The sequence below is a fragment of the Pelophylax lessonae genome (genome assembly GCF_965119305.1).
Source record: "Pelophylax lessonae genome assembly, chromosome: 12".
In the NCBI taxonomy this organism is placed as follows: Eukaryota; Metazoa; Chordata; class Amphibia; order Anura; family Ranidae; genus Pelophylax; species Pelophylax lessonae.
The window spans coordinates 212,377,175-212,448,911 of NC_138779.1; the positions used below are offsets into that span (position 1 = coordinate 212,377,175).

The 71,737-nt window shown below is 45.7% G+C and overlaps 2 protein-coding genes across 2 annotated transcripts; both read left to right on the forward strand.

The window, feature by feature from the left end:
- Positions 1–27,365: 27,365 nt before the first annotated feature.
- Positions 27,366–39,982, forward strand: LOC309568356 (uncharacterized protein; the record flags this gene model as incomplete). The annotated part of the gene is made up of 2 exons (XM_082274021.1): positions 27,366–27,431; positions 37,731–39,982. The coding sequence occupies exon 2, from the start codon at positions 37,733–37,735 to the stop codon at positions 39,980–39,982; it is 2,250 nt and encodes a 749-aa protein (XP_082130147.1). The 5' UTR covers positions 27,366–27,431; positions 37,731–37,732.
- A 13,060-nt stretch (positions 39,983–53,042) lies between these two features.
- On the forward strand, positions 53,043–59,099 carry LOC309568357 (E3 ubiquitin/ISG15 ligase TRIM25-like; the record flags this gene model as incomplete). The annotated part of the gene is made up of 2 exons (XM_082274022.1): positions 53,043–53,130; positions 57,724–59,099. The coding sequence occupies exon 2, from the start codon at positions 57,726–57,728 to the stop codon at positions 59,097–59,099; it is 1,374 nt and encodes a 457-aa protein (XP_082130148.1). The 5' UTR covers positions 53,043–53,130; positions 57,724–57,725.
- Between the last annotated feature and the right edge of the window lie 12,638 nt (positions 59,100–71,737).

Genomic DNA, 71,737 nt, shown 5'->3' on the forward strand with positions numbered 1-71,737 from the left:
AGCTCATTGTACAATAAAGGAATAGCTCAGAACTAATGAGCTCTTGTAGACATGCGCTGGAGTTACATCATTTCGGCCCAAACCTGAAGAGGACGGAACAAAAATATCCGTGCCAGTGGGGGAGTGAGGGGAGGTAATTAAGTTAAAATCTGTATTTTTTGTTAGAAAATTACTTAGAGCCCCCAAACTTTATAACTTTATATAGATCCAGGCGGAGCGGCGGATGTCCCCCGCTTGTGATAACTGCCTAGTGGCTGCTAAGCCACATCGGTTGTTATCACAAGAAAGCCGACCATCCGCTCTAAAGAACGATACCGGGGTGATGCCTGCAGTTGCATATCGCCCCGCTACAACACCTTGAAGCCAAAGGATAAAAATTTGTGTTACATCGGCGTTAAGGGGTTACGGTTACAAAATTACATTCAGTTAAAAAACAGCCAACTTATTTGCAATAAACAATGAGTTACATTGAGTTGTATAGCAAAATTAGCAGATTAAACTTCAACTTTAAATCGTACAACTCACATATATAGAAGAATAGTTTTTTCCAAACAAAGGAACAGTGGCGGGGATTGGTGGTGACACTCCATCATCACTTTTTGGGGTAACTTTGTCATCTGAGGATCCATATGGATAGAGACCATCTGAACAAAAAATAAATAAATAAATAAATACTTAAAGCAACTAATTCACTATTCTTTTTCACTTTGGCCAAAAAAAAGGTCGCCACCTGGAATTATCGTATTTTCCGGGGTATAAGACGACTGGGCGTATTAGACGACCCCCCTAATTTTCAAGTTAAAACATAGGTTTTGCGCTATACTCGCCGTATAAGACTACCCCACTTCCGAAGCAAGGCAACACCATTGAAAAACGTCAGATTTCTCATAGATCTCCAAGGTACCCCAAGTACTGTAATACATGTAATCTCTCATAATATCTCCGAGGTACCCTAAGTATTACCAGTAGGTGTAATCTCAAGACGCTGGCTGTGTGGGAATCCTGTACTGGTATACCGTATGTACCGTAGCTTCGGCTACATACAGTATACCGCGCTGAGCCAATCCCAGTGAGCGATGTATTCTATTATTGAATGCAAAGCCTGCTCGGATTGGCAGAGTCAGAGAGGCGGGCTGATGTTATTCCGCCAATCCGAGCAGGCTTTGCATTCAATAATAGAATACATCGCTGTCCCTGATTGGCTCAGCACGGTATACTGTATGTAGTCGAAGCTACGGTACATACGGTATACCGCTACAGGATTCCCACACAGCCAGTGTCTTGAGAGATTACATCTACCGGTAATACTAATACTTAGGTTACCTTGGAGATATTATACTCGGCGTATAAGATGACCCCCCCATTTTTGGGGGATTTTTTTGAGGTTCAAAAGTAGTCATATGCCAGAAAATACAGTAATTAAGCAACTAACTAAACTAAGCATGTAGTAACTCTCCTATTGGATAGTTACTGCATGTGCCTAAATAATGAGGTCAGCTGTCTACCTGAATATACTAAATGACCAGGTTATTCCATCAATGGATTTTTTTCTTCCCTGATGGCACGGCCATATTCCAAGGTGACAATGCCAGGATTCATCAAGCTCAAATTGTGAAATAGTGGTTCAGGGAGCATGAGACATCATTGTCACACATGGATTGGCCACCACAAACTTCAGAACTTACCCCCGTTGAGAATCTTTGGGATGTGCTGGAGAAGGCTTTGCGCAGTGCTCCGACTCTCCCACCATCAATACAAGATCTTGGTGAAAAATGAATGCAGCTCTGGAGGAAAATAAATCTTGTGACATTGCAGAAGCTTATCGAAAAAAAATGCCACAGCGAATGCGTGCCCTAATCAAAGCCAACAAAAGTATGATTAACCACTTCCCCCTAGGAAGACGTCATATGACGTCGTAAACTTTGCGGGGGTATACCGGGATGATGCCTCTAGCTAGAGGCATCATCCCGGTACCGTTGTTTGAAGCCGACGGTCGGCTTTCCGTCGGTACCGATCGATGCGGCTCGGGAGCCGCTCGATCGTTACCCGGGGGGGGCGGGAGGGGACGTCCCCCCCCCTCCCGCTGCCTTCCGCGGCTTTTACCGGGGCTCCCGTCCCACCGGGAGCCCCGAGCACCCAGCCGGCGCGTCCGCCAGCTGGATGGAGTCCCGATGAATGCCGGAAACGGCATAGATCGGGTCTCCGATGACGTAACCCGGAGGCGGCGTCCATGACGTCACTTCCGGGTTATTGTGCTGCAAAACGGCGCCAAATTTGAAAAACGGCTGTATGCAAAAACGCCGTTTTTGGCGTTTTGCATACAGGGAAGTGTAGTGGAGGGGTCGAGGGTCTTTTAGACCCTCGATCCCTCCATAAAGTGTACCTGTCACCGCATATTGCTGTCACAAGGGATGTTTACATTGCTTGTGACAGCAATAAAAGTGATCAGATTTTTTTTTTTTTTTTTTAAAAACTGTAATAAAGTTAAAAAAAAAAAATAAAATAAATGGAAAAAAAAAAAAAAAAAATTTAGCCGCCCCGATCACCGTTAGCTCGCGCACAAAAAAAAACGTATACGGAAGTCGAGCCGCGAATGAAATCGCTGTTCAAATCACACATGTGAGGTATCGCCGCGATCGCCAGAGCGTGAGCAATAATTTAAAAAAAAGAGCTACACTCCAACTTTAAACTGGTAACCGTTAAATAAATTTAAAGTGTCGCCTATTGAGATCTCTATTGACCGTAGTTTGTCGCCATCCCACAGGGGGGCGCAATTTTAAACCGTAACATGTTGGGTATCTATTTACTCGGCATGACATCATCTTTCACAATATACAAAAAAATGGGCTAACTTTACTGTTTAGTATTTTTTAAATGCAGTGAAATGTAATTTTTCCCCAAAAAATGGCGTTTTAAAGACCGCTGCGCAAATACCACGTGACAAAAAATATTGCAATGACCGCCATTTTATTCTCAAGAGTCTTTGCTAAAAAAATATATATAATGTTTGGGGGTTCTAAGTAGTTTTCTAGGAAAAAATACTGGTTTTAACTTGTAAACACAAAGTGTCCGAAATAGGCCTGGTATGGAAGTGGTTAAGGGGGAAAAAAACCTTCTGGTCCAGAAGTGCTGAAAACAAGTATAAAAAGTTACTCTGCAGTTATGTCTCCCCCATGGTACCTCACAATGGATGCCAGGGGAGGACTGGTCCAGGGGGCAGGGGGGATATTGCCCCCGGGCTGCTCTGATGCCCCCGTAAAAAAGGCTGCACTGCTTCTGTCACAGACATGGCTAAAGGATTCCTGGTGAAGAGAAGTAAAAAGACCCCACTGCTGACCTACTGAGTGCGGGATAAAGACAAGGACAAAGTGCAGGCCTCCCCCCAGCATGGATGGTGTAAACTGTGTCTGAGCAGAGGCCGGTTCAATGCCGCACTGGAGACTCTCCTCCCCTGGCCAGCCCTGACCGAGCTGTCCCAGCTCCACCCAACCACCCCCTGGATTCGGCCATTGAGTAGAGAGTACCTGGAGTGGAACTTCAGCCTGGAATGGGAGTCAGGAGGAGGCCAGGAAGAGGGAGAGTGGGAAGAGGCACCACGGGCCTCTGGTTTGTACTTACCCCCTGGGCTGAAAGTTGCCAGTCAGCCCCTGATGGATGCCTAAATAATATACAGCCGATCTCTCCCATGTTATCATGACTCTACAGCAGGGGTCTTCAAACTATGTCCCTCCAGTTTTCCAGGAACTACAATTCCCATGCCTAGTCATGTCTGTGAATGTCAGAGTTTTACAATGCCTCATGGGACGTGTAGTTCCTCAAAAGCTGGAGGGCCGTAGTTTGAGGATCACATGCTCTACAGGATTATGGAAATGACCATGAGAACATCTCACCAGTGTGAAGGAACAGGAAGATGATGCAGAGATTCTTCATTTTCCCCCTTAGAATGTTCCTCACAGACTTTCTTCCTAGGTAAATAAGACGACATCAGACGCACTCACGGACTTGATGGAATTGAACCCTGTTAATATTCACAGTAAATTAATTTAGGAAGCAATAAAATGTGAGAATTTGTTCACCAGGAAGAAAGTAAAACAAATACAAGATGAATATTATCTGACTCATTCCGTACACAGATGGAAGTACAGAAGGCCACAGGATGGTGATGTCATAGAGGTGTCATAAACTGTCTGCTTTTAGTGGAATTTTATTACTTAGTTTGTCCTTATCATAAGAGGTCATAATTACACATATCACAGCTCCGCGCCAACCATTATTAACCACTTGCTTACTGGGCACTTCCTGCCCAGGCTAATTTTCAGCTTTCAACGCTGTCACACTTTGAATGACAATTGCGCGATCATGCTACGCTGTACCCAAACAAAATCTGTATAATTTTGTTCACACAAATAGAGCATTCTTTTGGTGGTATTTAATCACCGCTGAGGGTTTTTATTTTTGCTTAAGAAACAAAAAAATAAAGACTGAATTTTTTTTAAAAAACAAGTATTTTTCTTGTTCAAAATTTTTTTATTAAGAATAAGGGGTGTACAATCAAGTGTGGCATTGAGCACAGCATATGGCAGTAGGTACCAAAGACAAGGAATCAGCAACAATGAATTGCTCAACTGTGGTATGAAAACAAAGAGTGGAACAAAATCGTTAATAGTAACATCGTTTAACAGGGGTGTAGAGTAACAAGCGGGAGAAAGAAAGCAAGTCATAGGGGAGATTAATTTGCGTCGTCGTCCCCCACTAGTGACATGAAACCACAATAAAAACAAAGCCCCTTGGCACCCCAAAGGGGGACAATGCCAAAGAGCATGAGGAGTCTGGGAGACCATGATACATGGGTAGGGGGAAATAATCAAGGGCAGCCTAAAAGGTGGAAAGAGAGAAGCAGAAGATAGAGGGGGAGGGAGAGAGAATAAAAAGGGGGGGGGGGAAGAAGGGGGAAAGGTTGAGTGAAGGGGGGGAGACATGGGGTGCATGTTCCCCCCAGGGGAGCGCCGACCGGAGGACCGAAGGTTGAATACGTTTACAATCATGACTCAGAATATGGTCATGGGCGCAGCAAAGCGATGTCAAGGCCAGGGGGCAGAAAATGGGTAATCCAAGGAGTCCATAATTTTTCAAATTTCGGGACCGTGTCCTGAAGGACAGCCTCTATTTTGGCACGAATCATGGCTTGGGTTATCCTGTGTTTAGTGGCTAGTACGCATAAAGGGGGGGGGGGGGTTTCCAAGCCTTGACTATGGTCTGTTTGGAGGATGTGGTGACATGAAGAAGAAGCTTAAATTGGCGGTGCGTCAGAGCGGCAGGTTTCAGGTTCAAGAAGGCAATAGAGGGATCGGGAGATAGAGACGTGTCAAAGAGTTGTGAGAAGATCCGGAACATTGTAGACCAAAAAGATTGAACGATGGGGCAATCCCACCAAATATGCAAATGTGTGCCCTTTGCATCGCAGCCTCTGAAGCATTGCGGAGGGTAGCTGGGGAGAAATTTGTGTATTCTAGCAGGGACCAGATACCATCTAGTGAGAACCTTATAGTTTGTTTCTAGAGCGACGACGTTCGGCAAGGAGGATTTAGTTGCCTGCCAGATATGCGCCCAGTCGGTATCATCTAGAGAAAGGGAGAGGTCTCTTGTCCATTTTGCGGTATAGGTGGGAGAGGCAGAGGAAATTGGGGAGAGCAGATGGGAATAAAGTTCCGAGATCAGGCCACGCTTGTGTTGGTCCGATTTGCAGGTTCGCTCGAAAGAGGAAAGGTTGCTGGATCTCGGGTCGGAGGGAGTGCATGGAGCGTAAAAATGTTTCAGCTGTAAATACCGAAATAGTTCAGAGCGGGGAAGGTGGTGTGTTTCGCAGAGCGTTTGGAAGGGCTTGAAGGAGTTGGAAGAGAAAAATTGGTATGCCCGGAGGACACCGGCTCTAGACCAGTTAGTGAAAGCTGATGGGGAGGACCAGGCTGGGGAGAAGGATGGATTATGAAGAAAGGAGAGCAATGGGTTGTGTAAAGATTGGAGGGAGTAGCGGCTCTTGAGCCTGTCCCAGATGAGCATGCTGTGGCGGGTAATTGGGTTAGTAAGAGAACGGCGCTGAGAGGAGGGTAGCCACAAGAGATTGGCTGTGGACAGGGGGTCGCAGTCCACAGATTCAATTGCAACCCAAAGGGGGACTTATGTTGTGGTGTGATATTTTGGCAGCTGGGCGAGTTGAGCTGCATAGTAGTATTTCTGAAAATGGGGCACTCCTAAACCTCCCCTGATCCTGGGAGTGAAAAGGGTATGTTTGGGTACACGCGGTTTAATTATGCCCCAAATGTAGGTGGAGACGCGGCGTTGGAGAATGCGGAGAAAGTGGGATGGGACCATAATTCGAAGCACGCGGAACAGGTAGAGGATCTTGGGGAGGAGAGTCATTTTGGTGACCGTTATTTTCCCTAACCAAGAGAGAGAAAGGTGGTTCCACTTAGCCATAAGAGAGGTGAGGTGAGTAAGCATAGGAGGGTAATTCGCAGAGTAAAGATCCTGTGGGTTGGCTGTGAATTTAATGCCCAGGAAGGGGATATGTTTGTCAGCCCATGTAAAGGGGAGAGTTTTAGTGAGCTGGTGCCGTAGGGAGTCGGGTAGAAAGACATTCAAAGCAGTAGACTTTTGTAGATTTATACACAGGCCCGAGGCGTTTCCGAATGTGGCGAGGGTGGACAACAGGTTAGGAGTGGAGATGAGGGGGGAGGTCATGAAGAGCAGGATGTCATCTGCAAAAAGGCAGAGTTTGTGAGCATGACCTCCCAGCTCAAGTCCTTTTATATTGGGATTGGAGCGGATAAGGATAGCAAGAGGTTCGATAGCGAGAGCAAAAAGGAGGGGAGAGAGAGGGCAGCCTTGTCTAGTGACCCTTTCGACTGGGAACATGTCTGATCGAAAGCCAGCATAGGAAACAATGGGAAAAAACAAGTATTTTTCATAGTTTGTTATAACATTTTGCAAACAGGTAATTTTTCACCTTCACTGACGTGCACAGAGGAGGCTGCACTGATGGACACTGATGACTGATGAGGAGGCACTGGTGGGCACTGATGAGGAGGCACTAATGAGGCGGCACTGATAGGTGGCACTGATGGGCTCTGATAGGCGACACTTAAGGGCACTGATAGGTGGCACTGATAGGCACTCATTGGCACTGGTAGGCGGCACTGGTGATAAGACACCGATGGGCACTGATTGGCAGAACATATAAGCACTGATAGGTGGCACTGGTGGGCACTGATTGGCAGCACTGGTGGGCACTGATAGGTGGCACTGATAGGCATTCATTGGTACTGGTAGGCGCCACTGATAAGTGACACTGATGATGATGCACTGATGGGTACTGATTGGCAGCACCTATGGGCACTGATAGGTGGAACTGATAGGCACTCATTGGTACTGGTAAGCGGCACTGATAGGCAGTACTGATAGGTGACACTGCTGATAAGGCACTGATTGGCAGATCTTATGGGCACAGATTGATGGCACTGGTGGGCACAGATTTGCAGCACTGGTGGGCACTTATAGGTGGCACTGATAGGCACTCATTGGTACTGGTATGCGGCACTGATAGGCAGCACTGATAGGTGACACTGATGATGAGGCACTGATGGGCACTGATTGACAGCTCTTATGGGTACTGATAGGTGGCACTGATAGGCACTCATTGGTACTGGTGGGCGGCACTGATAGGCAGCACTGATAGATGACACTGCTGATGAGGCACTGATGGGCCCTGATTGGCAGCACTTATGGGCACTGATTGGTGGCACTGATAGGCACTCATTGGTAGCACTGGTGGGCAGTGATTGGCAGCACTGGTGGGCACTGATAGGTGGCACTGATTAGCAGCACTGGTGGACACATATTGGGACCGATGTCCCTTTCTTCTTTTCTCCTCACGCTAATGGGGGGGGGGGGAGGCAATAACTGATCAAGTACTTTCTGGTGCTTGAGGAAGGCGGCTACACAGCTCACATCAGAAATACAGCAGTTGGTGGTAGGTTACATTTTTTTACATCACACAATAATAACGCAACAGTTTACCAAACACAAATTTTCAATAAAAAACACACTCAAGTTAAAGTGGTTCTAAAGGCTGAAGGTTTTTTTACCTTCATGCATAAACCTTCAGTATGCCAGCCAACCCCCCCAATACTTACCTGAGCCTTATCGCGATCCAGTGCAATTCAGATGCTGCTGCCCTTGGTCTCTGCCTCGTCATTGGCCGAGAGTCATTGGCCCCAGCTGCTGTCAATCACAGACAATATGGAGGGAGCTGAGCCAAGCCCCCTTCTGGGTGTCTTATGGATACAAGGAGCGGGGCTCAGGAGCGAGCACTCACGAGTGCCCCTATAGCAAATTACTTGCTATGGGAGAACTTGGAGAAGAGTAGGAGCCAGGAGCGCTGGCGGGTGTCTCGAAAAGAGAAGGATTGGGGCTGCTCTCTTCAAAACGATTGCACAGAGCAGGTAGGTATGAGATGTTTGTTATTAAAAAGAAAAAAAAAAGAAACCTTTAATATCCCTTTAATTTTAGTGCATACAAACACAATTATTACCCTTTTTTAAACAAATAAATAAATACCCAACATGCCAAGCCTTACAATTGCATACAGCTAACTCAGGTGCCAAAAAATTGTGCATAGGTCATGCTTTAAACATATTTGCAGCTTATCGATTTAGATTTGATCATAAATGATGGCTCCGGGATTATTGCTCTCACTCCAGTGTGCACTGGGATTTCTAGTATCTGTGCTGCAATTGTCATTTTAGAACATAGACGCACCTAGTACATTTATATTTATATATTTATTTTTATTTATTTATTTATTTATTTTATTTATTTATATTTATATATACATTTATATTTTTATATTTATATTTATATATAATTTATATTTATATAATATATAATATATATATATATATATATATATATATATATATATATATATATATATATATATATATATATATATATATATATATATATATAATTTATATATATATTTATATATTTATTTACATTTATATTTATATATTTATTTTTATTTATTTATTTATTTTATTTATTTATATTTACGTTTACATTTATATATGCCCCTTCCTTTTTCCCTTGTATCCTGCTTCTTGACTAACTTCTTGTTTATCAACCCTGGTTCTTCCTCAGGATTCACTTGTCTGTAGTCTGCCTTGACTGGCCCGGGTCTGCTTCATCCTGCCTTTCTCAATACTATCTGAACACCTCTTGCTGTTCAACCCTAGCCAATGCGGGTTAGTCTTTACACATTATAGTAGGGGGGAAACTGGAACTGAGTTACTGGTAGGTGATTTAGAATGCTCCTTACATTGGTGGTCAGTGGGAAGAATGCCCCTTACATTGGTGGTCAGTGGGAAGAATGCTCCTTACATTGGAGATCAGTGAGAAGAATGCTCCTTACATTGGTGGTCACTGTCAGTGGGAAGAATGTCCCTTACATTGGGGATCAGTCAGAAGAATGCCCCTTACATTGGTGGTCAGTGGGAAGAATGCTCCTTACATTGGTGGTCAGTGGGAAGAATGCCCCTTACATTGGTGGTCAGTGGGAAGAATGCCCCTTACATTGGTGGTCAGTGGGAAGAATGCCCCTTACATTGGTGATCAGTGGAAAGAATGCTCCTTACATTGGTGATCAGTGGGAAGAATGCCCCTTACATTGGTGGTCAGTGGGAAGAATGCCCCTTACATTGGTGATCAGTGGGAAGAATGCTCCTTACATTGGTGGTCAGTGGGAAGAATGCTCCTTACATTGGTGGTCAGTGGGAAGAATGCTCCTTACATTGGTGATCAGTGGGAAGAATGCTCCTTACATTGGTAATCAGTGGGAAGAATGCCCCTTATATTGGAGGTCAGTGGGAAGAATGCCCCTTACATTGGAGATCAGTGGGAAGAATGTCCCTTACATTTGTGGTCAGTGGGAAGAATGCCCCTTATATTGGTGGTCAGTGGGAAGAATGCCCCTTACATTGGTGGTCAGTGGGAAGAATGTCCCTTACATTGGTGATCAGTGGGAAGAATGCTCCTTAAATTGGTGTTCAGTGGGAAGAATGTTCTTTACATTGAAGATCAGTGGGAAGAATGCCCCTTATATTGGTGGTCAGTGGGAAGAATGCTCCTTACATTGGAGATCAGTGGGAAGAATGTCCCTTACATTGGTGATCAGTGGGAAGAGTGTTCTTTACATTGAAGATCAGTGGGAAGAATGTCCCTACATTGGTGGTCAGTGGGAAGAATGCTCCTTACATTGGAGATCAGTGGGAAGAATGTCCCTTACATTGGTGATCAGTGGGAAGAGTGTTCTTTACATTGAAGATCAGTGGGAAGAATGTCCCTACATTGGTGGTCAGTGGGAAGAATGTCCCTTACATTGGTGATCAGTGAGAAGAATGCCCCTTACATTGGTGGTCAGTTGGAAGAATGCCCCTTACATTGAAGATCAGTGAGAAGAATGCCCCTTACATTGGTCGTCAGTGGGAAGAATGTCCCTTACATTGGTGATCAGTGAGAAGAATGTCCCTTACATTGGAGGTCAGTGGAAAGAATGCTCCTTACATTGGTGGTCAGTGGAAAGAATGCTCCTTACATTGGTGGTCAGTGGGAAGAATGCTCCTTACATTGGAGGTCAGTGAGAAGAATGCTCCCTACATTGGTGATCAGTAGGAAGAATGCCTCTTATAACTATCTTAATGAAAGAACAAGCTCATTGCTCAAGATCGAAAACAAACCCCACTCTACAATTTTTATAAAAAAAAGTATATTTACTCACCAGTCACCGACAGATTCTTCTGCCTCACTGCTCCGTTGCCTTGTCTATTATATGAAAACTGCTGCTCCCTCTCCCAATGCCTGCATCACTTGAGAGGTTTGTTCTTGTTTGCTCTATTGTGTAATCTCCTGTTATCAGGAACCAGCATATCTACTTATCTGGAAGTTTAAAAAATGACCCATGTATTGGCACCAAGAATAGTTACATAGTTATGTTGAAAAAGTCCATCTGACTCAACCAATAAAAAAACAAATAGAAATAAAGAAAACAACCATACAATCCCATATACACAATCCTATGCCCACAGTTGATCCAGAGGAAGGTGAAAACCCCCCAGCAAAGCATGATCCAATTTGCTACAGCAGGGGAAAAAAAATTCTGTCCTGATTCCCCCGAGAGGCAATCAGATATTCCCTGGATCATCTTTAAATATTACTTATTTAGCACTTTTTTTATGCTGAAAAAAACCCCCTCGGCTTATACTCGAGTCACTTACCTGTTCTCCCTGGGGCTGACCAAACATCAGCGGCGGCCAGCCGACATGAACACTGCGCATTGTGCCGCTGCCGCTCGGGAAAACCCGTACGCATTCTCGGGCAGACGGCGCATGCGCAATGACAGGTGGTGCCGGGCTGCGCCATTTTTAAATCTAAGGCACCTCGGGAATGGGTAAGTAAGACCCCCTCTGCATATCCTGCACCATGCCCTCAGCCCTGCATCATGCCCTCAGCCCTGCATCTGCTGCACAATGCCCACAGCCTCTGCATCTCCTGCACCATGACCTCAGCCCTACATCTCCTGCACCATGCCCTCAGCCCCTTCATCTTCTGCACCATGTCCGCAGCCTCTGCATCTCCTGCACATTGCCCTCAGCCTTGCATCTCCTGCACCATGCCCTCAGCCCTGCATCTCCTGCACCATGCCCACAGCCTCTGCATCTCCTGCACCATGCCCTCAGACCTGCATCTCCTGCACCATGCCCTCAGCCCTGCATCTCCTGCACCATGCCCACAGCCTCTGCATCTCCTGCACCATGCTCTCAGACCTGCATCTCCTGCACCATGCCCTCAGCCCGGCATCTCCTGCACCATGCCTGCAGCCTCTGCATCTCTTGCACCATGCCTGCAGCCCCTGCATCTCCTGCATCATGCCCGCAGCCCCTGCATCTCCTGCACCATGCCCGCAGCCTCTGCATCTCCTGCACCATGCCCTCAGCCCTGCATCTCCTGCACCATGACCTCAGCCCTACATCTCCTGCACCATGCCCTCAGCCCCTTCATCTCTTGCACCATGTCCGCAGCCTCTGCATCTCCGGCACCATGCCCTCAGCCCTACATCTCCTGCACCATGCCCTCAGCCCTGCATCTCCTGCACCATGCCCACAGCCTCTGCATCTCCTGCACCATGCCCTCACACCTGCATCTCCTGCACCATGCCCTCAGCCCTACATCTCCTGCACCATGCCCTCAGCCCTGCATCTCCTGCACCATGCCCACAGCCTCTGCATCTCCTGCACCATGCCCTCAGACCTGCATCTCCTGCACCATGCCCTCAGCCCTGCATCTCCTGCACCATGCCCTCAGCCCTGCATCTCCTGCACCATGCCCACAGCCTCTGCATCTCCTGCACCATGCCCTCAGACCTGCATCTCCTGCACCATGCCCTCAGCCCTGCATCTCCTGCACCATGCCCACAGCCTCTGCATCTCCTGCACCATGCTCTCAGACCTGCATCTCTTGCATCATGCCCACAGCCTCTGCATCTCCTGCACCATGCTCTCAGACCTGCATCTCCTGCACCATGCCCTCAGCCTTGCATCTCCTGCACCATGCCCTCAGCCCTACATCTCCTGCACCATGCCCTCAGCCCTGCATCTCCTGCACCATGCCCACAGCCTCTGCATCTCCTGCACCATGCCCTCAGACCTGCATCTCCTGCACCATGCCCTCAGCCCTGCATCTCCTGCACCATGCCCTCAGCCCTGCATCTCCTGCACCATGCCCACAGCCTCTGCATCTCCTGCACCATGCCCTCAGACCTGCATCTCCTGCACCATGCCCTCAGCCCTGCATCTCCTGCACCATGCCCACAGCCTCTGCATCTCCTGCACCATGCTCTCAGACCTGCATCTCCTGCATCATGCCCACAGCCTCTGCATCTCCTGCACCATGCTCTCAGACCTGCATCTCCTGCACCATGCCCACCGCCTCTGCATCTCCTGCACCATGCTCTCAGACCTGCATCTCCTGCACCATGCCTGCAGCCTCTGCATCTCTTGCACCATGCCTGCAGCCCCTGCATCTCCTGCATCATGCCCGCAGCCCCTGCATCTCCTGCACCATGCCCGCAGCCTCTGCATCTCCTGCACCATGCCCTCAGCCCTGCATCTCCTGCACCATGACCTCAGCCCTACATCTCCTGCACCATGCCCTCAGCCCCTTCATCTCTTGCACCATGTCCGCAGCCTCTGCATCTCCGGCACCATGCCCTCAGCCCTACATCTCCTGCACCATGCCCTCAGCCCTGCATCTCCTGCACCATGCCCACAGCCTCTGCATCTCCTGCACCATGCCCTCACACCTGCATCTCCTGCACCATGCCCTCAGCCCTACATCTCCTGCACCATGCCCTCAGCCCTGCATCTCCTGCACCATGCCCACAGCCTCTGCATCTCCTGCACCATGCCCTCAGACCTGCATCTCCTGCACCATGCCCTCAGCCCTGCATCTCCTGCACCATGCCCTCAGCCCTGCATCTCCTGCACCATGCCCACAGCCTCTGCATCTCCTGCACCATGCCCTCAGACCTGCATCTCCTGCACCATGCCCTCAGCCCTGCATCTCCTGCACCATGCCCACAGCCTCTGCATCTCCTGCACCATGCTCTCAGACCTGCATCTCTTGCATCATGCCCACAGCCTCTGCATCTCCTGCACCATGCTCTCAGACCTGCATCTCCTGCACCATGCCCTCAGCCTTGCATCTCCTGCACCATGCCCTCAGCCCTACATCTCCTGCACCATGCCCTCAGCCCTGCATCTCCTGCACCATGCCCACAGCCTCTGCATCTCCTGCACCATGCCCTCAGACCTGCATCTCCTGCACCATGCCCTCAGCCCTGCATCTCCTGCACCATGCCCTCAGCCCTGCATCTCCTGCACCATGCCCACAGCCTCTGCATCTCCTGCACCATGCCCTCAGACCTGCATCTCCTGCACCATGCCCTCAGCCCTGCATCTCCTGCACCATGCCCACAGCCTCTGCATCTCCTGCACCATGCTCTCAGACCTGCATCTCCTGCATCATGCCCACAGCCTCTGCATCTCCTGCACCATGCTCTCAGACCTGCATCTCCTGCACCATGCCCTCAGCCTTGCATCTCCTGCACCATGCCCTCAGCCCTGCATCTCCTGCATCATGCCCACAGCCTCTGCATCTCCTGCACCATGCTCTCAGACCTGCATCTCCTGCACCATGCCCTCAGCCTTGCATCTCCTGCACCATGCCCTCAGCCCTGCATCTCCTGCACCATGCCCACAGCCTCTGCATCTCCTGCACCATGCCCTCAGACCTGCATCTCCTGCACCATGCCCTCAGCCCTGAATCTCCTGCACCATGCCCACAGCCTCTGCATCTCCTGCACCATGCTCTCAGACCTGCATCTCCTGCACCATGCCCTCAGCCCGGCATCTCCTGCACCATGCCTGCAGCCTCTGCATCTCTTGCACCATGCCCTCAGCCCTGCATCTCCTGCATCATGCCCGCAGCCCCTGCATCTCCTGCACCATGCCCGCAGCCTCTGCATCTCCTGCACCATGCCCTCAGCCCTGCATCTCCTGCACAAATGTATTAATTTATTTACCTGGCAGGGGAGATACCATGATCATGAAGGTGGTTCTCCCAGGGCGAGGCTCAGCCATTGCACTCCGGCTGTGCTGACCCCTGCGATTTCCCCCCCCCCCCCCCCAAAAAAAAAAGAAAAAAAAAGTATTAATTTTGCAGGTTTTTTTCGCCAAAATGTGTGTACCTTCAACTATGACAGCATGCTTTCTGGTCACTGCATAAAGCGAGTGTGCACATTCCAGACTAGTTTTGTCACAGAAAAAGTTTGCAATCCAAACAGCAATAAAAAAAAAAAGGTTTTGGTTTACAATCTCAGGCTGTGCCGTGCTTTCGAAAATATTAGTCACATAAAACCACATAAAAACCAGACTGACTACTTCCATGGAAGACTATCAGTGATGACATTTAGGATAAGCCGTTGGCTGGCCATTGATGTAACTTGTGTTTATCATTTCACATTCCACATAGACAGACGCTCCTACAATTCTGGCTGCATGACCTGGAAGACGGCATATGTGACGAAACACATAGGGAGGAGCCACCCTTCATAACGGCATCACACATCCTGAAGTCCAGAAGTGGCCAGTTTGGTTCCTGGGGACCGGCTTGCATTGCTATAGGCATGATCTAATTTCACAGGTTTAAGTATTTTGGCTGTTTTACCACTTCCGGACCTGAAGGATTTGCCCCCCTTAATGACGAGGCCATTTTTTTGCGATTCGGCACTGCGTTACTTTAATTGACAATTGCGCGGCCATGCGACGCTGTACCCAAATAAAATTGAATGAGGTTATGTTGTGCCACTAAATTCCATCTATTTTTCACTCATTCCATGTAATTTAGGATGAGGCACAGTTCATCTAAGTAGTGTCCGCAGTGCTGTGGTAACACCCAATTTATTTTATTACAAATTACATTTTTAATTTAAATTTTTTAATAAGTTTTTTCCCCTCACAAATAGAGCTTTCTTTTGGTGGTATTTGATCACCTGTGCAGTTTTTATTTTTTGCGCGATAAACTAAAAAAATTAGCGACAATTCTGAAAAAAAAAAAAACAATAATTTCACTTTCTGCGATATAACATTCCCCCAAAAAAAAAAAAAAAATTAAAATCTAAATTTTTTCATCCTTCTAAGCCAATTTGTGTTCTGTTACATATTTTTGGTAAAAAAAATCCCGATAAGCGTATTTTGATTGATTTGTGCAAAAGTTATCGCGTCTACAAACTTGGGGAAGGAATGACCAGGCCATTTTTTGCGATTCGGCACTGCGTTGCTTTAACTGACAATTGCACGATCGTGCGATGCTGTACCTAAATACAATTGAAACGCTTTTTTTCCCACAAATAGAGCTTTCTTTTGGTGGTATTTGATCACCTGTGCGATTTTTATTTTTTGCGTGATAAACAAAACAAATAGCGACAATTCTCAAAAAAAAAAAAAAAAAGTTATATTTTTCACATTTTGCTATATAACATTCCCCAAAAAAATAAATAAATATCTGAATTGTTCATCATTTTAGACCAATGTGTTTTCTGCTACATATTTTTGGTAAAAAGAAATCCCAATAAGCGTATTTTGATTGGTTTGCACAAAGGTTATCGCATCTACAAACTACGGGAAAGATTTATGTCATTTTTATTTATTAATGACCAGGCCCTATTTTGCGATTCGGCATTGCTTTGCTTTAACTGACAATTGCGCGGTCGTGCGATGCTGTACCCAAATAAAATTGTTGTCCTTTTTTTCCCACAAATAGAGCTTTCTTTTGGTGGTATTTGATTACCTGTGCAATTTTTATTTTTTGCGCGATAAACCAAAAAAGAGCGACAATTCAGAAAAAAATAAAATAAAATATGTATATATATATATATATATATATATATATATATATTTTTTTTTTTTTTTTTTTTTTCACTTTCTGCTATATAACATTCCCAAAATAAATAAATAAATAAAAAATCTGAATGTTTTCATCATTTTAGGCCAATTTGTATTCTGCTACATATTTTTGGTAAAAAAAATAAAAATAAATCACAATAAGCGTATTTTGATTGATTTGCACATATATACAATAAAAAAAAAAAAAAATTGAATTTAGGCCAATATGTATTTTGCTACATATTTTTGGTAAAAAAAAAAAAAAAAATCTCAATAAGCGAACAGTGGGTACGGAAATTATTCAGACCCCTTTAAATTTTTCACTCTTTGTTATATTGCAGCCATTTGCTAAAATCATTTAAGTTCATTCTTCTTCCTCATGAATGTACACATAGCACCCCATACTGACAGAAAAACACAGAATTGTTGACATTGTTGCAGATTTATTAAAAAAGAAAAACTGAAATATCACATGGTCCTAAGTATTCAGACCCTTTGCTGTGACACTCATATATTTAACTCAGGTGCTTTCCATTTCTTCTGATCATCCTTGAGATGGTTCTACACCTTCATTTGAGTCCAGCTGTGTTTGATTATACTGATTGGACTTGATTAGGAAAGCCACACACCTGTCTATATAAGACCTTCCAGATCACAATGCATGTCAGAGCAAATGGGAATCATGAGGTCAAAGGAACTGCCTGAAGAGCTCAGAGACAGAATTGTGGCAAGGCACAGATCTGGCCAAGGTTACAAAAAGATTTCTGCTGCACTTAAGGTTCCTAAGAGCACAGTGGCCTCCATAATCCTCAAATGGAAGACGTTTGGGACGACCAGAACCCTTCCTAGAGCTGGCCGTCCGGCCAAACTGAACTATCGGGGGAGAAGAGCCTTGGTGAGAGAGGTAAAGAAGAACCCAAAGATCACTGTGGCTGAGCTCCAGAGATGCAGTCAGGAGATGGGAGAAAGTTGTAGAAAGTCAACCATCACTGCAGCCCTCCACCAGTCGGGGCTTTATGGCAGAGTGGCCCGACGGAAGCCTCTCCTCAGTGTAAGACACATGAAAGCCTGCATGGAGTTTGCTAAAAAAACACCTGAAGGACTCCAAGATGGTGAGAAATAAGATTCTCTGGTCTGATGAGACCAAAATAGAACTTTTTGGCCTTAATTCTAAGCGGTATGTGTGGAGAAAACCAGGCACTGCTCATCACCTGTCCAATAGTCCCAACAGTGAAGCATGGTGGTGGCAGCATCATGCTGTGGGGGTGTTTTTCAGCTGCAGGGACAGGACAACTGGTTGCAATCGAGGGAAAGATGAATGCGGCCAAGTACAGGGATATCCTGGACAAAAACCTTCTCCAGAGTGCTCTGGACCTCAGACTGGGCCGAAGGTTTACCTTCCAACAAGACAATGACCCTAAGCACACAGCTAAAATAACGAAGGAGTGGCTTCACAACAACTCCGTGACTGTTCTTGAATGGCCCAGCCAGAGCCCTGACTTAAACCCAATTGAGCATCTCTGGAGAGACCTAAAAATGGCTGTCCACCAACGTTTACCATCCAACCTGACAGAACTGGAGAGGATCTGCAAGGAGGAATGGCAGAGGATCCCCAAATCCAGGTGTGAAAGACTTGTTGCATCTTTCCCAAAAAGACTCCTGGCTGTATTAGATCAAAAGGGGGCTTCTACTAAATACTGAGCAAAGGGTCTGAATACTTAGGACCATGTGATATTTCAGTTTTTCTTTTTTAATAAATCTGCAACAATGTCAACAATTCTGTGTTTTTCTGTCAGTATGGGGTGCTATGTGTACATTCATGAGGAAGAAGAATGAACCTAAATGATTTTAGCAAATGGCTGCAATATAACAAAGAGTGAAAAATTTAAGGGGGTCTGAATACTTTCCGTACCCACTGTATATTGATTAGTTTGCGCAAAAGTTATCACGTCTACAAACTAGGTAAAAAAATGTATGTCATTTTTTTTTTATTTTTTTATTTTTTACTAGTAATGGTGGCGATCTGAGATTTTTAGCGGGACTGTGACATTGCGGCAGACAGATCGGACCCCTAACTTTTGGGGGGGACCAGTGACATTACTACAGTAATCAGTGCTAAAAAAATGCACTGTTACTGTAATAATGACACTGGCAGGGAAGGTGGTTAACTCAGGGGCAATCAAAGGGTTAAATGGGAGCCTAGGGGTGATTTCTAACTGTTTGTGGGGAGAGACTTGTGAAATGACCATAGAGACCTGTGATCCTTTATAGAAGGATCACAGACGCTCTGTGATCATTTCAGAGAGAAGAACGGTCGGCTGTGTTTATAACAGCTGCTTGTTCTTCTCTTAGCGGGGAGAGATCGCGGGAGGCCGGCAGCAATTGCACACGCATGCCCCCCTCAGCACCAGGCGTGTGACCGACGTACCCCCTGCTGCAGCTGGCGGTCCGAAACTGGTTAAAGTGGATGTAAACCCTTCCATATACTTAGTGAAGTGACTGTCCTCAGGTGAGACACAGAGATAAAACAAATCATCCTACATAAGCTGTACCTGTTTATCTGCAGCCTCCTCTTCTCTACATCCATTCAAAGTCCAGACTTTATAAAGCTTGTCTGAGATGTCAGAAAGGAGGAGGTAAGGAGCTGAAATTACACTCTGCAGAGCTCAGTGAGGAGAGCTATGAGAGCTGATTGGATGGAACGGACACACCCCCCATTCACAAAGCACACAGGAACAGAGCTGAGGCTGTCAATCACAGGCTGTGTACTGGAGGTCCCTCCCCTGTCACCATTTTTCTCTTGGTGTCAGGAAAACTTGTCAGAAGTAACTCATGCAGATAGTAGAGGAAGGAGACAACCGAAAGAAATGACACTTAGTGCTCTGGATTGAGACAAGTACATGCTATAGAGGGATATGCTTTGTTCAGATTTCATGTCCGAGGTTTACTCCCACTTCAATGTATACAATGAAGGCATTATTCGGAGATTTGTATGAAATGTTTCCTTATCTTATCACATAAAAGTTGTGTTTGGATCCGTGCCAAGGCAAGATTTAAGAATCCCCGTATTATTTGCAGAAACCGGATTCCCCACTTCTGCAGAACCCTTTCACAATTCTTCAGACTGAATCATTGTTTGCTTTTACAGTGAATTGCAGCAGAACTCCGGCCAAATCTACCAAGATAAGAATGAACAGCCAATCAAAAAATAAAGTAACTTAACCAATTTTTGCTTAAATATTTAACCACTTTAGCCCCGGAAGATTTGGCTGCTCAATGACCAGGCCCCTTTTTTCAACTTGTTACTGCGCGACTTTAACTGACAATTGCGCGGCCGCGCGACGCTGTACCCAAACGAAATGTACGTCCTTTTTTTCCCCACAAACAGAGCTTGTGGTATTTGATCACCTCTGCGCTTTTTATTTTTTGCGATATTAATAAAAAAAAAAGAGCGAAAATTTTGCGAAAAATTTACATTTTCTAAAAAATATCCAATTTTTGTCATATATTTAGGCCAAAATGTATTTAGCTACATGTCTTTGACAAAAACAAATTCTTAATGAGCGTATTTTTTATCCACTTTAAGACCGGAAGATTTTACCCCCTATCCTGACCAGGTCCTATTTTGCGATTCGGCACTGCGTTATTTTAACAGACATTTCCGCGGTCATGCGACGCTGAACCCAAATAAAATTTACGTCCTTTTTTCCCCATAAACAGAGCTTTCTTTTGGTGGTATTTGATCACCTGTGCGATTTTTAATTTTTGAAAAAAAGAGCGACAATTTTGAAAAACAAAAACAATATTTTTCACATTCTGCTATATAACATTCCCTCCCCCCCCCCCCCCCAAAAAAAAAAATTATAAATCAAAATGTTTTAACATTTTAGGCCAATTTGTTTTCTGCTACATATTTTTGGTAAAAAAAAAAAACGCAATAAGCCTATTTTCGGTTTGCGCAAAAGTTATCGCGTTTACTAACTACGGGAAAGATTTGTCATTTTTATTGTTTTTTTTTTTTTTACTAGTAATGGCGGCGATCTGCGATTTTTCTTTGCAGGACTGCGACATTGCGGTGGACAAATCGGACCCCTAACTGACATTTTTGGGGGGACCAGTGACATTACTACAGTATTTCAGTGCTAAAAATATGGACTTTTACTGTAATAATGACACTGGCAGGGAAGGGGTTAACACTGTTGGTGATCAAGGGGTTAAATGTATGCCTCATGCTTACTGACGTGTGTGGGGGGAGGGGGTTGTGTAACACAGACACAGATCGCAGGTTCAGCTATGCTGAATCCTGTGATCTGTCCCTGCCTGTCACTGAGAAAATCTGCCTGCTTATGTAACAAAGCAGGCGGATCTTCTCAGTTACAAATCGGGAGAGATCTCAGGATTCAGCATAGCTGAACCTGCGATCTCTGTCTGTGTTACATAAGCAGGCGGATCCTCTCACACTTTCCCCGATGATTGGGGAAGAGAGACGGCAATCGCCGCCTCTCCTCCTCCGGCCCGACTCCCGCTGTGTCTAAACACAGCAGGAGCGAGCCCCTGGCGGCGCGCGCGCACCGCCAAGACAGCTAGGAGTCCAGTGACATAGGTCTACATCGCTGGACCCAGGGGAGCCGCTGTGCCGCAGCAGCAGCAACGTGAGCGGTCCTAAAGTGGTTAATGTATACAATGAAGGCATTATTCAGAGATTTGTATGAAATCTCTCCTTATCTTATCACATGAAAGTTGTGTTTGGATCCGTGTCTTGGCAAGATTTAAGAATCTCGTATTATTTGAAGAAACCGTATTCCCAACTTCTGCGGAACCCCTTTTACAATTATTCAGACTGAATCATTGTTTGCTTTTACAGTGAATTGCAGCAGAACTCCGGCTAAAATATACCAAGATAAGAATGAACAGCCAATCAAAAAATAAAGAAACTTAACCAGTTTTTGCTTAAATATTTCAACTACAGTCCAAAGATTTGCACCGCAGTACCTCTTTTCTGCCAATAGATGTCAGTCTGCTAGCCATCATTATTTAACCCACTTGTTCTGAGCCTAGGTTGTCCTGGACCCACCCCCCCAGTCATTGATTGGACAGAGAAAAGAGAAGCAGAGGAGTGATTAGCTCATCTACACTATATTACCAAAAGTATTGGGACGCCTGCCTTTAATGCCAGTTCACACTATTGCGATGACAGACATCGCATTTGATTCGGAGCGCACTGCTCCTGTAGTGGTGTGCTCCTTTATCCAGATGCAGGTGCAAGTCCCTTTAACTCAAGCCCAGTTTCCTGTGCTCAGAGAAATCCTGCCTGATGGGACAGCAGTGACTGGGCAAGTGAGCTGTCCTTAGGTGCTGGGTCGGTATCTGCCAAGTCTGGTGTGCGGGCCACCAGCAGTGAGCACAAAAGCACGCAGCATCTATCCAAGCCCCAGTCACTGGAGAGGACTCTGTTACAATCCATGTGGAGAAGTTGTCCAAGCAGTGGGGAGGTCCTATGTACAGCCCCCAGAGCCTCCTGACCAAAGTCAGCATCAGCAGTGCCAGTGTGAAGTCTGTGCCAGCAGGAAATCCCTCAGCTCACAGTCTGCTGAATGAACGATTAACATCTTGGGACACGTGAGATGTCTCTAGCTCTCTATCCTATCAGTAAACTGAACTCAGAACACTCTGCTGCCATCCAGTGGCCATTCATAGAACTGCAGTAGAATTGTTTTCATATGTTTTGTGCCGGTTTCTCCACTCCTCATGCTGCCGTTTTGTATTGCAAACCCCTGTTCACACGATCTCCTGTGTAATATAAGTTGATTTTCATTTTTAAGTAAAGTATAAATTGCACATCACCACTGGTCTGATCATTTGGCTGATACCATTACATAACACTCCTAAAATCACATGCGATGTCTGTGCGGTGCAAATTCAGCCAAATTTTTATCTGAATCGCATTGAACACGCACATGACCCTTTTTTTGGTCCGTAGCAGAATCAGATCGCATGGTGGTTCACACTACTGCGATCCGATCCATGTGCGAACTGCCTGTTCGCACTGCGATATACTAGCTGATCTGGGGGGTGTCATTAACTCTGAATTGACACCCCCAGCGATTCACATGTGGCAGTGTGAACTGCCTGTGCTGCGAATGTGATGCGGGAAGCCGCATCACATTCGCAATAGTGTGAACCAGGACTTACACGCACACGAACTTTACCCACTTCTGGACCGGAAGGATTTGCCCCCTTAATGACCAGGCCATTTTTTGTGATTTCGGCACTGCGTTACTTTAATGGACAATTGCGCGGTCGTGCGACGCTGTACCCAAATAAAATTGACGTCCTTTTTTCCCCACACATAGAGCTTTCTTTTGGTGGTATTTGATCACCTCTGTGATTTTAATTTTTTGCGCTATAAACAAAAAAATATTGACGATTCTGAAAAAAAAAAACAATATTTTTCACATTCTGCTATATAACATTCCCAAAAAAAATTAAAAAATCAAAATGTTTTAACATTTTAGGCCAATTTGTTTTCTGCTACATATTTTTGGTAAAAAAAAATCGCAATAAGCGTATTTTGATTGGTTTGCGCAAAAGTTATCACGTCTACTAACTATGGGAAAGATTTATGTAATTTTTACTTATTGTTTTTACTAGTCATGGCGGCGATCTGCGTTTTTTGCGGGACTGCGACATTGCGGTGGACAGATCGGACCCCTGACTGACATTTTTGACACTTTTGGGGGGACCAGTGACATTACTACAGTAATCAGTGCTAAAAATATGCACTGTCACTGTAATAATGACACTGGCAGGATAGGGGTTAACATTTTTTTACCAAAAATTTGTAGCAGAAATCAAATTGGCCTAAAATGTTAAAACATTTTGATTTTTACATTTTTTTGGGGGGAGGGGGGGGAATGTTATATAGCAGAATGTGAAAAATATTGTTTTTTTTTTTTCTTTCATAATTGTCGCTCTTTTTTTGTTTTATAGCGCAAAAATAAAAAATCGCACAGGTGATCAAATACCACCAAAAGAAAGCTCTGTTTGTGGGAAAAAAAGGACATAAATTTTATTTGGGTACAGCGTCGCACGACCGCACAATTGTCCGTTAAAATAACTCAGTGCCGAATCACAAAAATCTATCCCATAGTTTATAGGCGCGATAACTTTTGCGTAAACCAATTCATTTACGCTTATTGCAATTTTTTTACTAAAAAAGGACATCAATTTTATTTAGGTACAGCGTCGCACGACCGTTCAATTGTCCGTTAAAATAATGCAGTGCCGAATCGCAAAATATGCCCTGGTCATTAAGGGGGGGGGGGGGCAAGGGGGAAATCTTCCAGTCCAGAACTGGTTAATTCACCCAACAACAAATTGGGCAAAAAAAAAAGAAGCATAAAAAATGCAAAACGCACCAAAAAATGCGTAAAAAAAAAACGGGTGTTAAAAAAATCGCAAAAAATGCCCTGGTCATTAAGGGGGATATCTTCAGGTCCAGAACTGGTTAATCCACCCAACAACAAATTGGGCAAAAAAAAAAAAAAGCATAAAAAATGCAAAACAATCAAAAAATGTGTAAAAAAAAAAAAAAAAAAAAAAACAGGTGTTAAAAAACGCAAAAAATTGCTATCACTCTGGTTTGCACATCCTTGTGTAACATGTGTATCGCAATCAATGTTTTCAGGCAAAGTCACCCTCAATGCGTGTGTTTACGTTTGTATGTGCGCATGTGTGGGGATGGGGAGGGGGGGTCCAAAATTTTCAAGGAGGATTTTATGTGCTTGGGTGTAACTTTAATTTTTTTTACAATTTAAAAAAAAAAACATTTTTTACTTAACTTTTTTTTTTTTATCACTTAGGGGACAAAAAGTCCCTTATGTGATGATTTTTGGTGACAGGTTCTCTTTTTTGAGACAGTCCTCCTCTGCGCTCCAATGAATGTAATGCAATGCAGATCGCACTGCGTTACATTCTTTCCTGAGAGGCGGACCCAGGAGTGATGTCAAACGTGTCACTTTCCGGGTCACCAACAAGGAGGGGAGGAGAACTCCCGGTGGCACCCCCTATGTCCATTCCGGGCCCGCAGATGGGTAAACAGGATAGGAGCATGCAGGCGGGGGGGGCGCCGCCATTACTGGGGCTGAAGGGTGGAAGGGCAGCCTCCCGAATGCTTTCACATTAGGCTCGGTTCGCACCTATGCGGTTTTTATTGCTTTTTGCAGAAACTCACTACGGTCCATTTAGCATGGTTTCCTATGGGGCACGTTCACATCAATGCTTTTTTCAGCCGCTACATTTTTTTGGAAAGGGTCAGAGGCTTTTTTAACCTTCTTAGCGGTATTCCTGAGCGTGGCTCGGGATTAAATTTCAGAGCCAAAAGCGGTAACCCCGAGCCACACTTGGGGTACCGCCAGAAGCATCGCTGGATCCTGTAAAAGAGGTTTCCTACCTTGTCACCGGGATCCAGCGATGTGTCTCGGCGGTGTCTCGCGGCAGAACTTCCTCCCGATCGTCTCCGTGCCCCGGCTTCCGTCTCCTGCGAAGTGACGTTCGCAGGGGGGTGGAACCGGCGGCAAATTCAAATGTAAAAACACACCAAACACACTGATACCATTCAAAATAAAAAAAAAATCACATTAGTTTGCCCCCCAGTGCCCTTTCCTGCAGTTTTACTGTACTTTTTATGTAAATATATATATATACAGTAAAACCTTGGTTTGAGAGTAACTTGGTTTGAGAGCGCTTTGCAAGACAAGCAAATTTTTAAAATAAATTTTGACTTGATATACAAGCGATGTCTTGATATACAAGTAGCGTCATGTATAAAAAAGAAGAGAGGAGCCTCTAAAGTGTAGCAATATGGTTACATTTAATGAAGGTTCAATATTTAGCAGCTCACATGGTTGATGATTAAAAGAGGCACATCTAAGAATGCAGGCATCTGGGGTAAAGCTGTCCACATAGACCATCCACCGCACAGCCATCTTCATCATCCCTTCCCCGCTGCACTCCTCGAGTGATTCAAAGCCTCACTTTCAGATCACTCTACTGCAGGCTATTCTTCCCGGTCACGATTGCAGACTGACAGTGGTGAGAGCTGGTGGTTCAGAAGATAGTCTATGTGGACAGCTTTATCCCGGATGCCTGCATACTTAGGTGTGCCTATTTTAATCATCAACCGTGTGAGTTGCTAAATGTTGAACCTTCATTAAATGTAACCATATTGCTACACTTAGAGGCGCCTCTCATCTCGCTTATATTCTGTAGCTGAGTAGCTCTGCTAGATTTTGCTTCTAATCCCCTTGGGAAGGCTGCATATTGTGGATGGACATTTTATGGTTACACAACCTATCACATTGCTATAATCTTTGTATATAGACTATAAACTGAAGGACTTGTGGAACGAATCATCTGAGTTTCCATTATTTCTTATGGGGAAATTCGCTTTGATATAAGAGTGCTTTGGATTACAAGCATGCTTCCAGAACTAATTATGCTCGCAATCCAAGGTTTTACTGTATATATTTATTTATATTTATATATAGTATATATATATATATATATAAACGTGTATATATATATATATATATATATATATATATATATATATATATATATATATATATATATATATATATATATGTATATATATATATATATATATATATATATATATATATATATATATATATATATATATATATATATAAACGTGTATATATATATATATATATATATATATATTTATTTATATACAGTATATATATATATATATATATATATATTTATATACAGTATATATATATATATATATATATATATATATATATATATATATATATATATATACATACATATATATATATATATATACATATATACACACATATATATATATATATATATATGTATATATCTACGTGTATATATATATGTAATTCTTGTGAATGAGCAGCCCAGACCAACTGTATACATTATATATATATATATATATATATATATATATATACATATATATATATATATAATAAATGTATACAGTTGGTTTGGGCTGCTCATTCACAAGAATTACATGCAAAATAATGGTACCGCTTTCAGCACCTAAAATCCAAAAGAATCATACCGCAAGGGAGGTTAAAAGCAAAGTGGTGCATTTTTGGTTCAATAGACCAGTCCCGGTTCACATTGCGGGGATACCCTGCGATTCAATGGTGGTCCCTGAATCGCACACTGGTTCACAATGACATCTGCAAACTGTAGATCGCAGATCAGCCAAAATGCGAGTTTAACCATACAAACTGCGCACAGCATTGCGGTGCGAATCACATGCGACGTCTGTGTGATTGTACAAGTGTGAACCCGGCATAGTGGAGAAGCTGCAGAAAAGCATGTAGTGTGTTTTTGTTTTTTCTGTGATTTTAGTTTTTTGAATCCACCCAACTACAAAAAAAAAAAAAAAGCATACATTCAAAACGCATCAAAAAAAATGCAGGAATAAATGGGTGTTGAAAAACAAAAAATGCATCGCGAAGTGGATCAAATGCAAACTGCATGGGAGTGAACTGAGCCTTACAGGCAGGAATCTGCTTGTTAGATTTACACAAAATCCCCCATGGCCACAGCCCCCCCGAATGTGTGTAAAACACCGACCCCTCCCCGCGGTCAGGTTCTTATGAGCAAAAGGGTTAAAGATTTTTTTTTTTTTTGTAGTTGTCATTCGAAGGAATCGCCAGCAGAGGAAGTGAATCCGTCAACTGTAGAAGAAATGAAACATTCCTGCATAGATCAATACTAAGGGGAGGAGTCAACGTCACTTTTCTACGTTTCTTTATACAAGGAAGTATTTGTAACACAGAGCGTCATTTCTCGGTAAGTTTAATATAATAAATTTCAATTAACATACAGAAGGCTTCCTGATAGATCACATAGTAAGGGTGAGGATTTAATGGGACAAGGCTCCATGTAGATCAGGGGGGCTTTCAAACTGTTCAGTACTAGGGCCACTGTTTTTACATTTTACAAATATTTGCATGCCCAAAACAATCCCCATCAGAGACCCAATACATCAGGGTCCTCATCGGAGTCCTCCTTAATCACAGCCCCCCATAGATCAGAGTGCCCCCCTTACAACAGAGTCCCTGCTTACATTAGGATCCCCATCATAGTCCCCCTTACATCAGGGTCCCCATCAGAGTCCCCCCTTACATTAAGTTCTCCATCAGAACAGCCCTCACATTAGATTTCCGTTTAAATCGGGGTCCCCATCAAAGTTTCCCCTACATCAGGGTCCCCATTAGAGTTTCCCCTACATCAGGGTCCTCATCAGAGTTTCCCCTACTTCAGGGTCCCCATTAGAGCCCCCCCTTACTTCAGGATTACCATCAGAGCCCCTCTTACATCAGGGTACAGATCAGAGCCCCCCTTACACCAGGATCCCCGTCAGAGCCCCCCTTACAATAGGATTACTATCAGAATCCCTCCCTTACATCAGGGTACCTATCAAAGTTCCCCTCACATCAGGATCACTATCAGAGCCCCCCTTACATCAGGATCCCCATCAGAGCCCTCATTACATCAGAATCCCCATCAGAGCCCCCTATATATCAGGATCCCCATCAGAGCCCTCATTACATCAGGATCCCCATCAGAGCCCTCCTTACATCAGGATCCCCATCAGAGCCCCCCTTATATCAGGATCCCCATCAGAGCCCCCTTACATCAGGATCTCCCATCAGAGCCCCCCTTGCACCAGAATCCCCCATCAGAGCCCCCCTTACACCAAAATCCCCATCAGAGCCCCCCTTACATCAGGGTACCCATCAGAGTTCCCCTCTGATCAGGATCCCCATCAGAGCCCTCCCTACATCAGGATCCCCATCAGACCCCTCCTTACATCAGGATCCCCATCAGACCCCTCCTTACACCAGAATCCCCATCAGAGCCCCCCTTATATCAGGGTACCCATCAGCATTCCCCTTACAGCAGAATCCCCATCAGAGCCCCCCTTATATCAGGGTACCCATCAGCATTCCCCTTACAGCAGAATCCCCATCAGAGCCCCCCTTATATCAGGGTACCCATCAGCATTCCCCTTACACCAGAATCCCCATCAGAGCCCCCCTTACATCAGGGTACCCATCGGCGTTCCCCTCACATCAGGATCACTATCAGAGCCCCTCTTACACAGTTACATAATTGGTAAGGTTGAATAAAGACATCAGTCCAGTTCAAATAAATTGCAAATAACACAAATATGTGCTACATAGATAGCACTTGCAAAACAAAACAATTGCTGAAATATTAAATATTAAGGCAAGGTTCACACATGTCCGGCTGCGGTTTGCAGTCAGTTTTTAAAAGGATCAGCTTTGTTCACCAGTTCAGGTGCGATTCGGGTGCAAATTTTTACTTGAATTCGCACCTGAACTGGACCCTAAATTGCCCAGGACTCTTTTAAAAAATGGACCGTGGCCACCCCAGACATGTGTAATGTGTGGCTCCATTGCAAGCCGGTCCGGTTTAAAACGCATCCGATGAGCATATATGTGAACCAAGCTTAACAAAAATTGTGTTTATTAATAATAATAAGTGCTCAGTCCATAATAGTGTTTAGGGATGGGTGAATGGTTTGACCCAAGCATGGGAGCTGCACAGTGCATTCTGCTCCCTCACTGATCAAACATTTGCCAAATCAGGGTGCAGTGTAAGCTGGTTGTTAGGAATGGGACTGGGAAGCTGGCCGTGACGTCCTTAACAATTGATGAGTCATCAGCTGTCAGTGGGTTTCCCCCGCTGACAGCTGAACAATAAACTGATGGTAAAATAAATAAAGTAAAAAAAAATAGTGTGTGGGATCCCTCATCCCCCCCAAAATCAATACCAGACCCTTATCCGGGCATGCAGCCTGGCAGGTCACAAGTGAGTGTCCCCCCCCTCCTGAACCATACCAGGCCACATGCCCTCAACATGGGGGGTGGGTGCTTTGGGGCGGAGGGGTCTCTGCCCTCACAAGGGACAAGGGCCTCTACCGACAACCCTGGACTGTGGTTGTTGGGGTCTGCGGGCGGGGGGCTTATCAGAATCTGGAAGCCCTCTTTAACAGGGGGGCCTCCAGAGCCCACTCCCCTATGTAAATGGGTATCAGGTACATAGTACCCCGACCCATTCACCAAAAAAGTGTCCAAAAAGTAAGAAACACAAGAAACAGTTTTTGACAAATCATTTATTAAAAAAATAAAAAAAATTGTGTCCCTTGATGTAAATCTATCGTCAATCACGCCGCCCCCTGACCCGAAAAATAAAAAAAATGAAAAACCTTCTGGGACAGCCTCCTGCCGAATGCCTCCTCTGTGCTTTAACATTACTTATGTAGGCAAGGGCTGGGGCCATCTGGCTACGTCACCCGGTGGCACCGCCCCTTCTGCCCTCACATGCCCAGCACACACCTGTGTCATTTTAGGAGGGACCCCACGCTATTTTTCTCTTTATTTTTTCAATAGCTGGGTGCCAGCAATTGTAACCGTGAAATTTATTAAAAGGGATTTGACTCATTTTTTTATTCTTTAGAAATTAGATTTTTGCTGTAGCATTTTTTTTTTGCATGCTACACATACGCCACTTTACAGGCACATTAAGGGGACCCCCAGACACTATATTTAAAGGAATTGTTCCTTTTCATTGTTGCACTTTAAGCATAATGAAAGTCACTGCTCCTGAGAAAAACAATTTTTTTTTATTGATGCATGGCCTCCAGGGCAGTACCTGGACCCCCATACCCCTTTTATGGCCAATTATTTGCATATAAGCCTTCAAAATGGGCACTTTTGATTTTTCCTGTTCGGCTCCCATAGACTTCAATGGGATTCTCCATTCGGGTGTTCAGCCCATCCCTAATAGTGTTGTTCCTGTATTCAAAATTCTACAAATAGCAATGTCAATTCATAGAAGAGTGAATATAGTACTTGTTTCTTGACACCAGAAATCACCCCTTTGCCGTGCTATATTACCACGTGCTCGTGTAAACCAATTCGCACTCACCAGATAACATTTTACCTCCTTTTTATTCAACAAGAAAAGTCAGCCTCACTTTGTGGTCACTCAAGGACCAGATCACACTACTGGGTTTGGTACCTGGAATGGGTGTCCTCTTATTGGTAAATGGATTAGTGTTTCAATGGCTCAGATTGGCAGGGACCAAAAATTGAAAAGGAAAAGAAGAGGGATCCTCTCGTGGTGTGAAAAACCACAATTTTTTTTTTTTATAAAAATCACTTGCATACAAAGGCTGATGCCTATAAAAACATACAAGGTAATGTATGCCCAATCTACCAGGTCTCTTAGGAAGCCACTGGCCAAGTTGCATGTCTTCCACCTGGACAGGAAATTACACACTGAGAGTTCTGCTTAACGCATTTCGTCATCAGAGCCTGCCTATAGAACACATAATGTGGTGAATTGGCCTGAGTGGTAACTTTATTCATAACAGTCCAGTTCAACCTGTGTGGTTGTGTGTGTGTGTGGTCCCCATCAAAGTCCTCCTTACATCAGAGTCTCCCTTACGTCAGGATCCCCACTACAGTCCTGCCTTACGTCAGAGTCTTCATCAGAGTTCACCTCGGATCAGGGACTCCCTATCAGAGTCCCGTTTACATCAGATCCCCCCCTCTAACTGTACATTAGGGTCCCCATTGAAGTCCCCCCTTGCATGAGGGTCCCCATCAAAAAGCCCTCTTGCATCAGGGTCCCCCTCAGATCCCCCCTTACTTGGAGGGGGTACTGAAGCAAAGCCCATAGGCAGCCATCTGTACACATTGAGGATACCCCAGTGGCCCAAGCTGCAGACCAGATAAAATCCTGTAGCAAGTTCAATGTAGCCTATGAGCCTTATTTTGGAGACCCAGATGTAGGATAGGAATGTTTAATTCCATATTTCAGGATAAAACAATAAAGATTTAATTCTGACCACATTAATATGTTTCTAATTTAAAATTGTTAATTCCAATATTTAGTGTGGGTGCAGGTCGTTAATTGCTGACAGCTTGAGGGTAGGAGAGCCCGTGACTGGCTTGTGAGAAAGGGGACATCTACACTGATTATCAGTGCAGCCCCAACAGTGCCCATCAGTGCTGCTTATCAGTGCCCATGAAAATTAGCCTGGGCAGGAAGGGGGTAAAAGTACCAAGTAGGCAAGTGGTTAAACCTGCTCCCACCCCAATTCTAAGCCCTATGCTAACTACCTTGTCGAATTAATATACTTATACTTGCCTTATCTAAGGGTGCTCTGGTCCAGTCATGTGATCTGCCCAGCAGCTGGCTTCAGGGGAGAGGAGAGAGCAGCGACAATGGCTGCAGAGCCAGAACAATTACATCACCCATAGACCTACTATGGGTCATCTATTTCCCTCTGTCCCTCCTCTCCCCTGAAGCTGCTGGTGGGAGCTGATTACATGACCAGAATGCAGCAGTCTTCGATTAGGTAGGTATACACATTGTTCCTTTACAGCAGAGGTCTTCAAACTATGGCCCTCCAGGTGTTCAGGAACTACAATTCCCATCATGCCTAGTCATGTCTGTGAATGTCAGAGTTTTACAATGCCTCATGGGACGTGTCGTTTCCGCAACAGTTGGAGGGCCGTAGTTTGAGGATCCCTGCTATACAGGGTAGTTAGTATAGGGCTTAGGCTATCTATCTAAGGTTTAGGCTTAGATAGGTTTAAACCAGACTTCCACTTTAAAGTTGTCAATTTTTTGCTCAGTTTTGACTTTACCATTGTGACGAGACTCTTGCTCGCTCTGTCCGCTCTCCCGACACTCCTCTGTTTCTAGTGAGTCAGCTTGCAGATCGCAACGTCTGAAGGTTCGGTCAACCAAGTATCCGGGATCCGAACTACAGCTATGTGCCGTCCGGAATCCATTAGAACACACACCAGGCAGGCTGTATGTAAGTTTAAACAGGAAGACACTTTATTGGAAGAACACAGCACACTTTTATACAGAATTTGGAACATCCTTCCCCCAACAACCGCTTTCCCATTGGTCAATTGCACAGTACCTGCAGTTCCCCATAAGGTCCTCTCCAGCAATGCAAATGAGAGCTTGAAAATGACTCAGCAGTGATTGGTCAGATAGCTTGACCAGGACTGCCATGTGCAAGGAGACAGAAGCCCCCAGGGGGCAATCAATGTACACAATAGCCAGACACAGAACAATGGTTCCCTAACGAGCCCTCAATACACATTACTCTGAGTGTCAATACATCTCTTAGCAGACAGCAGGCAAGTTCATTAGCACACCCGACAATAGGTGAATGGAGAGCCACCTCAGATAGTCCATCTCCTCATTGAACTTCCTGGAATGACCATATTAGGAGTGGTACTTCCTGTCCAGAGACCTCATACTATACAGGGAATAAAAATCTTCATATTACAAGGGAGACATTATTCCTGAATATGACTGTCTTCTTTGTAGTAGTCCAAACCATCACCCATCTGTCCTTAAATTCCAGTGACGGTGAACACCGTCACAACCATCAATTTAATTCTGGAGGTCAATCAAACTGAAGAGTGGTGGATTGCATATTTTCTGACAATTACTTGTTTATAGATGCTATTTCCACTGGATGGAAAGTCATTGTGATTGACTGAGAGCTGCCTTGTGTATGGTTAGTTTTAACCTAAAGGTAACTTTACACTTAAAGTAGGTAAAGAGCTAAAACTTTGTTTGGTATTAACATAGTAAGGATTTGATATGGTATGGTTTAGGATTGGTATTGGTCCAATTCATCTTAAATGCATTTCCACAATATTTATCCATAAAGTATATTGAAAGCCAATTTTTTGTTTCATGTTTTGGATAGCGAAGGGAAGGGTAAAACCCCCTTGTGGTTTTTTTTTCTAAATGTGTCCCAGTGGGGAGATTTATCTTCATTCCCGACGGGTATAAGGAAACTAGTGATCGGCCGATATCGGTTTTTCGTTGCCGATACCGATATTTTGGCCAATGCATATCGGTATAGTTCGATATTGGCCGATATTTTTGTACATTTAAAAAAAAAATGTTTACAGCTACTTTTGTGGAGGGATCTGGGGGTCTAAAAAACCCCAAACCCCTCCTCTGCACTTAAAAGCATTTAAAATGTCAAGTTTGGCTGTTTTGAATGCTGTAATTTTTTTTTTAATCTGGCGCCAGACAGTATCCGGAAGTGATGTCACTCATGACATCACTTCCGGGTTTTTGCATGGAGACCTGACCAGAGCCGAATGCGGCTTTGATTGGGTCTTCAGCGGCCGTGCAGGCTGGTTGCCCGGGTCTCCCGGTGGGACGGGAGACCCGGGCGAGCCGCATAAGGTGGTGGGAGACAGCTGAGCGGCTTCTCAGCCGCATCGGTTGTCATTACAAGACAGCCAACCGTTGGCTATGGACGCCGGTACCGAGGTGATGCCTCTAGCTGCAGACATCACTTTCCCGAAATATCGGCAATATCAGTAACCTCCGGGGCCAATTCTGATACATCGGGAAAAGTGCATATCTGCCCTCGATATATCGGCTTTGACGATAATCGGTCGAACCCTAAAGGACACCTCTCCAAAATGAGTGAAATTTCTTTTAGATAGTTATTACAACAGCAAGTGTATGGTGTAGGATCACCAAAGAACGAGGGCTGTAATAGTTAGAAGTTGAGAAACTGTCTTCTACAAAAATTGATGCTGAAAACTTACAGTTAAAATTCTGCACTAACATTTTGCATTTAAGAGCTGTTGATTCAGCACAAGTCTTTAACATTCACCCCTCTACATAGGAATACACATGGTCTCTCCATCTCACGTTTTGTCCAAAGGAAAGCCTAAAGCTGGCCATAGATTGATAGAATTTTTCACTAAAATTCAAAGTAAAAATCTTAGGTAAATTTGTACAAAAATTGAATTTTGTTTGAAAGATTTAATTTCGTTTTAACATTTGATTTTGGAGCGAATGGACTTTACTTAACCAAAACCAAATACACTGTTAGAAATTCCAACCTGCTCCCTTGAACTTCCTTGTCACTGAGGTGACAAACGTTGATTTTCCTAAGAATTTTGTTGACAATTCTGCCCATCTATGGCCTGCTTAAGATCTCTACAGTGAATGCGCTGCATCTTTTCTTTTCCAGATTTTAATTTTCAATGCTTGATAATAAGTTTATTATTATTTTGGTCCTCCAATCCCAGTTGACGTCTTCTGAAGGGAAAATGCGCCGGGTGGAGCAGCCACATCGTCAACGCGCACGGTCCGCACTGCAGGCGGCCGTGCACACTTGTCTATGTTGGCTGTCAATGCTGGATTGCATCTATCACCATTTAAGTGCAACTTTTTAATCTGATTAAAGAGGTTTTAAAGATAATGCACTATTAGCCTTTCCATTCATTTGCATGAGAATCCTGGAAAGTCCCGTTTTTCATGTGGGATGTCTAGATGCATGGATCGCTGCTGTTGAAGGTGATTTCATCATCTGCCGGAGCTCAGTCAATCCCAGAGCATAGGAAAAACACAAGCACTTTGATTACTTGTTTTTGGTAAGTAGCCTAGCCACCCATTTGTTTGATCACTGTGGGGTCGCACGCAGCACTAGATATTGCAAGTTGTGTTTATTCACTCTTCACCCAAGAAACACCAGCTGGACTACACTTGGATTAAACATTTTGAACATTCAATGTTTCCCCCGGGTACCAACATAATGACGTTCAAATGGTGGTTGGACAAGGGGCTATATCGTATTGGACACTTTTTTACGCTTTCTGGTCCCATTACTGAAAAATATTGCATTCAGAAACTTAAAATGCCGCCCTCTGAAAACTTTAGATTTCTTAAATTATCACACTTTTTGCACTCCTTATGGGATTCCAAACCTATTCCACCTTGTACCACTCCTTATAAAGCTTGGTGTGGACAACTAACGGAACGAAAGGGTGGAATCACAATTATTTACAACTCTTTAGCTTCACAATCTTCGAAAATACCATATATGCAGGCTTGGGAGTCCGACCTAGCTTTTAAATGGCCCACGGAGGATTGGTATCGAAATTCTTTTAGAGCTTATCAAGGTGTCCTCAATATATCTCTAATTGAAGCCAATCTAAAGGTAATGATGCGTTGGTACCTAGTACCATTGCGACTCTCACAAATTTTCCCATCCACATCGCCCCTTTGCTTTCGAGGTTGTGCTTCCACAGGTGACATGATGCATGTATGGTGGACTTGCCCTAGAATTAGGGGCTTCTGGAACAAAATTTTTAATGTTATCGACAGAATCACCGGAGTGGCCCTAATTAAATCTCCTCAGATTGCATTGCTACATGCCAGGGATTTCCAAGCCAGTAAGTCTGCTAAGCGACTCATTCACTTTATCCTTACGGGGGCCAAATTGACAATAGCAGGTATGTGGAAATGCCCATCGGTATCCTTCACCAGGGCTAAACTGAAAATATCATGGATTATGTCACAGGAAAAGTTGGTCAGTGTATTGGAAAATTCGTCGGCACGGTTTGAAGCTACTTGGGAACCCTGGGCTGAATATGTTAAGGTTTTACTGGTATAAGTTCTGTTCTGGGTGCCTGGATTTTTGGTGCCTATCGATATGTTCACTCTCCCTGGACTCTGTTTCTGTCTCCACTTTTTCCTTTTCCTTTCTTTCCTCTTCCTTTTCCGACCTTTCTTTCTTCTTCTCTCTCCCTGGCTGTTTTCAGCTAAAGGGATCACCTTCTTGGTTTTAGATACGGGATGTCACGGTCACGATTTCCTATACTTGGGGTTTCTCTTTTTGTGGTCTACACAGTTTGACACTGAATTGGAGGTGCCTTACATGAGGTTTGGATCAGCACAGCCTGTTCTATTACCTATGTTTTATTAGGAGTATCCCTGGACACAGCAGGTTCCCGATAGGGGTGCCAGGGATTCTCCTCTTATTCTGTTTCTTATTAGGTTTTAATTTAAATGCTTGATCTCATGTATTGCTTTCATATTTAACGGTCTTGTGACCTTCACTTCCTTTTAAAGCGGTAGTATCCCGCTTTTTGACACTTTTACCTACAGGTAAGCCTATAATAAGGCTTACCTGTAGGTACAAATAATATCTCCTAAACCGGCACGGTTTAGGAGATATTTACAGTGCATGCAGCCGCTCGTGCGAGCGGCGCATGCGCTCTGAAGCTCCGGGGGACCTTCAATTAAGTTGCCGGGAGCTTGCCGGAAAAATCACTCCCGCGCGCATGCGCGGGAGTGACGTCATCGCGGCTCCGGCCAATCATCGTGCCGGAGCCGTCTCTTCCGGCCAATCAGCGTGCCGGAGCCGCCGAACCCGGAAGAGACGACGAGGGACCATGGCAGCGCCCGCAGCGATGTCCGGGGGTCCGTGTCGGGGCTTCGTTTTCAGGTAAGTTACACATAATGGGCTAGTATGCGTTGCATACTAGCTCATTATGCCTTTGTCTTGCAGGTTTTTTTTTTTTATTTATTTTTTATTGAGTTTACAACCGCTTTAATGACTATTGCTGTGTATTTGTAGACTATGTTTACTGATCCTATGCTGCCGCCTCTTATGCAATTTACTGTGACCATTTGCTGTTGTATTATCTTTGCATATCTCAATAAAAATCTATTGAAAGTAAATAAAAAAACATTTTGAACATTATTTTGCTTATTAATGAGTTTTTGTGTAATTTGTGTACAATATCCATTTATGACACTAATGTTGGTGTTTTATGCACTTTTGTAGCATATGTTTTATCTTGTGCTATGGACACATTTTTTACATTTTCTTTACGAATTTCAATGTTTTTAATTTTCAAAATGTATTATGTTTTTTGATTCACATTTCATTTGAGTGCACTGGTCTATTTTCACTTACTTATTCTTTCTCCCATTGTTTAGGGAGTTCTAGGTGCTGCCTACCTGTTGTTGGACTAGCACACCCTTTTCCCCCATTTATATGTTAGAAATTCCAACCTGTTCCCTTGAACTTTCTTGTCACTGAGGTTGAAAATAAACATTGATTTTCCTAAGAATTTTGTGGACAATTCTGCCCATTTATGGCCTACTTAAGATTTCTACAATGAATGTGCTGCATCTTTTCTTTTCCAGATTTTATTTTTCAATGCTTCATAATAAGTTTATTTTTTCTTGTTTTTCTTTCAGTGATGGCGGCTGCTGAAGTGAAGCTTGAGGTGACGTGTTCCATCTGTATGAACATTTATACAAATCCCGTCACCCTGAAATGTGGACACAGCTTCTGCCATGATTGCATCAAAAAAACATTTGACCACCAACATGAGAGGGAATACTTTTGTCCAGAATGCATGCAGGAGTTCAGGAGACGTCCAGACTTAAAAAAGAATCCAAGATTATCCAACATCGCCGATCATTTCCATTCTGTGGAGCCAAAGAGACACGAACCTGAGCATGTTTGCAGTTATTGTGTTAATATGCATGTACCGGCTGTTACATTGTGTCTACACTGTGAAGCTTTTCTCTGTGATCTGCATAAACAGACACACAGCAAGTCACCAGAACACGTCCTCACCGATCCCACCACTTCCCTGGAGGACAGAAAGTGTCCCGTCCACAAGAAGATCCTGGAGTATTACTGCATTGATGATGGTACATGTATATGTGTTTACTGCTTGACCTCAGACCACATTGGGCACAAAGTGAACACAATAAGTGAGTTTTTGCAGCAAAAGACAAATAACCTGAAACCAATTCTGGATAAATTGTCCTCTAAAAGAGTGGAAACTGAAACAATGCTCCAGAGTCTGAAGGATCACCAGAGGAAGATAGATAATGAGGCAGATGGTGTAACTGAGAGAGTCACTGCCATAATGAAAGACATCACGACAAAACAAAAGCTTCTAGAGAAAAGAGTACGGGCTGAAATCTCCAGTCAACAACAACAGATTTCCCTCTCAGTCTCAAACGATATCCAGCAACTAGAAAAGCAAAAGTCTGAACTAAATAAGAAGATTACTCAAATTGAGGAGCTTTGTAGAAATGCTCATCCAATATCTGCCTTACAGACTCCAGAAATGTTGCTTTGTGTCTCAGAGGATGAGTATGATTTGGACAGAGGGATAGGTAGCACAACGATCCATAAAGCGGGTGATCTGAATGAGGATGTGATCTTTGAGACTTTGCATTCAGGGCTATCAAACATTCTGGAGGGTGCTGGAAAAAATATCCATGTGAAGGATGTTCAAAAAGTTTCACTCTGTGCAACTGATGATAATATACACATAGGAAGAAGTAGTGTTTCCAATGAGCTTCAGATAGAAGTGCCGGTCCTTACACATGGACCAATTGCCCCTGTTTTGTCACACACCTCATTAAAAAGTCAAATTACGTCAACCACAACTAAACCTGAAAAAATTCCACTCATTGCAGCTGAACCTCAAAGAGTTCCAACAGTTGCAACAGAACCACAAAACATTCCAGCCATTGCATCTGGACCTCAGAACCTTCCACTCAGTGCAGCTGAATCTCAAAATGTTCCACTCATTGCAGTTAAACCTCAAAATGTTCCACTGGTTGCAGCTGAACCACAAAATGTTCCACTTGTTGCAGCTGAACCTCAAAACATTCCACTCATCGCAGCTGAACCTCAAAATGATACAGTCATTGCAGTTGAACCTCACAACCTTCCACTCAGTACCGCTGAATCTCAAAACATTCCACTTGTTGCAGCTGAACTTCAAAATAATTCATTCATTCAAAACATTTCACATATTGCAGATGAACCTCAAAACGTTCCACTAGTTGCAGCTGAACCTCAAAATGTTCCACTCATTGCAGCTGAACCTCAAAATGTTTCACTCATTGCAGCTGAACCTCAAAATGTTTCACTCATTGCATCTGAACCTCAAAATGTTTCATTTATTTTTGGCAATAAGAGCACTACCCAAAAAATGTTACTTGGTGTAAACAAAGCAGGCAACTGTTTGCTCATTGATATTGACATGGACAATGAGACCACAAATGACATTGATGATGAGACCGAAAATGACATTGATGATGAAAATGACAATGATGATGAAAATGACAATGATGATGAAAATGACATTGATGATGAAAATGACAATGATGATGAAAATGACATTGATGATGAAAATGACAATGATGATGAAAATGACATTGATGATGAGCCTGAAAATGACATTGATGATGAGCCTGAAAATGACATTGATGATGAGCCTGAAAATGACATTGATGATGAGCCTGAAAATGATATTGATGATGAGCCTGAAAAGGACATTGATGATGAGCCTGAAAATGATATTAATGATGAGACTGAAAATTACATTGATGATGAGCCTGAAAAGGACATTGATGATGAGCCTGAAAATTACATTGATGATGAGCCTGAAAATTACACTGATGATGACTATGGCTGGTGATTGCGGTGTATGCATTCTAGTTTTTTAGTAATTAAAAACAGTGAAAGAACAAATACTCCACAATCCTTCAGAGAGAATAAAAATGTAATTGGATTATGAAGTTGGGTGGTTGACCATCTACAAAATGTGTGACCCTATAAAACACTTACACACCTTTGCCGCCACCTACACTCAGCCCCTTCATCTTATAATCAAATTAAAAATTTAAACTGGGTTAAAATTTTGTGATCACTGGTGGTCTGGTGAGTGTTCAGTGTGCACACTAGTCACACTGGGTGGTCTTGCGCGGTGTGGAAAGGAGGGTTGGAATCGGATGAATTTCATTGACTTTATTTATATTTTTAATAGTTCTTTTTGCACATAATTGTGGTGCTTTTCATTGATTTTATGCTTGTGTATAATTTGAAGGACTTGAATTTACACATTGTATATATACACTATATTGTCAAAAGTAAAGTATAAATATATCACCCTCAATTCAAAAAATATGTGATACACAAAATTATGAACTAAAATGAGAACAAACCAAATAATCAATAATTATATATATATATATATATATATATATATATATACAGTGGGTACGGAAAGTATTCAGACCCCCTTAAATTTTTCACTCTTTGTTATATTGCAGCCATTTGCTAAAATCATTTAAGTTCATTCTTCTTCCTCATGAATGTACACATAGCACCCCATACTGACAGAAAAACACAGAATTGGTGACATTGTTGCAGATTTATTAAAAAAGAAAAACTGAAATATCACATGGTCCTAAGTATTCAGACCCTTTGCTCAGTATTTAGTAGAAGCCCCCTTTTGATCTAATACAGCCAGGAGTCTTTTTGGGAAAGATGCAACAAGTCTTTCACACCTGGATTTGGGGATCCTCTGCCATTCCTCCTTGCAGATCCTCTCCAGTTCTGTCAGGTTGGATGGTAAACGTTGGTGGACAGCCATTTTTAGGTCTCTCCAGAGATGCTCAATTGGGTTTAAGTCAGGGCTCTGGCTGGGCCATTCAAGAACAGTCACGGAGTTGTTGTGAAGCCACTCCTTCGTTATTTTAGCTGTGTGCTTAGGGTCATTGTCTTGTTGGAAGGTAAACCTTCGGCCCAGTCTGAGGTCCAGAGCACTCTGGAGAAGGTTTTTGTCCAGGATATCCCTGTACTTGGCCGCATTCATCTTTCCCTCGATTGCAACCAGTCGTCCTGTCCCTGCAGCTGAAAAACACCCCCACAGCATGATGCTGCCACCACCATGCTTCACTGTTGGGACTGTATTGGACAGGTGATGAGCAGTGCCTGGTTTTCTCCACACATACCGCTTAGAATTAAGGCCAAAAAGTTCTATTTTGGTCTCATCAGACCAGAGAATCTTATTTCTCACCATCTTGGAGTCCTTCAGGTGTTTTTTAGCAAACTCCATGCGGGCTTTCATGTGTCTTACACTGAGGAGAGGCTTCCGTCGGGCCACTCTGCCATAAAGCCCCGACTGGTGGAGGGCTGCAGTGATGGTTGACTTTCTACAACTTTCTCCCATCTCCTGACTGCATCTCTGGAGCTCAGCCACAGTGATCTTTGGGTTCTTCTTTACCTCTCTCACCAAGGCTCTTCTCCCCCGATAGCTCAGTTTGGCCGGACGGCCAGCTCTAGGAAGGGTTCTGGTCATCCCAAACGTCTTCCATTTGAGGATTATGGAGGCCATTGTGCTCTTAGGAACCCTAAGTGCAGCAGAAATCTTTTTGTAACCTTGGCCAGATCTGTGCCTTGCCACAATTCTGTCTCTGAGCTCTTCAGGCAGTTCCTTTGACCTCATGATTCTCATTTGCTCTGACATGCATTGTGATCTGGAAGGTCTTATATAGACAGGTGTGTGGCTTTCCTAATCAAGTCCAATCAGTATAATCAAACACAGCTGGACTCAAATGAAGGTGTAGAACCATCTCAAGGATGATCAGAAGAAATGGAAAGCACCTGAGTTAAATATATGAGTGTCACAGCAAAGGGTCTGAATACTTAGGACCATGTGATATTTCAGTTTTTCTTTTTTAATAAATCTGCAACAATGTCAACAATTCTGTGTTTTTCTGTCAGTATGGGGTGCTATGTGTACATTCATGAGGAAGAAGAATGAACTTAAATGATTTTAGCAAATGGCTGCAATATAACAAAGAGTGAAAAATTTAAGGGGGTCTGAATACTTTCCGTACCCACTGTATATACACTATATTGTCAAAAGTATTGGGATGCCTGCCTTTACAAGCAAATTAACTTTAATGGTATCCCAGTCTTAGTCCGTAGGGTTCAATATTGAGTTGGCCCACCCTTTGCCGTTATAACAGCTTCAACTCTTCTGGGAAGGCTGTCCACAAGGTTTAGGAGTGTGTCTATGGGAATGTTTGACCATTCTTCTGGAAGTGCATTTGTGAGGTCAGGCACTGATGTAGGACAAAAGGTTTTGAGGTCAGGACTCTGTGCAGGCCAGTCAAGTTCCTCCACCCCAAACTCACTCCATGTCTTTATGGACCTTGCTTTGTGCACTGGTCCAAATCATTTGGTGGAGGGGGGATTATGGTGTGGGGTTGTTTTTCAGGGGTTGGGCTTGGCCCCTTAGTTCCAGTGAAGGGAACTCTTAAGGCGTCAGCATACCAATACATTTTGGACAATTTCACGCTCCCAACTTTGTGGGAACAGTTTGGGGATGTACCTTTCCTGTTCCTACATGACTGCGCACCAGTGCACAAAGCAAGGTCCATAAAGACATGGATGAGCGAGTTCGGGTGGAGGAACTTGACTGGCTTGTACAGAGTCCTGACCTCAACCGGATAGAACAGCTTTGGGATGAATTAGAGTGGAAACTGCGTGCCAGGCCTTCTTGTCCAACATCAGTGCCTGACCTCACAAATGTGCTTCTGGAAGAATGGTCAAACATTCCCATAGACACACTCCTAAACCTTGTGGACAGCCTTCCCAGAAGAGTTGAAGCTGTTATAGCTGCAAAGGGTGGGCCAACTCAATATTGAACCCTACGGACTAAGACTGGGATGTCATTCAATTTCATGTGCGTGTAAAGGCAGGCGTCCCAATACTTTTGACAATATAGTGTATACATAATTATTGATTATTTGGTTTGTTCTCATTTTAGTTCATCATTTTGTGTATCACATATTTTTTGAATTGAGGGTGATATATTTATACTTCATGATTTTTTTATTTATTTATTTAAAAAGTACTGTCTAGGATTCACATTATTTATACGCTAGCTTATTTGGTTTGTTTAACCGATTGCCGACTGCCCGCCACAGATTTACTGCAGCAGGCTGGCTCGACTGCACAAACCGACGTATGGGTACGTCGGCTCGCGAGAGCGCTCCTGGGGGCGCACGCCACCCCAAATAGGCAGTGGGGATGCCGATGCATGGGACAGGTGGCACCGATTGCCACCTGACACCTGCGATCGCTCCCCGCTAAGAGAGAAGAACGGTCAGCTGTTGTAAACACAGCCGACCATTCTTCTCTCTGAAATTATCGCAGAGTGCCTGTGATCCTTCTATATAGGAACACAGGTCTCTATGATCATTTCACAAGCCCCCCCAACAGTTAGAAAACACTCCCCTAGGTTCACATTTAACCCTTTGATCATCCCTGGGTTAACCCCTTCCCTGCCAATATCATTATTACAGTAACAGTGCATATTTTTAGCACTGATTACTGTAGTAATGTCACTGGTACCCCCAAAAGTGTCAAAAATGTCAGTTAGGGGTCCGATCTGTCTGCTGCAATGTCGCAGTCCCGCTAAAAATTGCAGATCACTACAGTAAAAAAAAAGAAAATAAATAAAAATGACATAAATATTTCCCCTGGTTTGTAGAAGCGATAACTTTTGAGCAAACCAATCAAAATACGCTCATTACAATTTTTTTTTTTACCAAAGATATGGAGCAGAATACAAATTGGCCTAAAACTAAGAAAAATTTTGATTGAAATTTTTTTTTTTTGGGAATGTTATATAGCAGAAAGTGAAAAATATTATTTATATTTTTTTCAGAATTGTCGCTCTTTTTTTGTTTATAGCGCAAAAAAAAAAAAAAAAAGAAAATTGCAGAGGTGATCAAATACCACCAAAAGAAAGCTCTGTTTGTGAGGAAAAAAAAGGATATTATTTTTATTTGGGTACAGCGTCGCACGACTGCACAATTGTCCGTTAAAGTAACGCAGTGCCGAATCGAAAAAAAAATGGCCTGGTCATTAAAGCGGAGTTCCGGGCACAAAATCGATCTTTTTTTTTTTTGTGCCCGTCCGCTTGTTCTCCTTCACCTGAAACAGAATTGGATAGTTAGGTTGTTTTTTTTTTTTTGTACTCACCTTGTAATTGTAGAATAAAAATACTCACCTATTCTTCACTTCCTCCCTCTGCGCCACGGCTCCGCCGTCACTTCCTGTCTTGCGATGATTCCTGGGAGCTGAACGTCATCGCTCCCAGGAATCAATGCGACGGCACCGGCCCCGCTCGTCACTTCCGGGGCGACGCCGCATTCCCTGCTAAACAGCTTCTGGGCATGCTCGTGGAGGAATGCGGCGCCGCACCGGAAGTGACGAGAGGGGCCGGTGAAGGCGCATTCTGGGAGAAGAAGACGCGGAAGAAGACGCAGAAGAGGATCGCTCCGGCTTCATCTGCCCACAAGAGAGATGGCAACGCTGTGGAAGAAATTTTATAAGTGAGTATTTCTTCTTGCAGGTAAGTGCGAACCGGGACAGATCAGAGGCTATCCATTGTGGAATGTACTAACCCTGACTGTCCCGGGGTTATGTTCACTAAAAAATGTTTTCTGTGCCCGGAATTCCGCTTTAAGGGGGGAAATATTCTGGTCCAGAAGTTGTTAATCCACCCAACAACAAATTGCCCAAAAAAAAAAAACATAAAAAATGGAAAACACATCAATAGATGCATAAAAAAAACGGTGTTGTAAAATGCAAAAAAAATTGTTTTCACTCTGGTGTGCGCATCCTTATGTAACATGCGTATCGCAATCAATGTTTTCACCCCCGATGCGTGTGTTTATGTTTGTATGTACGCATGTGTGGGGATGGGGGGGGGGGGGGTTCAAATATTTTGTGCTTGGGTGTAACTTTCATTTTTTACTTAACTTTTTTTTTTATTATTATCACTTAGCGGACAAAAAGTCCCTTATGTGATGATTTTTGGTGACAGGTTCTCTTTTTTTAAAATAGAACTCCTCTGCGCCCCAATGAATCTAAAGGCCCGTACACACGTACCGATTGTCGGCCGAAAATGTTCGGCCGCCGAACGATCGGCCGATTTTCGGCTTGTTAGTATGATGCTTCCGACAGCCGACAGCGCACTTTCGGCCGAACAGAATCTGTCGTGCAAGCATTAAAATTTTTGTATGCCGACACCAGAGCGGCCGATTGTTCGCCAGTCAGTACAGAATTTCGGCCGACAGACAGCAGATTTGCAAGACTGGGCATGCTCAGAAAAGAAAAAACACAGGGAAAGTTAACCATCACATGACATCACTTCTGCAGTCGGCGGACAAAATTCTTGTGCAGTCTTTTGCACTTTTCAACAGACACCGACAGCCCTGGACAAAAGACGGCCGATCGTTCGGCCGACGATCGGTACGCGTGTACGGGGCTTTATGCAATGCAGGACCCAGGAGTGATGTCAAACGTGTCACTTTCCAGGTCAGCAACAAGGAGGGGAGGAGAGCGGATGTGTGCTTGCTCCCGGTGCCCCCCCTCCCTCCCCCATGTCCCATCCATGCAGATGGGCAAACAGGATACATGAAAGGGGTACGCGGGGGAGGGGGGGCGCCATTACTGGGTCTAAAGGGCGGAAGGGCAGCCTCCCGAATGCTTCCACATTAGACTCGGTTTGCAACTATGAAATTTTTATTGCTTTTTGCAGAAACGCACTACGGTCCATTTAACATGGTTTCCTATAGGACACGTTCACATCTATGCTTTTTTCACTGTGTTTTTTGGAAAGCGTTATTTAAAAGCGAAATGGTGAATTTTTGGTTCAATAGACCAGTCCCGGGTTCACATTGGTGCCAATGCGGGGATACCCTGCGATTCAGTGGCAGTTCCCGCATCGCACCAGAATCGCACACTGGTTCACAATAACATCTGCGAGCTGCTGGGGGTGTCAATGTAAAGGTAACAGAGAGAGGAGAATATGGGCGCTTCCATGGGGCAGAGCCCTAGGTCCAATCGGTGGTTATAGTCAAACTGCACTTGGGCAGCGCTCTAAGAGGAGGAGCAGGTCTGTGGAAATGTAAGGAGAACATAAGGCGCCTCTAAGTGCAGTAATGGACATTTATTGAGACCAGGGGTGGACTGACAACTCATGGGGCCCCCGGGCAATTAGAGATCATGGGGCCCCCTATGCCACACAAAGCCCCACCTACAAATTGCAGCTCAGCCACATAGAGTGGGCATTTAAATATCTACCACAGCATAGCCTGCATGGAAGTTCCTGGCTTCTTTCTGTAGTGTGTAGCCTCTCATGGGGCCCCCTACTGACCCTGGGTCCTCGGGCAGTGCCCTAATCCCCGAATGGTCAGTCCGCCCCTGATTGAGACATGAAAGGATTAAAAACACTTACAGGATATTCAAGAGTGCCTGTTCTCAGCTTGCAGCATCGTCTGTATGGATGGAGTGAGAACGGGGAGCCGACTCGTGGCCATCCGGTGTCAGGTGAGTGCTGGCCCGTGTGTGCATGCGGAGAACGGCAGCGCGGCCGGGCTTCTGGAACGCACGCGGCCAGTGCTAGGTGGTGGTGGGCGTTTGTAAAACACCGACTCCCCCCACCATGGTCAGGTCCGTGCAGAACTGGCAGCAAAAGGGTTAAAGAGCTTCTTTTTTTTTTAGTTGTTGTTCAAAGGAATCGCCAGCTGAGGAAGTGAGTCCATCAACTGTAGAAGAGTTTAAACATTCCTGCGGCAAACGTAGATCAATACTAAGGGGAGGAGTCAAAAAAAAAAAAGCACTGCAGAAGTGGATCAAATAAAAACAGCATGAGCCTTACAGGAATCTGCTTGTTAGATTTACATAAAACCCCCATGGTTACAGCCCCCCTGAATGTGTGAAAAACAACGACCCCCCCCCCCCCCCATGGTCAGGTTTATATGACGCACAGAACTGGCAGCAAAAGGGTTAACAAGCTTTTTTTTTTTTTTCCTGCGGCAAACATAGATCAATACTAAGGGGAGGAGTCAATGTCACATTTCTATGCTGGAAAGCATGCAACCGGTGTCAGGTGGTGGTGGGCGGTAACACGTTTTGGAGCATGCATGGCTCCTTCATCAGACCCTGACCCTGTACAGTTAATGACACCCTCAGATCGGATCGCAGTACGAACTGTGAAATGCTGCAGGAATCCGATCACATAGGTTCGAACACTCATGCGATTCGATTCCGGTGCGGACCAAAAAAAGGGTCCTGCACCATTTTGGTGCGAATGCAATGCGATTTCAGCCATTCAGCCAAAATGCAAATTCAGCAATACAAACTGCGCACGACATTGCAGTGCAAATCACATGCGATGTCTGTGATTGCACAATCACAGTGTGAACCCGGCATAATGGAGAAGCTGCAGAAAAGCATGTAGTGTGTTTTTTTTTTTCTGTGATTTTCATTTTTTTAATCCACCCAACTACAAATTGGCCAAAAAAACCCCATAAAAAATGCAAAATTCAAAAGGCATCAAAAAAAGGAAGAAAAATGCACCAAAATAGGTGTTGAAAAATGCATCGCAGACAGGGCTGCTGATAGGGGGGGACCACCAGTCCTCCTGTAGGGGGCCCAGGCACACAGAGGGGCCCCAATAGCATGGGGAATCAGTGTGGTCGGGCAGAGGGGCAATTACAGAAGGAAGCCCTGTGCTGCACTTTGCAGCAGCTAAAAAACAGTTTCCCCCCCCTTCTGCCAGCTTTCAGCTGCTGCAGGGAGAGGCACAGACACAAGGCATCATTCCTGTAATTACTTCTCCGACACCAATCCCCCTTCCCTGTTCTGCCTTCTTCTGATCCACCTCCCCCAGTGTGCCCCCTTTCACTGTGCCATCCCCCTCTCCCTACCTCCTGCAGGATCTCCCTCTCTGTTCTGACTTCTTCTGATCCACCTCCCCCAGTGTGCCCCCCTTTTACTGTGCCAACCCCCTCTCCCTACCTCTTGCAGGATGCCCCTCTCTGTTCTGCCTTCTTCTGATCCACCTCCCCCAGTGTGCCCCCCTTTCACTGTGCCATCCCCCTCTCCCTACCTCCTGCAGGATCCCCCTCTCTGTTCTGACTTCTTCTGATCCACCTCCCCCAGTGTGCCCCCCTTTCACTGTGCCAACCCCCTCTCCCTACCTCCTGCAGGATCCCCCTCTCTGTTCTGACTTCTTCTGATCCACCTCCCCCCAGTGTGCCCCCCTTTCACTGTGCCATCCCCCTCTCCCTACCTCCTGCAGGATTCCCCTCTCTGTTCTGACTTCTTCTGATCCACCTCCCCCAGTGTGCCCCCCTTTCACTGTGCCAACCCCCTCTCCCTACCTCCTGCAGGATCCCCCTCTCTGTTCTGCCTTCTTCTGATCCACCTCCCCCAGTGTGCCCCCCTTTCACTGTGCCATCCCCCTCTCCCTACCTCCTGCAGGATCCCCCTCTCTGTTCTGACTTCTTCTGATCCACCTCCCCCAGTGTGCCCCCCTTTCACTGTGCCATCCCCCTCTCCCTACCTCCTGCAGGATTCCCCTCTCTGTTCTGACTTCTTCTGATCCACCTCCCCCAGTGTGCCCCCCTTTCACTGTGCCATCCCCCTCTCCCTACCTCCTGCAGGATCCCCCTCTCTGTTCTGACTTCTTCTGATCCACCTCCCCCAGTGTGCCCCCCTTTCACTGTGCCAACCCCCTCTCCCTACCTCCTGCAGGATCCCCCTCTCTGTTCTGCCTTCTTCTGATCCACCTCCCCCAGTGTGCCCCCCTTTCACTGTGCCATCCCCCTCTCCCTACCTCCTGCAGGATCCCCCTCTCTGTTCTGACTTCTTCTGATCCACCTCCCCCAGTGTGCCCCCCTTTCACTGTGCCAACCCCCTCTCCCTACCTCCTGCAGGATCCCCCTCTCTGTTCTGACTTCTTCTGATCCACCTCCCCCCAGTGTGCCCCCCTTTCACTGTGCCATCCCCCTCTCCCTACCTCCTGCAGGATCCCCCTCTCTGTTCTGACTTCTTCTGATCCACCTCCCCCCAGTGTTCCCCCCTTTCACTGTGCCATCCCCCTCTCCCTACCTCCTGCAGGATCCCCCTCTCTGTTCTGACTTCTTCTGATCCACCTCCCCCAGTGTGCCCCCCTTTCACTGTGCCACCCCCCTCTCCCTACCTCCTGCAGGATCCCCCCTCTCTGTTCTGACTTCTTCTGATCCACCTCCCCCAGTGTGCCCCCCTTTCACTGTGCCATCCCCCTCTCCCTACCTCCTGCAGGATCCCCCTCTCTGTTCTGACTTCTTCTGATCCACCTCCCCCAGTGTGCCCCCCTTTCACTGTGCCAACCCCCTCTCCCTACCTCCTGCAGGATCCCCCTCTCTGTTCTGACTTCTTCTGATCCACCTCCCCCCAGTGTGCCCCCCTTTCACTGTGCCATCCCCCTCTCCCTACCTCCTGCAGGATCCCCCTCTCTGTTCTGACTTCTTCTGATCCACCTCCCCCCAGTGTTCCCCCCTTTCACTGTGCCATCCCCCTCTCCCTACCTCCTGCAGGATCCCCCTCTCTGTTCTGACTTCTTCTGATCCACCTCCCCCAGTGTGCCCCCCTTTCACTGTGCCACCCCCCTCTCCCTACCTCCTGCAGGATCCCCCCTCTCTGTTCTGACTTCTTCTGATCCACCTCCCCCAGTGTGCCCCCCTTTCACTGTGCCATCCCCCTCTCCCTACCTCCTGCAGGATCCCCCTCTCTGTTCTGACTTCTTCTGATCCACCTCCCCCAGTGTGCCCCCCTTTCACTGTGCCATCACCCTCTCCCTACCTCCTGCAGGATCCCCCCTCTCTGTTCTGACTTCTTCTGATCCACCTCCCCCCAGTGTGCCCCCCTTTCACTGTACCATCCCCCTCACCCTACCTCCTGCAGGATCCCCCTCTCTGTTCTGACTTCTTCTGATCCACCTCCCCCAGTGTGCCCCCCTTTCACTGTGCCACCCCCCTCTTCCTACCTCCTGCAGGATCCCCCCTCTCTGTTCTGACTTCTTCTGATCCACCTCCCCCAGTGTGCCCCCCTTTCACTGTGCCACCCCCCTCTGCCTACCTCCTGCAGGATCCCCCTCTCTATTCTGACTTCTTCTGATCCACCTCCCCCAGTGTGCCCCCCTTTCACTGTGCCACCCCCCTCTCCCTACCTCCTGCAGGATCCCCCCTCTCTGTTCTGACTTCTTCTGATCCACCTCCCCCAGTGTGCCCCCCTTTCACTTTGCCATCCCCCTCTGCCTACCTCCTGCAGGATCCCCCTCTCTGTTCTGACTTCTTCTGATCCACCTCCCCCAGTGTGCCCCCTTTCACTGTGCCATCCCCCTCTCCCTACCTCCTGCAGGATCCCCCCTCTCTGTTCTGACTTCTTCTGATCCACCTCCCCCAGTGTGCCCCCCTTTCACTGTGCCACCCCCCTCTCCCTACCTCCTGCAGGATCCCCCTCTCTGTTCTGACTTCTTCTGATCCACCTCCCCCAGTGTGCCCCCCTTTCACTGTGCCATCCCCCTCTCCCTACCTCCTGCAGGATCCCCCTCTCTGTTCTGACTTCTTCTGATCCACCTCCCCCAGTGTGCCCCCCTTTCACTGTGCCATCCCCCTCTCCCTACCTCCTGCAGGATCCCCCCTCTCTGTTCTGACTTCTTCTGATCCACCTCCCCCAGTGTGCCCCCCTTTCACTGTGCCATCCCCCTCTCCCTACCTCCTGCAGGATCCCCCTCTCTGTTCTGACTTCTTCTGATCCACCTCCCCCAGTGTGCCCCCCTTTCACTGTGCCATCCCCCTCTCCCTACCTCCTGCAGGATCCCCCTCTCGGTTCTGACTTCTTCTGATCCACCTCCCCCAGTGTGCCCCCCTTTCACTGTGCCAACCCTTCTCTCCCTACCTCCTGCAGGATCCCCCCTCTCTGTTCTGACTTCTTCTGATCCACCTCCCCCCAGTGTGCCCCCCTTTCACTGTGCCATCCCCCTCACCCTACCTCCTGCAGGATCCCCCTCTCTGTTCTGACTTCTTCTGATCCACCTCCCCCAGTGTGCCCCCCTTTCACTGTGCCACCCCCCTCTTCCTAACTCCTGCAGGATCCCCCCTCTCTGTTCTGACTTCTTCTGATCCACCTCCCCCAGTGTGCCCCCCTTTCACTGTGCCACCCCCCTCTGCCTACCTCCTGCAGGATCCCCCTCTCTATTCTGACTTCTTCTGATCCACCTCCCCCAGTGTGCCCCCCTTTCACTGTGCCACCCCCCTCTCCCTACCTCCTGCAGGATCCCCCCTCTCTGTTCTGACTTCTTCTGATCCACCTCCCCCAGTGTGCCCCCCTTTCACTTTGCCATCCCCCTCTGCCTACCTCCTGCAGGATCCCCCTCTCTGTTCTGACTTCTTCTGATCCACCTCCCCCAGTGTGCCCCCTTTCACTGTGCCATCCCCCTCTCCCTACCTCCTGCAGGATCCCCCCTCTCTGTTCTGACTTCTTCTGATCCACCTCCCCCAGTGTGCCCCCCTTTCACTGTGCCACCCCCCTCTCCCTACCTCCTGCAGGATCCCCCTCTCTGTTCTGACTTCTTCTGATCCACCTCCCCCAGTGTGCCCCCCTTTCACTGTGCCATCCCCCTCTCCCTACCTCCTGCAGGATCCCCCTCTCTGTTCTGACTTCTTCTGATCCACCTCCCCCAGTGTGCCCCCCTTTCACTGTGCCATCCCCCTCTCCCTACCTCCTGCAGGATCCCCCCTCTCTGTTCTGACTTCTTCTGATCCACCTCCCCCAGTGTGCCCCCCTTTCACTGTGCCATCCCCCTCTCCCTACCTCCTGCAGGATCCCCCTCTCTGTTCTGACTTCTTCTGATCCACCTCCCCCAGTGTGCCCCCCTTTCACTGTGCCATCCCCCTCTCCCTACCTCCTGCAGGATCCCCCTCTCTGTTCTGACTTCTTCTGATCCACCTCCCCCAGTGTGCCCCCCTTTCACTGTGCCATCCCCCTCTCCCTACCTCCTGCAGGATCCCCCTCTCTGTTCTGACTTCTTCTGATCCACCTCCCCCAGTGTGCCCCCCTTTCACTGTGCCATCCCCCTCTCCCTACCTCCTGCAGGATCCCCCCTCTCTGTTCTGACTTCTTCTGATCCACCTCCCCCAGTGTGCCCCCCTTTCACTGTGCCATCCCCCTCTCCCTACCTCCTGCAGGATCCCCCTCTCTGTTCTGACTTCTTCTGATCCACCTCCCCCAGTGTGCCCCCCTTTCACTTTGCCATCCCCCTCTGCCTACCTCCTGCAGCGCTGCAGGCTTCCCTGTCCTGTAAAAAAAAAATACCAAATTGTAAAAAAAAAAAAAAATTTAACTTTGTAATAAACAATTTATAAAAATTGTAAAAAAAAAAATAATTGTAAACATTTTTACATTTAAAAAAATATAATGTTTTTTTTTTTTAAAAAAAAGTAAAAAACAATTAAAGGGCTGATTCAGGTTCTGTTATGTTTGTGTCCGTGTGTATTTTTAGTGAAAATATTGTCTTTACATATTCGGGGGGGGGCTTGCCAGGAAGGCTGTACAGGGCCCCGTGATTTCTAACAGCAGCCCTGATCGCAGAAGTGGATCAAATGCAAACTGCATGGGTGTGAACTGAGCCTTACAGGCAGAAATCTGCTTGTTAGATTTACACAAAATCCCCCCGAATGTGTATAAAACACCGACCCTTCCCCACGGTCAGGTCCGTATGACGTACAGAACTGGCAGCAAAGGGTTAAAAACCTTTTTTTTTTTTTTTTGCAGTTGTTGTTTGAAGGAATCACCAGCAGAGGAAGTGAATCCATCAACTGTAGGGGAATTGAAACATTCCTGCGTAGATTAATACTAAGGGGAGGAGTCAACGTCACTTTTCTACGTTTCTTTATACAAGGAAGTATTTGTAACACAGAGCGTCATTTCTCGGTAAGTTTTTGTTGTAATATAAAATTCAATCAACATACAGAAGGCTTCCTGACAGATCACATAGTAAAGCCCCGTACACACGTACCGATTGTCGGCCGTAAATAATCGGCCGACGACCGATCGGCCGATTGTAGGCTTGTTAGTATGATGCTTCCGACAGCCGTCGTGCAGACTTTAAAATTTTTGTTGGCCATCACCAGAACGGCCGATTGTTCGCCAGTCAGTACAGAATTCGGCCGACAGACAGCAGATTTGCAAGACAGGGCATGCTCAGAAAAGAAAAAAGACAAGGAAAGTTAACCATTACATGACATCACTTCTGCAGTCGGCTGTTGTTGGCCGACAAAATTCGTGTGCAGTCTTTAGCACTTTTCAACAGACACGACAGCCCTGGACAAAAGATGGCCGATCGTTAGGCCGACGATCAGTACGTGTGTATGGGGCTTAAGGGTGAGGATTTAATGGGACAAGACTCCATGTAGATCGGAGGGATTTCAAACTTTTCAGTACTAGGGCCACATTTTCTACATTTTACAAATATTTGCTTGCCCAAAACAATCCCCATCAGAGAATTTTTTTTGTGCATGGACGATTTATGAATATAGCATACTTGCCAACTGTCCCTTTTTTCCTGGGACAGTCCCTGCAAATAGGAGCCTGTCCCAGGTAATTTATATTGTCCCTGGAAGCGCCTGTTAACCACTTAAGTCCCGGAAGATTTTACCCCCTTCCTGACCAGGGCCTATTTTGCGATTCGGCACTGCGTGACTTTAACGGACAATTGCGCGGTCGTGCAATGCTGTACCTAAACAAAATTGACGTCCTTTTTTCCCCACAAACAGAGCTTTCATTTGGTGGTATTTGATCACCTGTGCGATTTTTTGATCATGCGCTATAAACAAAAAAATAGCGTCAATTTTGCAAAAATAACAATATTTTTCACATTTTTTTATATGGAATTCCCCAAAAAAAAAATGTAAAAATCAAAATTTTTTAACATTTTCGGCCAATTTGTTTTCTGCTACATATGTTTGGTAAAAAAAATCGCAAAAAGCGTATTTTGATTGGTTTGCGCAAAAGTTATTGCGTTTACTAACAAAGGGAAAGATTTTTGTCATTTTTGTTGTTTTTTTTTTTAACGAGTAATGGCGGCGATCTGCGATTTTTTTTGTGGGACTGCGACATTGCGGCTGACAGATCGGACCCTTGACTGACATTTTTGACACTTTTGGGGTTACCAGTGACATTACTACAGTAATCAATGCTATACATATGCACTGTTACTGTAAAAATGACACTGGCAGTGAAGGGGTTAACTGTATTGGAGAGGGAGGAGTTAAGTGTGTCTTAGGGGCGTGATTCTAACTGTGATTGGCTGTGGCTACTAGTGTAAGAACAGTGATCAACGGTCCTACATAGTAGAACCGTGTGATCTCCATTCTTACACAGGGAAGAATGACAGGCGGCTTTGTTTACATCAGCCGCCATGCCTTTCTTCCGGTGTCACGGACGATCGCGAGTGCCCCTGCGGACCCCACGCGCGGGGGTGTCCGTCACCGCGCGGTAGTGGGAGCTCGCCTCCTGCGGCGCGCGCTCGCTCCCTAGAAGCCTCACAGGATAGCGACGTAGACCTACGTCGCTTTGCCTGTAAGGGGCTGACTGCCTACGTAAATAGTCGTGCGGCGGTCGGCAAGTGGTTAATCAGGCTGCCCATAAATGTTATGCAGAAGTAGTGCAGCTGAATGGGAGAATTATTCCAACTCTGTTACTGTGGCCTTAAGTTTGAAATTCCCTTTTTTAATTTCCTGTAATTCTCTCTATATTGAGTAGACCCTATAATCTGATAAGTAGGCGAGATTAATTATGCTGAGTGGGCGGGGCTTCAGGGAAGTGGGTGTGGTAATGGATAGCTGTGCTGCAAAGTGTCCCTGGAATTTTTTTTTAAATGTTGGCAACTATGATATAGCTACAGGAAATGTCTGACATATGAACTGCACATTATCAACAGCATACTGTTACATTGTTATTTTGCTTAGGCAGCCCATACATTCATCATTTTTTCCATTCAGCCAACTGGTTAAAAGAGAAAAAAAATAATCCCATTCCTCCGCCCTCACTGGCTGATTGACAGCAGCAGGAGACAATGGCTCTCATTGCTATCTCTGAGCCAATGAGGAGACAGATAGATGGAATGTCAGCTGATCTTGTGCACATCACTGGACTGAGATAAGGCTCAGGTATGTATTAGAGGGGGCTAAGGGGGAAGCTGCATTCTGAAGGTTTTTTACCTTCAAGCAATGAACACATGAAGATAAAAAACTTTCAGGCTTTACAACTACTTTGTCATTTGTTATTCTAGTTTCCAGATTTTTTTCCCGTGCTTTATAATTAGATTATTTTTTTCTGCTTCATTGGTTTTGGAGAAATAGTGCGTCGTCACTGGGTTTAGTTGGAGGAATAGTACCCCTTCTATGTTAGTAGTTAAAGCAATAAAACCCCATCATTGGTATGCAATGGCGTACCTAGAGCATTTGGCACCCGGGGCGGATCCTATATCTGGCACCCCCCCCCCAACTTTAAAATGTAAAAACACCCACAGAAATTTGTAATGTTTTCAAGAATATTTATAGCACAAATTTCACAGCCCCCCATCACAGTGCCCCTTGCCGTCTGCCCCCTCCCCCGTCTCTCTAATCACAGTTCCTCCTTTTGCACTCTCTGCACTAGAGACTGCAGACATGGTACAAGAGATGGTTAGAGACTACAGACTTGATACAGGAGATGGTCAGAGACTGCAGACATGATACAGGAGATGGTCAGAGACTGCAGTCATGATACAGAAGATGGTCAGAGACTGCAGACATGATACAAGAGATGGTCAGAGACTGCAGACATGATACAGGAGATGCTCAGTCAGAGACTGCAGACATGATACAGTAGATGGTCAGAGACTGAGGACATGATACAGGAGATGGTCAGAGACTGAGGACATGATACAGGAGATGGTCAGAGACTGAGGACATGATACAGGAGATGGTCAGAGACTACAGACATGATACAGGAGATGGTCAGAGATTGCAGACATGATACAGGAGATGGTCAGAGACTGCGGACATGATACAAGAGATGGTCAGAGACTGCAGACATGATACAGGAGATGCTCAGTCAGAGACTGCAGACATGATACAGTATATGGTCAGAGACTGAGGACATGATACAGGAGATGGTCAGAGACTGAGGACATGATACAGGAGATGGTCAGAGACTGAGGTCATGATACAGAAGATGCTCAGAGACTGCAGACATGATACAGGAAATGGTCAGAGACTGAGGAAATGATACAGGAGATGGTCAGAGACTGAGGACATGATACAGAAGATGCTCAGAGACTGCAGACATGATACAGGAGATGGTCAGAGACTGCAGACATGATACAAGAGATAGTCAGAGACTGCAGACATGATACAGGAGATGGTCAGAGATTGCGGACATGATACAAGAGATGGTCAGAGACTGCAGACATGATACAGGAGATGGTCAGAGACTGAGGACATGATACAGGAGATGGTCAGAGACTGCAGACATGATACAGGAGATGGTCAGAGACTGCAGACATGATATAGGAGATGGTCAGAGACTGCAGACATGATACAGGAGATGGTCAGAGACTGCAGACATGATACAGGAGTTAGTCAGAGACTGAGGACATGATAGAAGATAGAAGAGCACTAGGGGGGCCGGAGAGCACAGGCGTAGCAGAGAGCACTGGAGGAGCTGAAGGGCACGGTGGGGGGGGGGCTGGAGAGAATTAAGAGGGGGTTTGGAAAGCATTGCAGGGTTGGTTGGAAGGCGCAGGGGGTGGAGAGCACTGGGGGGGGGACAGGGAGCACTTGGGGGTGGGCAGGGAAAACCAGGGAGGTGGAGAGCACTGGGGGGACAGGGAGCACTTGGGGGGAGGGCAGGGAAAACCAGGGGGGTGGAGAGCACTGGGGGGGGACAGGTAGCACTTAGGGGGCGGGCAGGGAAAACCAGGGGGGTGGAGAGCACTGGGGGGGACAGGTAGCACTTGGGGGGCGGGCAGGGAAAACCAGGGGGGTGGAGAGCACTGGGGGGGGACAGGGAGCACTTGGGGGGTGGGCAGGGAAAACCCCCCTTGGTATGCCACTGTTGGTATGGTATAATTTGGAGGAATAGTGCCCCATCATTGGTATTATTTGGAGGAATGGTACCCTTTCATTGGTATTATTTGGAGGAATAGTACCCCATCATTGGTAGTAGTTGGAGGAATAGTGCCCCATCATTGGTATCAGTGGGAGGAATAGTGCCCCATCATTGGTATCAGTGGGAGGAATAGTGCCCCATCATTGGTATCAGTGGGAGGAATAGTGCCTCGTCATTGGTATTAGTTGGAGGAATAGTGCCCCATCAGTGGTATTAGTTGGAGGAATAGTACCCCATCATTGGTAGTAGCTAGAGGCATAGTGCCCCATTACTGGTAGTAGTTAAAGGAATAGTGCCCCCATCATTGGTATGTTGGGCCATTTTTTTTCCAGTGCTTCACAATTATAGATAATTTTTTGGGCTTTTTTTCAGTGATGGCGGCTGCAGAACTGAAGCTTGAGGTGACGTGTTCCATCTGTACAGACATTTTTACAGATCCCATCACCCTGATATGTGGACACAGCTTCTGCCAAGTTTGCATCACAAAAACATTTGACAACCAACATGAAAGGGAATACTTCTGTCCAGAATGCATGCAGGAGTTCAGGAGACGTCCAGAATTAAAGAAGAATCCAAGATTATCCAACATTGCCAACCATTTCCATTCTGTGGAACCAAAGAGAGACAAACCTGAGCATGTCTGCAGTTATTGTGTCGACTTTCCTGTACCTGCTGTTACATTGTGTCTACACTGTGAAGCTTTTCTTTGTGATGTGCATCAACAGGAACACAGCAAGTCTCCAGAACACGTCCTCACCGATCCCACCACTTCCTTGGAGGACAGAAAGTGTCCCATCCACAAGAAGATCCTGGAGTATTACTGCATTGATGATGGTACATGTATCTGTGCTGACTGCATGACCTCAGACCACAATGGGCACAAAGTGAAAACAATAAGTGAGTTTTTGCAACAACAGACAAAAAATCTGAAACCAATTCTGGAGAAATTGTCCACTAAAAGGGAGGAAACTGAAGCAATGCTCCAGAGTCTGCAGGATCACCAGAGGAAGATAGATAAGGAAGCAGGCGGTGTAGCTGAGAAAGTCAATGTCATAATGAAAGAAATCAGGATAAAACTAGAGGATCTAGAGAGGAAAGCACTGACTGAGATCTCCAGGCAACAAAAACAGATTTCCCTCTCAGTCTCCAATGATATCCAGCAACTAGAAAACGAAAAGTCCAAAATAGAAAAGAAGATCACTCAAATTGAGGAGCTGAATAGAAATACTAACCCAGTATCTGCCTTACAGACTGCAGAAGGTTTGCTTTGTCTCTCAGTGGATGAGTATAATTTGGACACTGGGATGGGTAGAGAAATGATCCAGAAAGCGGGTGACCTGGAGGAGGATGTGATCTTAGAGACTTTGCATTCTGGGCTATCAAACATCATGGTGGGTGCTGGAAAAAATGTCCACGTGAAGGATGTTCAGAAAGTTTCACTCTCTGCAGCTGATGAGAATATACACATTGGAAGCAGAAGTGTTTCCAATGAGCCTCAGATAGAAGTGCCGGTCCTTATACATGAACCAAATGCCCCTATTCAGGCATGCACCCCATTAAAAACTCAAATTAGAGCAATAGAAAATGACATGGATAATTATTACATTCATGATGAATTTGAAAATAACTTCAATGATGACGCCGAAAATTACTTCTATGATGACATTGAAAATAACTTCAATGATGATGTCGAAAATAACTTAATTGATGACTTTAAATATAACTTTGGGGAAGACAGTGGGTGGTGATTACGGTATATGCATTCTAGATTTTTTGTAATTAAAAACTGTGAAAAAAAAAACCAGATACTTCACAATCCTTCTGAAAGAATAAAAATGGAATTGGATTAAGAAGTTTGGCAGTTGAACATCTACGATATGTGTGACCCCATACAACAAACCTTAACCGCCACTTAAACTGAGCCCCTTCATCTTATAATCAAATTTAAACTGGGTCAAATCCTTTACAGGATTTTACCCTGGCCTGATTGGCAGGGATATATTCATCTTGCTCCTCGGCAGAGATGTATAGTAACTAAGTAGAACTACTTCACTACTGTACTTAAAGCGGAGTTCCGGGCACAGATGTCATTTTTTAATGAACATACCCCCGGGACAGTCAGGGCTAGTACATTCCACAATGGCTAGCCTCTGATCTGTCCCGGTTCGCACTTACCTGCAAGAAGAAATACTTACTTAGAAAATTTCTTCCACAGCGTTTCCATCTCTCTTGTGGGCAGATGAAGCCGGCGCGGTCCTCTTCTGCGTCTTCTTCCGTGTCTTCTTCTCCCAGAATGCGCCGCACCGGCCCCTCTCGTCACTTCCGGCGCGGCGCCGCATTCCTAAACAGCTTCTGGGCATGCCCAGAAGCTATTTAGCAGGGGAATGCGGCATCGCGCGGAAGTGACGAGCGGGGCCGGTGCCGGCGCATTGATTCCTGGGAGCGATGACGTTCAGCTCCCAGGAATCAGTGCAAGCCAGGAAGTGACGGGGTGAGCCGCGGCTCCGAGGGAGGAAGTACCCTGAGGTGAGTATTTACGATCATCAATTACAAGGTGAGTTTTGAAAAAAAAAAAATCTAACTATCCAATTCCTTTTCAGGTTAGGCTGAACTAGCGGACGGGCACAAAAAAAAAAATATCGTTTTTGTGCCCGGAACTCCGCTTTAAGTACCGAAAGGCGGTATCTGTACTTTCCTAGAGTAGAATTTTTTTTCTCCTACTTTCACTTTTACTTCACTACATTTTTTCGATGATTTCAATACTTCTACTCCGATATTTTTTTTTTTGCTGCATAGTTACTCGTTACTATTATAAAAATTACCACTGCCAGAACAGTAGATGGCAGCTTTCATGAAGCTCAAAACGTGTATAATCAGCGCTTACGAAAATAAATGCTACTGTATGTATAAACAAAAGCTGCATTTGAAATAATAAAAAACAATATGTTGTTCAAACTTTTGACTTCTTTCTTTAATAACTACATAACACAGTACTTGTACTTTTACTTTCAGTACTTGAACAGCAATTTTTTTTTCATAACTACTGGTACTTTTACTTTCAGTACTTGAGTAGCAAAATTAAAAAAAAAAACTACTTGCAATACTTAAGTACAAAAAATGGTGAATATTTTAGTACTTCTACTCAAGTCACTTTTTGATCAAGCACTTCCACTTCTACTCAAGTCACTTTTTGATCGAGCACTTGTACTTTTACTCAAGTATGGGTTTTGAGTACTTTTTACAACTCTGCTCCTCGGGGTGCTGGAGATGTGTTTATTCCCTGCCAATTTTGACCATTTTTTTCTTTCTTGGCACTACCTGTTGATCCATGACATGAATGTATTGCAGAGGTCCTGGTCTCCCCTGTTCCAATGACAGTTTCTGTATGCCTACTCACAATAGTAGAGGAGATGGTTTTCGACCAATGCCCATAGAACCCTACTCAACATATTGTTTTATGCTATTAAGGCTAATTTTTTTACACTGGAACAAACCCACTGCCCCTACGGTGTCCTGAAAAGGCCTAGTAAACTCCATGATTTTGTTCTATTGGGCCCCCTATCTTTTCAGTGGGTGTGAGAAGAAGTTTTAATTTTAGTAGGTTTAGTTGGTCTTTGTCATTATTATCAGAATTTTAGCTCAGATATAAGCAATGTATATCTTTGTCTGGCGCTGTGTGGCCTTAAATGTTCATGGATTACTACTGAACAAATTGCCTGCTATAATGTACATACTCTCTTAAACTGCCAAGTACTAACACTGAAAAAACTAGAAACAGGACTGCGCATGCACACGCACCAGTGGCCAACAAGAGAGAGAAGAATGTCACCTTTATATCACAAAAAGAGAAATCCAACATGCAACTAAATATTACATGTGAAGTAAATCAGTAGCGCAATCTGACATGTCAACAATTCCATGAAAATCCATGGGGAATAGTCCAATAGATGTTAGCCCATGGGGAATAGTCCAATAGATTTTAGTCAATGGGGAATAGTCCAATAGATTTTAGTCAATGGGGAATAGTCCAATAGATGTTAGTCCATGGGGAATAGTCCAATAGATGTTAGTCCATGGGGAATAGTCCAATATATTTTAGTCAATGGGAATAGTCCAATAGATTTTAGTCCATGGGGAATAGTCCAACAGATGTTAGTCCATGGGGAATAGTCCAATAGATGTTAGTCCATGGGGAATAGTCCAATAGATGTTAGTCCATGGGGAATAGTCCAATAGATGTTAGTCCATGGGGAATAGTCCAATAGATTTTAGTCAATGGGAATAGTCCAATAGATTTTAGTCCATGGGGAATAGTCCAACAGATGTTAGTCCATGGGGAATAGTCCAATAGATGTTAGTCCATGGGGAGAGAGTCCAATAGATTTTAGTCAATGGGAATAGTCCAATAGATGTTAGTCCATGGGGAATAGTTCAAAAGATGTTAGTCCATGGGGAATAGTCCAATAGATGTTAGTCCATGGGGAATAGTCCAACAGATGTTAGTCCATGGGGAATAGTCCAATAGATGTTAGTCCATGGGGAATAGTCCATCGACACAATTAAAACACTGTGAGTAGCTTTAATTCAAATTGCTCAGTTTGGAAGAGACAGTGGTATCCCAATGTGAAAATAGAAGAATACCTGCATGGCATCCAGAAACAGCTGATTCTGTTCCCGTGAGTGTCTCCGAAAGATCGATTCACCAGCGTGGCGAGGATGCGATCTGCAGGACATACTCAGCTTGGTCATATATGTGAATTTCAAGATTGTAATATGTGAGTGTAACAACTATTGTTTTAATAAAATGTGTTGATTGCTGAAACAATGGGCCTAATTCATAGTACGGCGAATTGGCGTTTCGGCGGGATTTTGCGAACCGGCGATTATTTAAGTCTGAAATTGGCATTCAAAGAACGGCGGGCGGAAAATAGCGCCTAGTGTGAGATTCATTAAGATGCAATATGGTCAGAGTGCGACTTAAAACCACGCCAGCTAAAAGCTCGACTAAAGTTTAGCCAAATTTTCCCCTGTACCCCCAAAAATCCCAAATCACTGTGGAAGGTGTGGAAGTCAATTTGGAGATGACTTGCGTTTAAAAAATGTCAAAAACTGACTTAGAAAGAGAGATATCTGCGAAAGTGTAGAAAGGTTAAACAGCTCCTCCAGCCTCGAGCTGCGAACGCGCGAATGTGCGCATGCGCAACGCCAAATAGGCTCAAAAAATTTCGCCAGCGCGATTTTGGGTCAAATTTTTTTTGAATACCGCTTGGAAATCCGCTGTCTCGCCCATAGAAAATGGCAAAAACCGGCGGAATTGGAAAAACATTCACACTTCCAACAAGGGATCCCTTAGTAAACACCATCACATTCCATACACCTTTCCTGCTAACTCAGAAATCATAGCAGTCAAATCTACAGTGTTTATATAGAACCTCCACATTATCGGAAAAAACCCACAAAATATTACATTGGGGAATTGGTCGTCAGATAGAAAAAAAATAGATGTAAAACATATTTCAAAGAAAGATTATTAGCATTTCACACATATCAAGGAAATTTCACAATTTTGACAATATTTTATGTGTTTCCAAAGAATTTTTTTAGAAATATATTGCAAATACTACCTTTTCTTCCATATGGGTGTAGCGGGGTTAAACATGCCTAAAGACACTGTTTGATATGTGGGAAGGAACTAGGCTCCCTCTAGTGGTAGCCGCATGGAATTTCCCGGGCTGTGACTTCCTTTTCACAAGATGAAGAAACTACATCTCCCAGGCTGCTTTGCAAGATCCAGGAACTAGGCTCCCTCTAGTGGTAGCTGCATGGAATTTCCCGGGCTGTGACTTCCTTTTCACAAGATGAAGAAACTACATCTCCCAGGCTGCTTTGCAAGATCCAGGGTGCACGGCTGCACCGCACGGCACTATGGGGGAGGTTATTTAAAGGAAGAGAGAAGCGCGCGAAGTGGGGGGGCCCTTTCTGCGCTGGACTCTGAGGAACCAGCGAGCGAGAGTGAAGGACTGACACTGGATATTGGGCCAGAGCCTTTTAGCCTGGAGGGACGACGTGGAACCGTCCCATCTCAAGCACGAGGCACATTCCTGGAGGTCATACTGCTGTTTGCCGAGACCGGAGGTCATCCGCCAGAAGGACCCCGCGCGGCTGGCATATAGCCAAAGGACTGAGACCGCAGTGGAAGCGCGCGAAGGAGAAACTTCTGTTGGTGAGAGGGCACATGCCCAATAACTGACTTTATCTGCTGAAGAGACAGTTTTATCTACAGATAGCGGTAGCGCAGCAGGAGGTGATAAAACCCCGGGGTTTATCACCATACTCTCTCAGGAGACTCATAGACAAACAATAAGGTCTGTAAAGGAGTCGCCAGAGGCTTATCTCTCCCGCAGAAGTTATTGCTCAGTTACGCAGACACCCTGCGGTGACAACTAACAGCTCGTTGTTTTCTCTCTCTTGATCTTTATTCCTAATCTGGATTACAAATGAGCTCTATTCAATAACCTTGCTAGCGAAGATCAACAAGAAAGAAGAGAACTCTGGGGGAGGGACTCAGATAGGCCCACCTACCTGGTACTGTGTCTAGCCTTAATGCAGGAGGAGTGTGGGGGTATTCTTTTACCTTTTTAAAGCTGTTTTAAATAACCTTTTATGGACTTGTATTGTATTGTATTGTATCTCCCCTATTCAATTTGATACATAGTAAACTAAGTTTGGTTAATTACAATCTTGTGCGTTGTTCCATTGTGTCACCCAGAAGGACTACTATTCAAGAAGGTAACAAGGTATTGTTGCATAGTGAAGTATTGTATTCCAACCTGTGTATCTATTTGATAGTCCAGTCCTATTCTGGGTCAGTTGTGCCTGAGGAGGGATCGAGCCAATTTGATTGGGTTGTTAGGCAGGGTGTAGACCCAATAATATAATCAGCAGCTCCTGCGGGGGTGGTGCTACACGTGGGGGCTCGTCCGGGATTTCTACAGTCCTGCAATACAACCCTCTCAGCCATAGAATCCCCTCCCACGCAGAAATGGATCCTGTCGCTGCTGCTGAGTGGTGCAAGGAAGAGAATGTCATAGTGGAAAATGGCCTGGTGGTTGAAATCAAGGGAGAAGCCTGGACTGAAGAAAAGCTCCTCCCTGTTTTGAGGGCACTATCCACAGACAGGAAATTTTGGGTGATTGACATGAAAACTGACACCACTGTCCCACACACGTATGCACTGTGTGAGTGGAGGAAGGGGGTCCCTGATTATTTCAACGGAAACAGTGTAAAAACTACTGACCAAACAGAACTTTTCCTGATACATCCAGGAGTTCCTATTGCGGGTCCCTCATCCACCACCCATGGGGTATCCAGCCAAGAAAAAGGTGTCCAAGAAGGGCATCCTGAGTCATCACCTTTGTCGACTTTTAGCTCAGAACTGTGTGCTGTTCTTGGGGAGATTGTGGCAAAATGTAGCAGGGACTCCTCGAGCTATCTGATGACTGGATATAGGAAGCTCCGGACATTCTCTGGGAAACAGCCTGTGCCTTCAGCAGAAGATGGGTTCGAAGAGTGGCTAGATACCGCCACTCAGGCTTTGGAGGAATGGGAGGTACCAGAACAGCACAAGAAGCAGAGGATCACAGAGAGTTTAAGGGGACCTGCATTAGAGGCTGTACGTAATCTAAAGCTTAGCAAGAAGAACTGCACTGCACAGGATTATTTGGACATTCTGCAAGATGTGTTTGGTCGGACGGAGAACGCGGCTGAACTTCTCTACCAGTTGGACCACTGTTATCAAGAAGAGGGGGAGAAGTTGTCCGAATTCATTAAACGTCTGGATAGGATTATCCACCAGATTCTGTTAAAGAAAGGAATAGACCCCCGGAGAATAGATGAGACTCGTGCACGACAGGTTCTGAAAGGGGCTCAACCTTTAGATCCCATTGCCATACTGTTACGAACTCGTCGAGATGGCGGCATTTTAGAATACCCCGATCTGATTCGAATGGTCAGAGAGGAAGAGGTCATGTTGGACAACAAGAAGAAAAGTCGGCAGTTTGACTCAACTGCCCGGGTTGGAGTGATAAGTGTGGAAGAGGGTGACTCTCAAGTTGAACTCCTAAAGACCCAAGTGTCTCAGTTGATAGAAATGGTGTCCATCCTGACTGGTCAGGTATCCACTCTACCCAAGGGGAGTATATCGGAGAGGCCAGATGAACCTGTTAGTCTCAGCACAGATCCAGAGCCACGGCCTGTAAGATTGTTAACTTGTTTCAACTGCGGGGGAGTTGGGCATGTTAGAAGGGTATGTCCCAGCTCAGGAAATGCTGCCGCGAAACCTCGCGAGCCAGCGGGAAACTTCAGAGGACACCGGTGAAGGAGTCAACCGGGTGTCCGCCAGTCTTAAGGGACTCCAGAAGTGGTGCAGGATCAGGGAAACTGAGTCAGGGGGTCAGACCCAAATATAACACCCCCAGTTCTAGACTCCGGGTTACTGAGGGGAGGAAAGTCAATGCACACCGGATTCGGTGGGGGCCTAGATCAAGGAAGAAAAAGGAGAAGAGGGCCAGGGTACAGAGAACTGAATCAGATAACAAGGCTACATCAAGAGAATTCCCAACTAACTTGGTCGGGCCCTCCCCAGTGGTCTCGGTTCAGGTGGAAGGAATTTACACAAGAGCCCTCCTTGACACAGGGGCCCAGGTGACTCTTTTGTATAGAGACTTCTATGATAAATATCTTACCCATCTACCTTTGCAGAAGTTGGAAGATCTGGAGATATGGGGTATTGGGACCCAAAGTTTTCCCTATGACGGGTATCTGCCAATCAAGTTGACCTTTGATCCATCAGTGGCTGGTGAAGCGGAAACCTTCGACACCTTAGCGGTGGTCTGTCCTCGTCCACCCGGGGCCAACAAAAGCTCTCTCATCGTAGGAACAAACACTGACCTGGTAAGGCGCCTTCTGATACAACTGGTCCAGGGACAAGATGCTCAGGCGCCAAGGATCCATCCCATGCTACGGCAGGCCTACCAACGATTAGTGTTGGAGCAAGAGACCCCCGCAGAAGGAGTTGGGCGACTCTGGAAGCTGGATAGAGCAGAAAAGGTCTTACAGCCAGGAGAGGTGGCCTGTTTTAAGGCTTCTGTTAAACTCACATGGCAACAGCCGGGTCCCTTCATTATCTTTGAATCAGGTCAAAAGGAGAGACAGAGAGGGATAGAAGTGATCCCTGAGGTGATCCCTTTGAAGGTGTTACAGGAAAACCGTGGAAGGGTTTTAGTGAGTGTCAGAAACACCTCTATTACACCAGTGAAGGTACCGGCCAGAGTGCTCCTGGGCCAAGTCAACCCGGCTACCCCAGTTGCCCCCATTGATTTCAAAGAAAAGGAACAGGGTGAAGCGGTTATAGAGGAGCTTTGCTCTGGAAACGCTGCCCTCCCGCCGGAATGGGTGAAGAGGGCCAAGGCACAACTTGCTCGATGTAGGGAAATATTCTCTAAGGACGAGTTTGACGTGGGATGTGCCAGGAGCGCCACTCATAAGATCCGCCTGAGTGAGGACAAGCCTTTCAGGGAGAGAGTCCGGCGAGTCCCCTTAGGTGACTTAGAAGATCTACGTCAACAGCTGGCAGAGCTCAAAAAGATCGGGATTATCCGAGAATCCAGGAGCCCGTATGCTTCCCCGATAGTGGTAGTCCGAAAGAAAAATGGATCTTTGAGGCTTTGTATCGACTACCGAACGCTGAACAGAAGAACCATCCCAGACCAGTATACCACTCCTCGAATCGAAGATGCCCTACAGAGTCTGTCAGGGGCGAAGTGGTTCAGTGTGATGGACTTAAAGAGTGGGTATTATCAGATCCCCATGCACCCTGAAGATCGGGAGAAAACAGCCTTCATCACCCCTGTGGGGTTCTTTGAGTTCAATCGCATGCCTCAGGGGTTGTCCGGGGCCCCTGCTACCTTCCAAAGGCTGATGGAGAGGACCGTTGGAGATATGAATTTGATAGAGGTACTGGTATACTTGGATGATGTTATCGTGTTTGGCAGAACTTTGGAAGAACATGAGGAGAGGTTGGAAAAGGTCTTGAAGAGGCTACATGAAGAAGGTCTGAAACTTTCTCCTGAGAAGTGCCAATTCTATCAGTCCTCGGTCCATTATCTGGGCCATATCGTGTCTGAAGAAGGGGTGGCCACTGACCCGGACAAGCTGGATGCTGTTGCTTCCTGGCCGAGACCCACAAATGTGACCGAACTCCGGTCATTCTTGGGCTTTTGCTCCTATTACAGGAGGTTTGTGGAGGGGTTCGCCCAGATTGCCCGACCCCTAAATGAGCTCCTGAAGAATGAAGAAGATGATGTCCCTGAGTTGGTAAAGCCGGCGAAGTCCACCATAGGCCCCCGGAAGGCTAAGGAATCCATCCAGGATCAGTGGACCCCGGAATGCGAAGGGGCCTTTGTCCAGCTGAAGGAAACCCTAACCACTGCCCCTGTGTTGGCCTATGCGGACCCCACAAAACCATATGAACTGCATGTTGATGCCAGCCGAGATGGGCTGGGGGGGGTACTTTATCAGGAGCATGAGGGTCATCTGCGACCTGTTGCCTATGTGAGCAGAAGCCTATTGCCTGCTGAAAGGAATTATCCTACTCACAAACTTGAATTCTTGGCCTTGAAGTGGGCAGTGGTTGACAAATTGAAAGACTACCTGTACGGAGCTGAATTCATTGTCAAGACAGATAATAATCCCCTCACCTATCTGTTGACTACGGCCAAGCTGGATGCAACAGGACATCGATGGTTGGCTGCCCTCTCTAGCTTCAATTTTAGCCTGAAGTATCGGCCAGGAATCGGAAATAGGGATGCAGATGCCCTATCCAGAAGGTTGCATGTTCCACAGGAACCTGCGGAAGAATGGACTCATTTGGCTCCAGAAGGGGTGCGTGCCCTATATCAGGGAACTGAATTTCGATCCCGAGGAGGGTCAAGAGCAGAAGAGATTGGGGTTTCGGCTATCGGAGTACCCAAATGCTACTGCCAGGTGACCCAAGTTGAAGGGGAGGGTTTGCCCCGGCTGTCCAAAAGGGACTTGCGGAAGGAGCAGTTGGAAGACCCTTTGGGAAAACTTCTCTTGGAAGCTCTGGAGATCCAGAGCCCTGAGTTGCTTCTAACTGACTCCCCTCAGGGGGCCCGTCTGTTGCATAGAGAGTGGACCCGGTTACAGATCAGAGAAGGAGTGGCCTACCGGAGAGGTCCATCTGAAGATCTGGAGGAGAAGTGGCAACTGTTCTTACCAGCTAAATACAGAGAGGGAGTTCTGGCCGCTCTTCATGATAATCATGGCCATCTGGGGCCCGAAAGAACCTTTCAGCTTGTCAGGGACAGGTTCTACTGGCCTTGTATGAGGGCCGAAGTTGAAGGATACTGTCATTCTTGTGTCCGGTGTATACAGAGGAAGACTCTGCCACGTCAAGCAGCCCCAATGGGCCATCTACAAAGTCAGGGACCCATGGAGCTGGTGTGCATTGATTTCCTTTGCTTAGAGCCTGATCTGAGTGGCCAGGGGAATGTCCTTGTGGTAACAGACCATTTTACCAGATATGCTCAAGCATTCCCAACAAGGGATCAGAAGGCCTCAACGGTAGCCAAAGTTCTTGTAGAGAAGTTCTTTGTACATTATGGGTTACCACAACGCCTCCATTCTGATCAGGGAAGGGACTTTGAAAGCAGACTGATCAAGAGACTGTTAGATATGTTAGGCATTCAAAAGACTAGAACCACTCCCTACCATCCACAGGGGGATGCCCAGCCTGAACGATTTAACAGGACTCTTTTGGATATGTTGGGGACTTTGAGCTCAGAGAAGAAACAGCATTGGGGCAAGCACGTAGCTGCCATTGTGCATGCCTACAACAGCACTGTCAGTGATGCTACTGGATATTCCCCTTATCGGCTGATGTTTGGAAGGGAGGCTCGGTTGCCAGTGGATTTGGCCTTTGGCATTTCGCCTGATCATACCTCTTCAGCATCGCATAGAGGATATGTGGACCGACTGCGGAAGAGTCTGAAAGCGGCCTATGACAAGGCTCAGGCCACATCTGATCAACGTGGACTGCGGAATAAAAAAAATTTCGACCTAAAAGTTCGGATCCATGACCTGCAACCAGGGGACAGGGTTTTGTTGAGAAACTTGGGTGTCCCGGGAAAACACAAGTTGGCAGACCGCTGGAAGTCCCAACCTTATGTTATCTGCAAGCAACTGCCAAACCTTCCTGTGTACCAAATTCGGCCTGAAGGAAGTGTGGGTCCATTGAAGGCTTGGCATCGGAACCATTTGCTGCCTCTCTCTGAAGCGGTTCGTATGCCCCCTGTGGAAGACTTGTCAGAGGCCCCTTCGACTTCTCGCCGGTCCAGACCAGTTACCAGATCTCAGACGACGCTCCCAGATGAGGGAGAGGGAAGTTCTCCATCTGAAGATTTGGAAGATGAAGAGGAGGTACCCGACTGGTTGTGGTCATCTCAGTTGCCAGAACCCACACCTGCCTCCCTGTCTTCATCTGACTTGGCTGATAGAGGAGCCCTTCGGGCAGAAGCCCCTGAATTCATACCCTTTCATATGCTTCCAGAAGAAGCAGCTGAGGATGAAGATCCTGAGGAGGAGGTTGCACCCTTCTCTGAAGAAGAACTGACCTCTCTTGAACCATCAGGTTCCTCTGTGTTGGAACATGAGGAGGGGGACATTGAAGAATCCTCAGAAGTGCCTGATCCTAGCACCTCTGAGAGCATGCCTCCACGGGAACAGAGGGAAAGGAGAGTCATTCACCCACCTAAGAGACTGACCTATGATCAATTGGGTGAATGTTCGGAAGAAGCTGTTTTTACCTCCAAAAGATCTCCTGACCAGCCTAGTTCCTCCACTGTAGATTTGGTGGGGGACAACCCTAGCTCACCCCCAGGCACAACTGTACAAGCCACCCAAGTTTTGGGGGGTCTGTGAGAGATCATGAGAACAAAGTATTGAAGTAGAAAACGTTTGCATTTAAGTTTGTACATAAGGATATTGGGTTTGGCCATTATAATAAGCACAGTTTTTGATGTTCACAATTTGGTTTACTTTGTGAGTTAATGTTTGCGCACATTTTGTTGCTCTGACCTCACTATATGTTTTTTTTCTCTTTCTCACCTTTTGATGTTTTTTTTTTCAACACAAACTTTAAGATGTAAGTGTTTAAGAAATTGCAAAGGCACATGTGCTTTTTTAAAGGAGCACTATATAAAAGCACTAGAAATCAGCACTATATTAACACTGTAGAAATCACTTATTTGCTTATTAATTGCACTTTATCGTTTTACTGTTGCACTGCTATTAGAATACAAAATTGGATGTATTCAGATTGACTTATTTCAGCAAAATGTTAATGTTTTTGTTGTATAATGCCAACCTATGCACTAGGGTACATACTGTTGACCTCTTTGGGGACCAAAGTTTCTCAAGTGGGGGGAGTGTGTAGCGGGGTTAAACATGCCTAAAGACACTGTTTGATATGTGGGAAGGAACTAGGCTCCCTCTAGTGGTAGCCGCATGGAATTTCCCGGGCTGTGACTTCCTTTTCACAAGATGAAGAAACTACATCTCCCAGGCTGCTTTGCAAGATCCAGGAACTAGGCTCCCTCTAGTGGTAGCTGCATGGAATTTCCCGGGCTGTGACTTCCTTTTCACAAGATGAAGAAACTACATCTCCCAGGCTGCTTTGCAAGATCCAGGGTGCACGGCTGCACCGCACGGCACTATGGGGGAGGTTATTTAAAGGAAGAGAGAAGCGCGCGAAGTGGGGGGGCCCTTTCTGCGCTGGACTCTGAGGAACCAGCGAGCGAGAGTGAAGGACTGACACTGGATATTGGGCCAGAGCCTTTTAGCCTGGAGGGACGACGTGGAACCGTCCCATCTCAAGCACGAGGCACATTCCTGGAGGTCATACTGCTGTTTGCCGAGACCGGAGGTCATCCGCCAGAAGGACCCCGCGCGGCTGGCATATAGCCAAAGGACTGAGACCGCAGTGGAAGCGCGCGAAGGAGAAACTTCTGTTGGTGAGAGGGCACATGCCCAATAACTGACTTTATCTGCTGAAGAGACAGTTTTATCTACAGATAGCGGTAGCGCAGCAGGAGGTGATAAAACCCCGGGGTTTATCACCATACTCTCTCAGGAGACTCATAGACAAACAATAAGGTCTGTAAAGGAGTCGCCAGAGGCTTATCTCTCCCGCAGAAGTTATTGCTCAGTTACGCAGACACCCTGCGGTGACAACTAACAGCTCGTTGTTTTCTCTCTCTTGATCTTTATTCCTAATCTGGATTACAAATGAGCTCTATTCAATAACCTT